Source organism: Haemaphysalis longicornis, unplaced genomic scaffold, assembly GCF_048455015.1.
Source record: "Haemaphysalis longicornis isolate Haplotype H1 unplaced genomic scaffold, Haemaphysalis longicornis Haplotype H1 scaffold_12, whole genome shotgun sequence".
In the NCBI taxonomy this organism is placed as follows: Eukaryota; Metazoa; Arthropoda; class Arachnida; order Ixodida; family Ixodidae; genus Haemaphysalis; species Haemaphysalis longicornis.
In genome coordinates this window covers 110,102,797-110,174,885 of record NW_027526225.1, presented here as the reverse complement: position 1 = coordinate 110,174,885, position 72,089 = coordinate 110,102,797, and the positions used below count along the sequence as shown (strand labels likewise).

Genomic DNA, 72,089 nt, shown 5'->3' with positions numbered 1-72,089 from the left:
TTTCTTGATATTTACCCAGCCGAACGACCCCCTTCCGCTCATTGACTCGCAAGAATAACCGTAATTAGTAATCACCATTACGAACTACAAAAGATCGGAACTCTGGCGATGGATACGTCGGCCTTGGCTCTAGTGAGCGGTAGCGGAGCGGCCGGTTGAGTGCAAAATCAAGACCGACTGCTCTCGAAGTTAGCTGTTACTAAACGCTGGCACAACCGCGCGCAAAAAAAAAAAAAAAAGCATGTCCGAGGGGAATCGAACCCGGTACAAGAGCGCCATTGTCGGAGGCTCACCCTCTCCACCAAATCTGAACAGTGAGCATGGCGTCTAATCATCCGGTTTTGCTTTCGTCTGGACGGAACTGTACAAATTTCACGCCGGCTCCGTCTGGACGGAACGCTAAGCTCTCATTTGTATTCCGTCTGGACGGAAGGATAACCCGCAGAGCTCCGTTCCGTCTGGACGGAACTTTAGCACTTGTATATCGTTCCGTCTGGACGGAACGCTAGACACAGCCTTAATAAAAAGAGTGATCCCGATAACAACGATACTAATTTTATTGCGAACCTCGGACAAATAACGGAGATACTAAGGAAAACAGATGAACCAGTGGTGGCTCCCTAGCTACTCTATGACGTCACATTTTCTCTGTGACGTCACACAATCTTGTGCAACTGGCACCTACTGGCCTACGCCACCACCAAGAAACACGACTGGAGATTGTAGCGGGGCCTCTAGTACCGTTTGGTCGTGTCACTTCCGTGCTAACGTGCAGTTGAACACTTGTAACCATGTTTTTAGTGCTGGCTCATGATACGTCACTCCTGCCTGTATTACGTCACTATGGCGCAAAATTTGAAAGATTTTCATTATTTCTTGCATTTTTTTCTGGTTTGAAGGTCTTTAGTGGCAGGAAAGTATCTGAGTGAGTTACCGAAGGCTAGTTATTTCAGATTGAGCAAAGTTGGATTTTGTCTTCATGGCATCCGGACCAGATAAGCTGCCTTCATACACCAGGCTGGGACTATCTCTTCTAGTGTGTACGGCTGTGTTTTACACCATGTCGCGGCACGCTCCCGGAAAGCAGCGTGAACGACGTGGACAAAAGGATGAAAATTACTGAGGACAAACTCTTCAAGACAAAAGGTGGTTGAAACGTACCAGATGTAAACTTGCTATATCGTGAATGCTTGGACGAGGTAATAAGGCATGTTTGTGCCTTTTTTTATACTTACGTCTCTGTTGTTAACTTCCATCATTTCGGTAGGAAGTTATGAAGTCTTTTAGAAAGAAACCCGTGCCTTCAAATTTATTGTGTCAAACGGCCGTCAGCTTAGACGACAGAGAAATCTGCCGCGAATTTTCATACACAAATACGGCGCAGGGGTCATCACAGTGATATCCTAAAATAAAACCAGTGGTTTAAGCGCTTCGTACAGGAACGGTTAAGACGTATCAAGTTACACTCCATGCTGCGGCGTCTAAATTGTTTGGAAATATGCTCTCTTAGTGTTCACTGTGACGCGTGTGATTTCGCTCTGAAGCCGCATGACAGGCGGGCTACAAGCGGCGTCGTAGTACTGCGCATCCATCCTGTTACACTTCACAAAACTCGTTCAGTAACCGGCGCAACTCGGGCATACTTCTCAAAGTCACGACTAACGAAAAATAATCTCGAAGCAGGTGTCCAGTCTTTCAAAAGTCTCGTTGCTTTCTTGCAGGGGCATCAACATCATCTGTTTCGATACAAGTTGGATTTCGTGAAACTTCTACTGGCTCAATTTCGCCCACTCCGCTGCGCACTGCATCCCCAACTTTCGGGGACACGCGCCTCCGAAGACGCCTAGCGCCCTCCTCGGCGGCCGCCGTCGACGGCGAGCGTAACTGAATGGGAGGGAGCAAAAAAAAATCGTAGCTCTCGAACGGAAGCAGGTTTTTCAAAAGGCCTTCTTGAAATACCTAGAATTACTTAAAGCGCACTCGCGGCGAAAATTAGAGCAGTGTAAAGCATTAATTACCGGTTCCTCACACACCTAAAGTTTTCCAACCGGGGCCCTTGATTTCTCATTTGTTTCGCAATACTAGCGGTTATACTAGTGCTGCACAGAAAGATTTTTAAAAAGGCCTTCGCGAAATACCTAAAACTACTTAAAGCGCACTCACAGGTAAAATTTCAGCCCTGCAGAGCCTAAATTGTTGGTTCCTCGCCCCCCTAAAGTTTTCGAATTCCCAGAGCGAGCTTCTCGATTTCTTCCTTGTGTCGCGATACTGGGGCAGCAACTGGAGATTTTTCAAATTACCTTCGGGAAATATTTAAAACTACTTAACGCGCACTCACGGGAAAAATAACCCTGACAAATAAAAAAGGGAGAGAGCAGGTGGGCGGATTGCGAAATTGTTCCCGGCAATTTATCAAACGCCATTTTATCGAACTCCCGGCGGCCGTTTCATCGAACATTTAAACGTTTGGACGAAGGCTTTTCGGTACAAAACCTTCTGTAGAGGCCGTTTCTGCAAGTTATATTCTGTACACGTACATTTAAAGGACGCGGAGTCGAAGGTTGGACCTGCGCATGATTAGCAAACTAGTCCCGCGCCATCTTCACTAACGTGAAACCTGCGGAGGGGCGAAGGGTGTACGACTCTATGTGTATTCTCGGCGGCTTGGCGGTTTTGCCCACGGAGATGAAACCGTTCGGGGGTATGATATACAGCTTTGCTGTAAGTCTCGTGTCTTTGAAGCACGAAGCGTCCTAGCGCGAGTCGTTGGAAAGCGAGTGTCACGGTGTGTTTTTTAGTAGGAGTTTTTGACGACGGAGATAAAACGTTCTGGCGCGAAGCGTTGATCCCGAGTGTCCCGGTGCGTTCGTTTAGTATGCGTTACGTTCTAGCGCGAGGAATTGGAAAACGAGTGTCCCGGTGTTTTAGTGCCATGACTACATGATACGACGACAACGATGACACTGTAAAAGGGTCGAAAGTTGGGCAAGTTGGTATTGACGCATCTTAAAAATCCAACTGCGCGCAAATTAACGAGGACGTGAAAACACTGAAGACACCACAAGCGCAGCATCGCTTGTGGTGTCTTCATCGCTTGTGGTGTTTTCAGTGTTTTCACGTCCTCGTTAATTTGCGCGCAGTTGGATTTTTAACCATGACACGGGACGCCGACAGCCCGACCCCCTAAGGGGCTTCGACCCCGACGGCATTTTATTAATCAAGGGGAATTTTCCCTATATCCGAATAGCAACGTTTTGATCAATCAATCAATCAATCAATCAATCAATCAATCAATCAATCAATCAATCAATCAATCAATCAATCAATCAATCAATCAATCAATCAATCAATCAATCAATCAATCAATCAATCAATCAAACATTTTAATTAGTCAAATAATTTAAATGATTGATTGATGAGTCGATCAACAATTGCAATTATTATGTTTTACGTGAGAATTAGGTTGCAGTGATCTTTATTTTGCGGGAAGCTGTATATGGCTCACTCGACTTCATTTCCTCTTGTCGCGGCCCGTAAGCGGGATCGTTCAGCAGAATATGCTTTCCGACGAAGCCAACATTCCTACGAAGGTTCTGTAGTTCTGTATCTCGGGAAGAAATCACGGTGCGATAGGATTGCTATGTCACTACGCCCCGCGCAGTTTCTTTACTTATCGTAATTACTCTGAAACGAATGAATGACGCTAGACGGATCAAGCGGCTATATAATCGCAGGAAGTTTTATCCCAATCGATATTATGAGTAATTGCCACTCGCAGTTTTAATACAAGGAACACAAAGCCGCTCCTCCTGAAACAATTCATTAGCATCACAGTGGTAAAGGTTGTTCTACTCCTTACACACACGCTTAGAGTGAGCCCAGTCAATACATTCAATAAGAAGGTATTATGAAATCGCAATTCCGAGCACACTTCTAGTTCATTTGATAACTATATTTATTGGTAATTTTCAGGCTTTCTCCTATTCATCTACCAGCCGCCTTGGTAAACAGAGGGGTGTGTCACTTGTTTTTCTCATGAAGACGACTGTCTCAGCTCTCGCCAAACCAGCCTATTCAATTTTTTTCCTTTTTATAATGGAAGAAAGCGATGTTTATCTGGGGTGTCTATGATATGCACGACTTGAAGAGGTAATTTCCGGTGGGGCGACGGAAGGCGAAAAAAGAGCGATTCCTGGAGGGGAGGCGCAGTCGGCAAGACCCCACGCGCGAAAAGGTGTAGCCAGCAAGCTTGTTCCTCGATGGGTGGACAGGCGCCAACGATACCTGGACATTGTGTCCTCAGCGGATTCAAGTTCGGGTGGTTTTTTGTTGCGTAGTTGAGGTTGTGTGAGCTCATGGTGACCGTATAGCTTTTTCTTGCATCAATGCAGTGAGGCTTCAGAGGCCTGTAAGGTTTTCAAGGGAAACCGAAAAGAATATGAGTGGAAAAGGAATCCGGGGGAGATTGAAACCGTAAGACGAGGGTGGGGAGGGAATGGGTGAAGGCTTGGGCGAAGAATTAAAATGAAATGGAAGTACGCGTGCAACCAGAAAGCCCTAATGCGGGAATGAGTGGTATTTGCGAGCACAACCCGTAGGAGCTTGAACAGCTGTTTCCAAAAAGGACCGTTTTTCCTCCACGACAATATCTTATAGGCTTGTCTGTGAAAAAGCTAGTGACAACAGTGTTTGCAAATTCATTTTAGTGTGACAGTCCAGCCTACATAAATCTTTTCATACGATTTTCTGCGTTTTTTTCAGGTAACCGAATGTTTGTGAAGCTCATTTAGAGAAAACTACATAAAAATACATTACCACACCTTAAACACTGGCTAATGGACCTTTTACCAGTAGCGATCTGCGCATGCGCGGACTGCCGGTACGCCATTCTTGGCAGTAGCCTCAGGTGAAATAAACAAAAAGGCGCCCCTCAGCTTGCTGCTTAGGGAGCGGTTATGCTACCTAGGGCTGCACGTTTTTGTTTCCTCTTTTCGGACAGTTCCCAGCGAATCCGTACGTGCACACAAAAAAGGCGTTCAAAAGAAAGGGGCGAAAATTTTTGAGGCTGACCACCCTGCGATCACTTGGTTACCAGTGAGAGAGCAACGAAAATGAAAAAAGAAAAAAAGTGAAGAAAAAGGGGCGCTCCGGCCACTGCAGATTGGTCACGCGAGCGTGCGCCTGCTACATTCACGTGAATAGCGCAGGTGACGCGTGGGTGCGGGAGGCACTGCAGGCCGAAGATATCTTGTGCACAGGTTCTGCGAAAGCCCGACTTTGGGGGGAAGTGCCTTACGACTAATTTCAGTTCGCCGTGGCGGCTGCTTGGAGGACCGGTACTAGAAAAAAGTTACATTTAACCTTATAACCCAGGAGTCTTTGTCGGTTCTCTGCTTATTATTTTTTACATCTTCATATTTTATTGTAATTTTCGCAGCTCAGGTTAGTTTTCGGTGTCTTCAATTTTTTTCTGTTCGTTAGGTTATGTTAGATTCGTTCACCTTAGGTGCGTTAATGGAAGGCGAAGCAGTGCCAGACTACAGTGCCTAGTGCATTCTAGGCACTACATCCAGGCGGGACATTTTTCATCGAAACAACGCCGGTGGGCGCGCTTCAGTGGAGGGCTTACAATACTGTCGGACGGCGTATAAACACCGCCTAATATAAATGCTTTCGACTTCCTTGAAACGATTTCTCCTGTCATTCTTTATTGAGACTCGTTCCTCGATTATGTTGTATTCATTTTATGTTTTTTTTTTCAAGATCGACTGGAAGAAATATTTATTGATCATGCAGTAAAGTCAGCAAATATACTTCAGACCAGTGTTTTACACGTTACTCTAAAACAGGAAAGAAAGCTCGTTCCTCGTTCCTTCCCAATTTTGAAACGAGTTACCGTTACAAGTTCCTTTATTGCGAAAGGCACGCGTTCCAGCTCCACTTCGAACATTGGAACGTGTCGTTACATTAACGTTACATTTCATTTTTTAAATAAAAGTGTGGTGTCGGATAATCCCGAGGCGAAATAAAGTGTGAAATTTAAAACTCACACCAAACTACGTATATTATACGAATAGGAGCCTTGCCGGCAGCAGATTATCTTGAGGTAAAATGGATCCACAGAAACGCGCCTAGACAAATTTTTTCGGGGAGAACCGGAAAAACTCCAGACATGTCTAACTGCGATTTTGGTGCTCGTCTATTATGGATGCAACACATATGGCACTTTCAACTTCGGTTTTACGAATGCGCAGTAAGGTTACTGCGTTGAGATGTGCAAATAAAAAGTTACATGCAGGCACATAATTAAAATTCTTGCATAAAGAACTGTGTCGAAAGGAGCTAAAATGCCTTACAGGCCCTGCACAGGGAATTGAGTAAGGGGGTAAGCTTTGAGTAAGCTTTTTGTAAGAGTAATTGAGTAAGCTTTGCAGATCATGCAGCACAAATTTGCGAGTAACAAAACATAACAGAACAAGTAATGGCTGCAAGGTTCACAATACAAGTTTTAGTCAAGGAAAATAAAAAAATAAAAGTCAGCACTGAAGTCACACATGAAATCTACGCGCAAGAATTACAAAGTGTACCGAACACAATCAGTGTAGTAGATAAAGTAAACAACCGAAAATAACCAAATATGTTGACTCGACGCACAAATCAGTTGCTGTGGTTAGAAATACGCATAAGGGAAAAGCACAGGAAATAAAAGCACAGGTTGAAACCGACCAACTAAAGTAACTCTGAACGCTGGCCGTCCACGTTCCAGCGGCCTCTCTCAGGTATTGTCCACAGCATGCGACAAAAGTATGCCCAACAATGACGAAATTCCTGTCCTTTGTCAACACGACGCGTGCAATACAAAAGGTCCTGGCACTCCCTTCGACCCATTCCCGTCGACCCCCAGACCGCGCCGTGACGAACTGCATGCCTACTCTAACTTTGAGCAGTACAGCATACCGAGACACTGCGGAGCGCCCAGCCCTATTCATAGCCGGTGACACTTCCGATGAACCCGCCGCGGTGGCTCAGTGGCTAAGAAGTTGCGCTGCTGAGCACGACGTCGCGGGTTCGATCACCAGCCGCGGCGGCTGCTTTTCTGATGGAGGCGAAAAGCAAAAACGTCCGTGTGTACGAGATTTCGGCGCACGTTAAAGATCCCCAGGCGGTCAAAATTAATCCGGAGCCCTCCACTACGGCGCGCCTCATCGCCTGCGTTGCGCCGGCGCGTTAAATTCTATAATCAATCAATCGACACTTCGAATGACCTCACAGCGAGCGCAACTCCCCCGTCGGCACCCCACGCCATACAGTTTTTTCCAACAACCTTTCCTCGGCAGGGAACAATTCTATCGGCCAGACGAGCATCCTGGCCATTCCAGAGAAACGATGAAAGGTGAAAAGCATTCCCGTGGCTGCGCTATTCCTCCATCGAACGCCGCGTAAGCTCCGCCGGGGATCCACACATTTCGGTGCAGGACGTTTCGGTGCGGACATTTCGGTGCACAGACGTTCGGCCTTGCAAGTAACGCCGTTCTGTACAATACTGCTTCAGACGTGGCCTACGTCGTCATCTTGACCCCAATCACGGCCGGAGCCCCGCTAGCCGTTCCCGGCCCGCCGGCCTCCTGATCTATTCCTCTGAGGCAGGGGTCTCAAAGACGCGTCCCGCGGACCTTTTGATTCGGACTTAGTATACGAACCTATTTATTACAGATGCTCTTGTTCGCAATCCTGCGATAAGTTAGGCCAGGGGTTGGTTGTGCAGCATTGCCAAAAACGTGTTTATTCGTTGAATATTTGCTCGAATATGTGAACCTTTCTGAAGCTTCGCTTTATAAACTCAGAAAGCAAAAATGAACAACTTCGACAGCGATGCGCACAGTTGGTACCAAAATACGGAACCTTCGTATAAAAACTGACCATTACTCCTGCTCAGCTGATCAGACAGCTAGGCTGTTAGATATTAATGAAAATGATTCTACGAAATGAGTTACAAAAGCGCTTCGAATTGCAATTTCGCAATACAGTTGACTCCTACTAATACGAACTCCATGTGGACCGTACAAAGCTTCGAACTAACAAAACTCTCAAACAAACAGAATCCCGCCGTGGCTATGGCGTTGTGCTGCTGAGCCCAGGGACGCGGGGTCGATTACCAGCCGCGGCGGCCGCTTTTCCGATGGAAGCGAGAAGTGAAAACGCCCATGTATTCGCGATTTCGGCACACGTTAAAGATTTCCAGGTTGTATAAATTAATCCTCCACTGCAGCACGCCTCACTGGCTGTGTTGCGTCGGAGCGTTAACCTCATAATCAATCAATCAATGAAACAGAAAGCACAATGAGAGCAATGCCATAACTACGCTACACGTCTTCCTTCTTGATTTTGGTCACAACCTCGACTTTCCTTGCCAATACAAGCGCACGACATGGTTTGTCCTGAGTGTGAAGGCTTATCGCTAAAGTTGAAGTCTGAAGCCTACACCACCCAAATGCTTACACGGAGTTGTGTGCAGCCAGGAAACTAGAAAGAACGTAGACATGCGAACGCTGGCGCGAGTTTCAAGTGAACTGCATGGCTGCGGGCGGCCTCAGTTGCGAGGGCGCCGACATAACACATCACGGTGGTGTTTTGACGCCGAAAAATTTGAATTTCCTCGAGAAATGACTGATACCTGTATGTTTTTATTCAAAATACTTCCCAAATTACCGACAAAATTGGTTTTGGCTTCAAGTTAACCGAAAATTCTAACTAAGCGACTTTTAATTGTCGGGAGTCGATTGTATCTTGTTTGCGAGCGTATTGACCGGACGTAGTCCGAACGAGCACAAGGAACACGACACGATTGTTGTTTGCGATTTAAGCTATTCTTCTGTTCAATATAGTAATCAAATTTGAAAAGCCTGCAGTTTTATTCAAGCAGACAAACATGAGGCTGTCTGTTTTACGGTGTTTTCAGCGGGTGTAGGAACAAATGGTCCCGGAACAAATGGTCCCGGAACAAATGGCCCCGGAACTTATGGTCCCGGAACTAATGGTCCCAACTCGAAAGTAGGAACAAATGGTCCCGGAACTTATGGTCCCGGAACAAATGGTCCCAGGGACCTCTTCGGGCAAAATGATTCTATAAAACTCCACGTGGGTTCTCTGTTCAAATTTGTTGTATCTTCCTGGAGTGCAGTTTTTATTTCCTTACTTCTTTATTTTTTTGTTTTCTTTGATTTTCACATTCCATTAAACCGGTTATCTTAATTTACGCTATTATTATACGCTATTAATTTACGCTATTATTATTATATATTATACCGATTAAACACGGTATTTATGCCAACCATGCATTTTTGTGCTAGTGCAGGGCATTACACTATTGGCCCGTTTGGGGAATTTTTTTATTCGTATTTACGCCGTTTTTCTCCGGCCTTTTTTATTTTTCTGTTCGCGTTTTTTATACGTTGAAGACGAATATTGTTATTTATCACTTCTCTCTCTCTCTCTTCAGTTATTCGATTTTTGTAATGTTTTCATTTTTGATGTTTTCGACTTTTTGGGTTATCAAAACATCGCTATTTCAATTATCTGCCTTGTCACTATATAACCAATGAATGTGCTACGTGCAAACACAAGGGAAGAATAAGCCACGTGGGAAACATGCGGCTCCATCCATGATTTACAGAATACGTAGAGGCATGCCTCAGAAAGAAGCGCTATTAGTTTCTTGTGAGCAAGCACTTCACGGGTGCGTGCTTAGTGAGTTCTCTGCCCCCTCCCTCCCCCTCATAAGTTTTCTCAGTCACCGCAACTATTCGCAGGCACGGCCAGACTTAACGCTCCCTTCCCGTTTAAGAAGATAGTTTCTGAGTCCAGCCGTGTTCCAGGAAGTCGCACCTGTAGCGGGACGCCGCTAGTAAGCGAGATTGGTGAGAGGCACAGTCTCCAGACATGCGGACGTCTGATCGCGAGCATCGGCTGAGCCACTGGTCAAGCCAGGCTGTCGCGACAGTCAGCACCATGGTCGATTTGTTCTAAAGAGGGCAATGAGGGCCATCTAAAGCAAAGAAATTTGTTACCGAAGCGAGTGCACTTAGAGCCACTAAATAAGAAAATTGTGGCAGCCCGTTATTGTATTCGCTTCAAACACCGGCCCTGGGCTGCCCAGTACAGCTGATTTTGATTGAAGTGACTGCCACTGGTTTGCCTGGTATTCGGAATAACCAAAAAAAAAAAGGCGTGCAAAGGAATCACGCGAGGACGTACATGTGCGACAAAAAAACTGTATACCGCATTTCACTCAAGTAAATTCAACCTTACCAAATATATTATATATCAACAGCTGCAAAATATATTGTGCACAAATACAAACATATAAACATAAACACATTGACCCCTTCCTTCCCTCATACAGGCGCTCATGCATAGGAGCAGTGGTGGTGGGACCATTTCTTCCTAGTTTGAAGTTGGGACCATTTGTTCCGGGACCATTAGTTCCGGGACCATAAGTTCCGGGGCCATTAGTTCCGGGACCATTTGTTCCGGGACCATTTATTCCGCGACCGGTTTTCAGCACGCTAATGGAATGTCTTAGGGGCAGCGGCTTCATGTTCTTTGTGTTAAAACTGTGACTCATAATTACCCGCGCGCGATATCGCCTAAGATAAAACTATACATGAACATGTAGCCTCCTGAGCAGTCAGACTTCATTAATATGCTTCGGGGTCTCTTCAGCACAACAAGAGTTACAGCCATTTTCTGTAACCATTCTCATCCCGTAGACGGGATGAGAATTCCCCAACGTTTACTGTTTCACTGTGTCCCACCTAATTACGACAAGTATATGAACTCGCCGTGATGAGAGATCTGCCAGGTCACACCATAATTTTTCCCGAGATAATATGACATAATTTTTCCCGAGCTAAAGTTGCCCGCGAAGTAAAAAACCGTCAGCAACGCCTCACCTAAAATGTTCAGTAGCGATGACTGTACACAATTCTAAACACAAGCCTTTGAATAATAATTTTACTGTAGACCACTCCCTGAATATTTACAACGTTAAAACGCATGGAGAAGTGCAGTTAATTGCTGTTAGCGCTTGCTTCCAACACATATGTACAGCTGCAGCCCCTCGCAGGCACACTGCTGAAATATTTTACAGCGCAAGGAGCATAGAACGGCTACATCTCTAGAGGTAAGAAGTCGCATTCACGGGACCGAAGACACCCACTCGTGCGCGGCCCGCCAGCGCCCAGCCGTGTTTTCTTGTATGTTTAGGAATGGTGGAGACCCCAAGAGCACAAAGGAGCACGGCCTTTTGTGCCATAGAGATAATATACTCTAGAGGGAAAGCGCGCCGCTGAGCCAATGCATTGGAACCGTACGACACACGGTGGCAGACATGATACAACGATTTGAAGGTTTCCAGCTGAGTTTTTGCTTACTAAAAACGGCGAAAGCGATGGGTTGTAATCTGGCAACGTGCTACTGTGGCATTTCCGCGTCCGGCTAGCAAAGCATGCCGGGATTAATTGTAACATGGCGGACCGCTGGCCAGGCGGATTTTGTGTAGGCGGCGTCGACAGCATCAACAGCATTGCGTAGTTTATCTCCTGTGGGTAGGTAACCGACGTGTTTTCGGTTTAGCGTACGTGTGACTCATATGTACTGAGACTATTTGAGCAAGATGTGGCAACGCTCAAACAACACTTGCGCGCAAGCTCGAATGCGACTGATCGCATGCGCGAGGACGCCAAGGAGTCTGCTGATCCGTACTGGGCGCACAGAAAAATGAATCTCCGTATGATCTCCGTGCATGTTTGCGCTGTGCCGCTTTTTTTGCCATTCTGTGACATTTTGCGAGTCGCTCAATGCTTTTCAAACAACGTGAAGTGAACTGTCGCTTTAGCTCAATGTAAAACCTTTATTTACACACACACACACAAAAAAAAACATCGCATGGGCCAACGCTGGTATTGCCGGTGAGTCGCGGCGAAGCACAGGATCGAAAGAGCGCGGTCGATCGCAGGCCAACAGACTGGAAGAATGCATGCCAAGGGAGTATGCGGAATACAGTCCGCGGCGTGTCCCGTTTTCCTTTCTGTCTGTATTCGTCAAGTTCTAGCTGCTTTCCACCACTTCAAAGGGAAAGCTTGCGGGACTGAATGCGAGTATTGAATGGGCAGTAATTTACCGCACAGAGCGCGTGAGAAGACAACACTGACTTGTTGATTTATTGTGACTGATTAAAAAAGAAACCGCATTTTGTTACCTATTTTTTCGTTCTACCTTCACGAGCGATTGCGCGAAAGTTCGAAGCACGAAGGGCTGTAAGAAGTTCCATTAATAAAACAACTGGAACCGAGCGATTATTAAAGCTCTTTTTATTTCTCTTCGAACGGGAACCATCGCTGGCTGCCACTCCGTAGCCTGTAGTGAACTTGCGGTAGTCACCCGCCGCGGTGGCTCAGTGGCTAAGGCGTTGCGCTGCTGAGCACGAGGTCGCGGGTTCGATTCCCGGCCGCGGCGGCCGCTTTTCTGATGGAGGCGAAAAGCAAAAACGCCCGTGTGTACGAGATTTCGGCGCACGATAAAGATCCCCAGGTGGTCAAAATTAATCCGGAGCCCTCCACTACGGCGCGCCTCATCGCCTGCGTTGCGTCGGCGCGTTAAACCCCACAATCAAATCAAAACTTTCGGTAGTCAAGGTCAAATCGGAATCGCTGTTCTGGCGTCAGTTCAGGGCCAATAGATAAGGTGCTTAACGTGAAGAAACGAATGACGGCTTCGCAAGCGCCCGGGGAGGCAGTTGCTCAGCGCGTGCATCCGAGTTGTATAACTTGTATACGTTTTGCACGCACGCAGATCTGAGCCGGAGACTGCACACACACACTGCGCAAGTCAGGCGCCAGGGCCTCGCCACCTCCTAGCACACTTAAAAAAATCGAAACCAAAATTGAAGTACGAACTTACTTTTTCTCCACTTATTAGAGCTTAATTACACTAAACAGTTTTTATGAAGCTAGTTTTAATTACTGAGGCAATTATTTGTAACTATTTTGCTTCAGTTCTTTGTTTTAGTTAAATAATTACGGCAGAAGTTTTTAGAAGGCTGAATACAATTGATCTGGCAACCATGAGAATTGTATCATGTCAGCGCCCACGATTCGTACGGTCTCGGAGCTCGCTTTACCCCCCTGTTTTGTGCACGTCCCGACCCTCCTATTTGCTTCTTTTGATAATTCGGCATGCTTCACCGGAAAGAGGGGGACCCTTGGGGCGCGTTGGTAAGAGCGGCTTCGGGCCTCCCGAGTAGGGGAGAAGGAAAGAAAAAAAAAAGAAAAAGTCTCCACCTCGGAACGCCACGTGGTGTCAGATTTTCGAAGCTTTCGGGATGTCCTCGAAAGTTGGCCTCGCCTAATCAACCTGTAGAAGCACAGTTTCTGCAGATGGGAGAGAAGGGTGAACCACCCAAACGATTGAGAGAGTGTCCATAGTCTTCATGTGTGTGTATGACCATTCGGAATACTCGCTGATAAAGTGTCACGATGCATATAAACCGGTCGCAACCGTTCCTCAAGTTTCACATCGGCTTCCGGCTGTAACACCATGCAACCGTGCGAAATGGGCTCCAGGTACTTTACCGTTGCGGTTAACAACTCCGTCCTGTCCACAGGCTCGAATATCGGACATATCGACTCCCGTCTCGAGGGCATGGCGTCCGAGAACACGTCACATCAAGGACATTCGAATTTGGTGCTGGCCACAGATGATGTCTTTTGCAAATCACAACTTCTCTTCACTCCCGACGCTTTGTCAGCGATTTCTAGGCACGCGTTCATGCATTGTCCCAGACCACACACCGAAAAAAAGAAAAAGAACAAACGCGACAATTTTGTCGCAAGTGTGAACTGCCCGCGTCGCACACTCACACCACACGTCTTGAATCCCGCGGCACACCGAACACGCCACCGTTTGGTTATGCCGCGCACTGAATTTTCCGCAGGCCACAGAAGACGTCACGCTGAACATGTCATGCAACACGCTTCGACTGTCCCAGGCAATCGTCTTGGCGCGAAATTTAAAAGTTCTCCAGCTGGTCCTGTCCCCAGATGCCTTCCAGGGCACCCCAGATGCAGGCCAAGAGGCCCATGACCAGGATTACTCGAGGGAGGATTGTCAGCGTTGTGTAGAAGATAATTGAAACGATGGCCGCTACGATGACCAGGAGGAGGAGAAGGTTGTACACGGGGTCGGCCATCATCACCGGCCAGCAGCGGCCCGCAGCGGAGTCCCCTCGGCCGCTTGCGGCTGTACTGGCGTCCGCCACAGACCATCTTCTTCGTCGTTTGATTTTGTGGACGCTCAATCGCCGCCGCTGGCGAATGATACGCATGGCGATGGACCGTGGTTGGTGCGTGGGGCGAATGCGAGCCTTCTAAGCGTGGACGGGCGCCTGGACCGAAACGCAACCCCCGTTGCGCCATTCACGAAAGGACGCAAGAACGGCGGTGTTAAGCGCGTCTGAATAGCTTTCGCCGGTTCTCCATTTGCCAGCTTTTGCTTTGAGAACGCGTGCGTACGGGTAGTATTTGGAAATTTCACGCAGCCGTTTCTCTGCGTCCATTTGGTGTCATTTCCTGTGCTCACTCGACGTTGCGCGGCTCTCTGGTCGACGCATCCGACGATAACCGAGGCACTTTTCCGTGTTTCTTCTTTTCCGCGCGAACGACCACATGTCTTGTTAGAGACACTGCGGGAAGTTTCCACTGCAACGATATTTCCGTGGTGGTACCCAATGAAGCCAGGATGACAACTGATGAATTACGAATGTAGGCCATTCGTAGTTGTAACCCAGTACTCGGAGCACGCGTCACGGATTTCCTTAACACAGGAAGCTCACCACGGGAGAATGTACGGGAAATAGTACGCACGTGTTTCCGGCGAAATGTTGAAACATCGTCGGTTCCAGATCGCGCGGGCAGAAATATAAAACAAAACTGGAGAAACAGGATAAAGAGCCTCACACCTGCTGTACGGGTCACGGGCACCGTCGATGCGTTGACGACACTAGACGGACGCTTGTTTTGTTTCTTTTTTTTTTTCCTTCTCCGCACTGCAGTACTGTGCCTTCACGATGTTTTAACCGTCGCGGCTCTGTATGGTTGCAGGAAGTGTCGATAGCGCGCGCTTGGCGCGACGCGGCTGTTTGTGTTCCCATCGCTTGAATGCACCGGTGAGGCCGTCCGGGTCATCCGGAGAAAGGATGTACGGTCGCCTCGCCCCGAGACGGGCATGTCGTAAACATCTGAAGGTTTAGAGCGCCAAGCGTGACGTGGGAGACGTCAGCCGCGCCACTACTGAGCTGTGTGCAGGGCAAGTGACACGCAGTTATCGGAACGTTTTAATTATCCTGTCTAAGCTGCCCCGGTTCTTTGTTCTCCCAGGCGTATTCGCCGAAGAGAGAAATCCACCCTCTTTTTAAAGGGACCCTGCAACACTTCCGATAAGCACTTTCACTCTTTCCATCGCGTCTGGAACGCGCCAGCACGGAGCGGTACTGCGCGATTTGCTCGTCGCGCCAGATGCGCCTTCCATTTCTGCTTTGTTTTTGTTGACTTTTTTTAACGCTGCTATCGAAAAGCGTTCATTGCTGCAACTGAAGGAAAACCGGCCGACAGCCGCTACTTGGCCTCAGTGACGTAATTCGAGCCGTCGAAGAACGTCAAGGCCGGCAAAGAGAGAAAAATCTTTTGAGCGAGTTTACAAATTATCTGATGGGCATAGAGCAGTCATTTTTGGCTGAGGTATTTTGCGACCCCCTAATCTAAGTACCGTGTGTTAGGTGCCCACGTTTTGCATGCATTTAAGATTTCAAAAATAGCTGAAAAAAGTGTTGCAGGGTTTAACAGCGAAGCTGTTTAGCAAATCGTTATTATTCGTGGCCGCAGCTAAAAATACCAAGAAAATGCCTAGCATACCCACTCAGAGAGATTGGCCAAGATTGGCCAAAAACAAGTCCAGCATTCGCCGTAATCGTGGCAACATTTGCTCGGAACGAGAAAGACTCCAGTGTTCGCCGTAAGCGTGGCAACACTTGCATAGCGTTCACCCCTCCATGGTGATGTTCAATGACTATCACTTCCAAAAAACGAGAAAAGCTCGCACTTATAGTAACAATCATGGAGTAAACGTCGTTGCGGCCGTGAAGAAGAAGCAAATCGGCTGCTATCGTAGACTTAACCCTTCAGCCCTGATTTTTTTATTTCGAGCAAAACAGTGTTTTGTGTGTGTTTTCCTAAATTTTAGGGTCCCATAAGCCGACAAACAAAAAAATAGAGCTTGAAGTACAAGTAGTATTAACAGATTTATTAATGAGGCAGTTAATTAGTACATCTGGCAATTAATTTTTTTTGTTGAGCCTAGACCATTTTTGCGCATTTCACAAACCTTTATGACTACGTGAACATAAAAACAACAAATGAGCTTCATGGTGCACGTATTTATAGATTTACAAGCTCGGGAATAAAACTGAGACCACCATTTTTTTCAGCCTCGATGTCGTAATTTCGACTTCACCGAGCTTTTTCTTCTTTGCCTATCATGGCCGTTGCAGTCCGTATGGACGACGTTCATTGCCGTATATATTTGTCAGAAAGGTTAATGAAATATCAGATTGTTCAGAGACGGAGCAACGAGAATCAAGTGGGCTGCCTCTATAAACATCGCATTAAAAGAAAATTGTTACAGCATGTGAATGGCATTGATTTAGATATGGACACTGCGCCAGTTGTCTTTCCGCGTGCATCGTACATCCACTTTCTGTTTATAAATTTTGTTCTAGCCCGCAACACGATCTTCCGCTACAATAAACACTTATCAACAACAACGACAACGACGACGACGACGACAACAACAACAACAACAAAAACGACAACAACAGCAACAACAACCACAACAACAACGACGACGACGACAACAACAACAACAACGACGACAAAAAGAACGACGACGACGACAATAACAACAACAACAACAACGACGACGACAACAACAACGACAACAACAAAATCTGGTGTACGTGGGTTGGACAAGTTCTGTTCTGCCCCTACCCTGGTAGTGCTGGACTTTGGTAGAGTCTTCGAGTCAAGGGACTGTATAAAGATGAATTCAGAACCTGTTGTATGTTATTTTTGCTTGGAACTCGAAATCACGCTTCCCGGGCCTGTCTTTCACCTAACGGTAGGTTTGTTGCGTTTACATAATTACTTACCAATGGTTTCTCTCATAACCCCTTAATTCTGGTTAAAAAAAGAAGCTTTGTGATTCCCACGTCCGCGAGGCATAACTAAGTTTGTTTTTGCTTTGGCCAACACTGGCGCTGCCGCGGTGTTGCTTACGCGCTGGTTTTTGTTGTCAGAAAAACATTGAACGAGGCTATGTATAGGTCTGAAAAAAGCCAAGTTTATAGTTCCAGAAAGTGGGGGTTTCAAGCGCCCAAGCAAACCCAGCAGGGCTATGACGCACGTTGTAGTGGAGGGCTTACGGAATGATTTTGACCACATGCGAATTTTTAAAGCGTAACACGCGGGCGTTTAGTGAAGTCCACAGTTGTGCCAAAACGAGACGGGGATTAAAAACGCACAGTTCCGGGCGCTTGTGCACGGATGTGCGATGTGTGAGTGAGCTGATGAACTTAAAGTTAGCGATAAACGTTTATTTCCTGCATGCGTCGTATTATCACGGTCTCGTTTCTGTTTAGCTGAAAAAAAAAAAAAAAAAGCTATTTTCTGGTAAAGTTCTCGTTATTGTGACATCTTGTTCACGAGTTTGCCTTGTAATCATGTTGTCTTGATTTATTTGATTTATGATATACGGTTTAAACGCGCCGATGCAACGCATGTGGTGAAGCGCACCGTGGTGGAGGGCTCCGGATTAATTTTGACCGCCTGGGGATCTTTAACGTGCGCCGAAATCTCGCACACGGGCGTTTTTGCTTTTCACCTCCATCAGGAAAGCGGCCGCCGCGGCCGGGAATCGAACCCGCGTCCTCGTGCTCAGAATCATGTTGTTTGCACTCGCGTGCCCTCCCACATACTTTCTGGCTGCCATTGAAACACAACGGAGATTTGAGTGCCGCAGGGTATGTGTAGCACCCCCACCCATCCAATGCATTGCTCGACGTTCAAAGAGGAAATAAGTAGCAATAAGAAAGTAACATCTGGTGGTTACACCGGCGGGTAATTACGGCTCATCGGGCCGATGAGTAATTTGAGGTTCAACGCAGCATTTTCTGTTGCCCCGCCGCGATAAACCGGTGATTCGCAAGTATTCACTCATCGCCGGCCTTTCCATGTCGTCGGGCGGAGGCGTGGATGAGATGTTGCGAAAGGACCCCAGACGCGCGAACACCGGAGACGAGGGAGGCACGAATAAATGGAGACGACCATGGAGGAGACGACCTTGGCGAAGGGCAGCTGGATGAAACGGCCGGCCGTGGCATTGGTGGCGGGCACTTTTGCTCGCTCGCGGCGTTTATCCTCTCCACTCGCAGCCGGTCCCCTTTCCTCGTCCGCGCGCGCTTCCGCAGGCTGACGTGAACGGTAACGTAACGTGGAGGTGAAATACGTGCACGTGGGACGACAGGTTGTCACGAGTCGACGTGGGCGGAAGCAGTCGGATGTCTGGAAATGATGAAGATTTTTTGACAGCACTTGCAATGGTACAATCGCTCGAACGAGCTTCTGTTCGTGGTGCGCTACGACTTTTCTGCGTGAGAAACGCCGAGCCTCCGTCCAGGGGATTTTTGAGGATAAGTTAAACGAATATGATGAGCTATAGTCTTGAAAATGAGCAAATGACGCCCGGTTGAGGGCCAAAAGCCGCGAGCTTGAATTAATACTAATTCAAGCTAATCCGTCTTTGCCGTCTCATGCTAATCCATCGGCAGCTCGTGTACACGCGCACACACGAGAGGTTCTGTCAAAATGTTTCCTGGCTAGCTCGGTTTATGACGACTTCTCTTCTGTCGCAAAGCGCTAGCTGCAATTTTGCAGTGCACCCCTACCCCAGAAAAACAACAATTAACGAAACGTTCGGAGGTTTATGAGTGGTATGCTGCAGTTCGTTTATATTTAATTTCACATTATTCTCCTTGTTTACCCTTTTTAATTCTTCTCCTTGTTTTTATTATTGTTACTTTGATTTCTCGTTTCATGTTTTCCATCTCCTTTTCCCTCTCCTTCCCTCTCCGACATGCCTACTTCACTGCGCCGATCATGCTCGCGGAAAAGATACGCACACAGGCTGGCAGTGTCTGAGGAACAGGTTTGACAAAAGCGACTAATCTATCAAGTAACTAAAATCAGTTTCTGACAGCCAATTAATTTGATTATTTTAGTTGACTCTGATATTTGCAGCAAAAAAAAAAAAAACGCTCTGTGGTCACTTTTCGCCCTTTTTCACACCATAAACCTTGTCCTACTTTCGTTGTGGTTGTATTGATGGAATATTGAGGGAAGTTGCAGGCTAACGAAAAATGATGGGTGCAAATTTTCAGTTCTCACACAATATCGGGCGAGGGCGCACTCGAACAAAACTGATAAGAGCAGTAAAAGGTGTATTAGGCCTCAAATGGGAAAAAAAAAATAAAGGAAAAAATCGTGTGCTACCACAATGCGGAACCAGCAATCCTAAACAATGGAGCCACCAGTGCGCTAGCTATTTTTTTTTTTGTCTTGATGCCTAAGTTACTGGTAGGCTTCCGTTCAGTCTGATTCAACAAAGCTACCTTCATGCGCCTTCATATAATAAGATGCGATTGAGACTGCAGCGCAGCATCGGGCATTTTCATGTCCCGCCGTTGGTAGGGCTGATCGATCTCTTCAGGATGCCGCAGTAACATCTCTCTCTCTCTCTCTCTCTCTCTCTCTCTCTCTCTCTCTCTCTCTCTCTCTCTCTCTCTCTCTCTCTCTCTCTCTCTCTCTCTCTCTCTCTCTCTCTCTCCTTGGTAGAGAGAATAAATGTTTTATTTATATCGGGAAAAGACTTCAAGGAGGTGTCTTCATTCCGAGATGCCTTGAGCTCGGCCCTCGTCGACAGCCCTTCCGACCGATAAACCCAAGTATTTATGCCGTCACTCTAGCCATGGAGGAAGAAAAAGTTACTCTAGCCATCATACTATCAACTCTCGATAACGCAACGTAAACGGCGGCGCTATAAACTCTAACCAGCCCTGATTAAAGTATGGGTTACGTTAGTCAGCGCAGGGGTGTTTTGTTTTGTTTCATTGCGTCTGGATGCAAAACAATCACGCGAACCAGGCAGCACTGTGATGAAGCACATCATTGTGAGATGGCTGGTCATGCCATTATGTGATTGGCTGATTGTTTAAAAAGGGAAACGCGCATTTAGTGCGTTCAGGTTTTCAGTTTCGAGCTCTACTTGACAACGGCGGAAATTCGGTACGTGCTGCCATCTTTCGCTAGTAATGCCAAATCCATCTTGAGCCAGGCTAAGCCAGTCGATAGCCAACGAGCCGACGGCGGCAACGGCAACCAGCTAACATGCGGTTAGAGTGTATTACAAAACGTTATAGGCGACAAAAAATGTTAGAAAATGACTATATGTGACCTGCAAGAACGGATTATCACGGCAATTTTTAGGTTGCGCCGCAATGTAACTTGGTTGCTTAGTGTCTTCCTGTTCCAACGTAAGCACGGAAATTTCAAAGTTGTTACCTCTGCATGTTGAACGCACGACTGGTTGCGCGCAGCAAGCTTTAAAACCAGCTCATGTCATGCTGCTGTTAAGCACATCATTGTAGATATGGATAATAGTTTTAAGATAGCCGATTGGAAATAATCAAGCGTAAACACCGCAATTCATAAAGGGCACGCATTAGAAATCCGAAAGCCAAGTCATTGAAGAGATCTGATGACACCGAGTTAAGTTGACAAATGCCGAACATAAACCACCTTGGACCAGCAGAAAGTTTCTTGACGATCTCCTTTATTCCTTCGTCGTCACATGCGCTATTCATTAATGATTCGGCAGCACAAGTGCATTGACCTAACTCATTTTCTGCTGGGCGGGCTACGTTGTGCTTATGCCCAACTCAACTCGGGAATATTGCCGATATCTGTACGGGGGAAAAGAAAAAAAAAAACCATGCAAGAAGAAAAACCAAGGGCGTAGCGAAAAATATGCACTACCGTACTTGGGGACAGTGGTCATGTTTTAGGAACGCGACCAGCGTTTAACTAACACGCAAAAAAGGAAGCAGACCGTAAAATGAAGCTGTTTGGCCGGAATTAAGGGGCGTGGCAAAAGTCGGCGTTGAAGGGCCTCTGCAGCATCCCAGTCTTGTCACTTTTCGCTGTTTCCCACAGAGATAACGTAATGCTCTCGCCTGTCGCGTTGCTCACAGAGATCGTTCCATGTGGTGCTTTCTGTGAGGAAGGAGAGAGGTTGGTGCCAACTTCAAAATAACACCGAATGGGTGCTCTTCTGTGTTATGCAGGGAAAGCCAACATCAAGTGGGCTTACTCTCCACTGCGCTTGCAAGCAGTGCTAGTGGGATGTATATGTTTAAAAGTAGTCAAGATAAAGCCTGACAGGTGACGGAATAGACATGCTGTCCATTCTTCAGCCTGAAGGAATAATTTTTTCAGTCGCTTTTTAACAAAAAGGGAATGAAACGTCTCCACATCAGCCTTCAGAGTTTACAAATGCTTACCTTTTTTTACCATCCTTTAATCCCAGCGGAGGAGCCCATCGCTGTGTCTCTTTACAAATTCTTTGCAAATGAAATGGTTAAATCTAACATGCAACCTTCAGTGTTTCTTTCTTGTTCTCATTCGTTGTGGAAATCCAATTGAGCAGGGGTAAATATTGGTTTCAAAACAAAGTTATCTGAACTAAGGAAGAAACATTTAAGAGTTCGTACAACTTCTACTTGTTTATATTACATTCATGCTCTTGTTGGGAACATCATAGTGTTTCTAAACAATAATGCCGACTGACCTCCAGGCCAACCAAATTACCCAAAGCACCATTTCATGTAGAGTTGCCACCGTTCCCCGAAAAAAAAAAATAATAATAATAAATGGCCCGCCGGGAGGGGCTTGGCATATAGGAAGTTGAATTTATTGCTGGAAAAATACGTTATGTCTTTTTGACATGCAATGCCCGTTATTGTAGCATTTTGGTAGAGAGAAATCAACATAATGTTTGTACTGAAAGTGACTGAGATTTTGGTTATTGCTCTGAATGGGCCGCACCGAAAAGTAACCGCACGTGCTTTGTGTGGTTAGTTCGTGCACTCGCCCGCGTATTTTCTCTGCTCGCGTGTTTTGCACAGCTTGTCGACACATATTTATCGTTGCAGTTGCTCAAGTGACGCTTATAAAACGGCAAAAAGAAATAATAGTTGTGGCATGATGGCTGAACAACCGGCCAATGGCGGCCAGTTCTAAGCACGACCGGCAACAAGACTGCTGTCTAAAAAACCGGTCGGGCCGGTCGAAAACCGGGCAGGTGGCAACCCTAATTTCATTTGAGTATAGCATACAATACGCCTGTTCTCTTAGTAATCTGAACGGGGCATCAGCTTGTGTCGCAGCGACCATGCAAAAGCAGCAAATAACGCGGCAACTGCTTCGTTCTAGATGGTGTTCTACCTTTTGTATCCTGACCAAAAAGTGGACCTGGGCATCCTGTGGAACATATGCCACCAGAGGCTGGCAATTTTGATGAAGGTTGCCAGGTGCGAGGGGAATGTTGATGCTGTCCGTGATGTCCTAGAAGAAGACAACACATGCCACGAATGCCTGATTGAAGGCACCCCGCAAGACAGCGTGTCGCATTTCATCCTTAGGTGAGCTGGTGGACACAGGGTTTTTAAATACAAAATGTTGCGGCACATTTTGTAGGACCCAGGTTTCGTAAAGTGACCCTGATTTGTCTCCTGGCTTCGGTGATTGTGTGCTGGCCTGCCATCTGTTGACAGAAAGTTGAACTAGCAGACAGTGCACTGCAGTTTATACCACATTAACTGATAGGCCGAAAGCTGTTGAAATAAACCAAATTGCTTGCTTTTCATTGCTAAAGCAGTTATTGAGACCTTTCTTCCTTACTAGAAAATTGGAAGATGCTGAGCATGAGGTCGCGGGTTCGATCTCCGGCCGCGGCAGCCGCTTTTCTGATGGAGGCGAAAAGGAAAAGACGCCCGTGTGTGTGAGATTTCGGCGCATGTTTAAGATCCCCAGGTGGTCAAAATTAATCCGGCGCCCTCCACTACAGCTCACCTTATCGCCTGTGTTGCGTCGGCACGTTAAACCCTACAGTCATCAGAAAATTGGAAGAGGGGTGGAGTTATGGAACAATTGTACATGCCATGGCTCGCACTTTAAGCAACCTGTGTTTGTCTTCATATCTGATGAAGTTTAACAACAAAAGTGCCCATGTCAGATTCAAGCACCAGTTGAAGATTCCTGTATGGTCTAAATTAAGCCGGAGACCTCCACTACACTGCCCCTCATAGTCCTTGGGAAGCTTTGGCTTGTAAAACCCTCCAATTTATAAAAACTAACTTTTTTTTTTTTTTCTCCCTATGTGTAGCTTCAATGCCTTAAGCCCGCTCTTAACCCTTTGTGGTCTGGACCTTTTACCCACTTTCCGGCCATTCCGGTTTGGAAAGTGGATGGAAAATCCAGACCAGAACGGCCGGACTTTTTACCCATTTGTGGGAAAAATCGTGAAATTTAGCCTTGAACACCCAAGGCGGGTGTACCCTGACAGCAGACCACTACGGTCGTGTCGGGGATAGCCCAACAATGAACGCAATGGCTTAATGGTGCGAATATTGCCTACAAATTGGCAGCTGCGGCAGCACTTGCACGGCAAAACGATCTATTTTTCCTATTTTCACAACTGCGACAAATTGCCAATTGTATAAGCGGTGTCCAGAGGAGACGTTCGACTGTTCCAAACATTTGACAATTTGCCACAGCAATGAGATTAGATTGTTTTGCTGCACGAGTGGCGGCGTAACCACGAATTCACAGGTGAAATTCGCAGCATGTAGAACAGGCTTAGGTTCCAAATTTTAATTCCAAGTTGAATAGGACAGATGGGATATGCAATCTGGATGAGCATAAGTTGTGCATGCTACACCCGGTTACAACTCAAGAACGGCACCACCCCATGTAGTGTATCACTCCGCCAAAGCGCCGGACCCGTGACGTCAGTGCGCGCGCGTTTTGAAAGGGGTTTGCTATGAATGCGTGATATCGTCTGCCTTGTCTCATGCAGTTTGTTTGTCGTCACTGGAGTCGTTTATAAGCATATTAAGTCCAAAAAATCACGGGAACGGCTCACGCCATGTTCAAAATATTCCCAGTAACGACCTACTTGCGCCGCGCGGAGAAACATCCGGCTACGGTGATAAGGCACAGCGGCAACTTCCGGTGCCGTTCTTAAGTTGTCACCGAGTACAGTTCAAACATGATTTTATGAAGACTAACAGCTTCCTTCGGTGTGATGTGTTCTTGATATCGGTATTGACGTTTTGGGGTGTGTTAATGTGAGCGTAACTGTGCTGGAAATGTAAATTCCCAAGTGAGATTTTTGTTACTGTCACGCCAAGCGATTGAAACTTGGCGGGGTGTGAATTTTGGCAGAAATGAAAATCTTCCTTTCCTGTCCACTAGAGTGCTTACTTGTCAGGGCGCTAACCAGTTACCTTTCTCAAAGTTCAAACCCGTTTGCAGGCATATGCTTATTAGCCTTGCTTGAAATCATCCAATAAAGTAGTAGCATTCTAACTTGCATTAATGATATTTTTGGTGTATCGTTTTTAACAAATAGTGGTTATCATGTAGTAGTAATAATAAATTACTGAAGATCATGTACCCTTCATGCTACAGTTCTGGCACCAGTCAGGCACATCTCAAAGCAAGAGAAGTTCTGGCTTACCCTAGAGGATTGAAGAATTGGCAGTGTCTTTAGACTTTATGCCAAGCTCATTAAAATGCCCCGGCGGGATGAAAAAAATTAACGCAGCTTGCACTAATGGTGCAAAGCTGGAGAAACAGCAGAGATGCGGGTTAAAACTTAGCTTCTTCACCCCTGGGATCCCCTGCCAGTGCGGGGGACCGACAAGAATGGCCTTGTAAAGTCTGGCTAAACTTGGCCTCACCCAAAAACATCGCAAAGCCTAACAAAACTTAGCAAAGCCTAGCGAAACCTGGCAACACCGGAAGAAGCCACGTCGACCCTTAGCTCCACCGTTTATCCAGCCTTGCACCACTAGTGCAAGACTGGATAGTGCAAGGCTGAACCAGGGCCTTGCACTAGTGCAAGGCACTTGTGCAGGCGGCGCCAATTTTTTGAGCCACGGGCGCCCGCCGGCTGATTCCTACTATCTCTCTTCTTCCACTAGTCGACATTCTTTTATGCCGCGTGTTCCCCGAGTAGAGCTGAGCCCAGCTGCGAGGCTAGGCCAGGAGGCTAGCATGTGCCTCCCATTCTTTGCTGACGCATGCTGCTTTCATGCTCTGCCTCATCGCCAGGAGGCAGTGCGTGCGTCTTTTTTCTTTCTTTTTTCATTTTTTCCACGGATGCCACAGGACCAAGCTAAGGTTAAGCAGCTCTGCTGTTAAAATTGGCATGCCTTCAGGTTTTGTGTTTAACACATTAAAATACTGCAGCTTTTCTTTGTTCTTGGGTGTGTGACCTTGAAAAAAAACCAAAAAACAAGTAAGCAAAAAAGTGACCAAACGAGCAAGTGCATCTGGTGGAAAGCAAGCATGCGAAGGAGCAAGCTCTGTACACTCGCTTCACATGAACTGCCTCTGGCAGTTGGTGACGTTTGTGAGTGAAATGAGACAGATGCTTGAAACAGGTTAAGAGGGCACACTGGTCTTAAACCAAAGGAGTTTATTTTTACAGTTATGATGAAAATTGGGGGACATGTGTATTTTTTCATTGACTGTGGATATAAAATTTGTATTTGTGTAAAACGACCATATGCAAATTTATTTGGCATTTCTATTTGATTTTTTGACAGCTTTTGTAAAAAACAACTGAACAAGGAACCAGTGAACTGTGCACGAATGAAGGGGTGCAATAAGACTAACATCATCATTCTAGCTGGTCTGTAGCAGAAGGTACAATCGTTTGAAGTTTGGTCCTAAAAGGCAAAACCAGTTTTCTGGTTCTCACATTCCAAGCCCAAACTTCAAACGGTCGTACCTTGTGCTACAGACCAGCTAGAATGATGATGTTAGTCTTATTGCACCCTTTCATTCGTGCACAGTTCACTGGTTCCTTGTTCAGTTGTTTTTTACAAAAGCTGTCAAAAAATCAAATAGAAATGCCAAATAAATTTGTATATGGTCGTTTTACACAAATACAAATTTTATATCCACAGTCAATGAAAAAATACACATGTCCCCCAATTTTCATCATCATAACTGTAAAAATAAAGTTTTTGATCAAAGACCTATGTTCCCCCTTAAAGGAGCCATGAAGACAAAATACAAGTTAGGTTTATTAGAAAGACTGCTTAGTCCCGATAACAATGATACCAATATCATCGTAGTCTTCGAACAAATAACGGAGATATTAAAGAAAACGTGTGAAGCAGTCGCGACCCCCTAGCCAATTTCCCGCAACTTTTCTATGACGTCACGGAACCTTGTTTGTGCGATTGGCGGCCGCCTAACTGACCTGTCGCGAGGACACATGACTGGACGTCTGTAATGGGGCCTCTAGTTCCATTTGACCGCATCACTTGAATGCTGACGTGCAGTTAACGTACTGAAAATTATATTTTATTGTTTGCCCGTATGACGTCATTCTTGCTCATAACACGTCACTGTGGCGCAAAATTTGAAAGTATTTAAATACTTCTTGCTTTTTTTCGTTAAAAAAACATCTTTTGTGGCTCTAATGGAACTGATTGGGATACTGAATCCTAGTTCTTTCAAATTAAACGAAGTTGTATTTTCTCTTCATGGCTCCTTTAAACATGTTAAAAATTGCCAATGTGTCCCTTTCACCAACCTTGCGGTTCATCTTTGCAATTGAACATTGCTTTGCTCAACTGCTTTGCAGCGTGAATTTTATCTTTAAAAAAAAGCATCTGCACTAAGAATATTACGGGAAATGAGGCGTGAACCGCAGGTATGCCACATATCTCCGTTGCTTTGCAAAATGTCATGTAAGATATAATTGTTACAGTAGGAAAGATGAATTATGTGCTTTCCACCCATAGTTAATGAAGAGCAGTTGGAGGGAGGGCTGGGCAGCTCGGACCCAGAGGTCCAGATACTTCTGGTCACCCATGCTGCTAACGTTGCCGCCGGCCTTAAACTGGTGGCCACACTGCTTCCGTAAACCAGTCTAAGGCTCAATAAAGTGATTCCTCCTCCTCCTTCACGGTGATTGCAGTTGCCTTACTTTTTGAATGCAGTGTACCTGTAAAGAAACGTAATGGAAGGTGCAGCTTTCTAACTTTTGTAAACCCCTCCTCTCCACTGCAAAGAAAGGGTATTTTATGTATAGGTATTATTTTCTGCACGAATCAGTAGCCTTCCGGATATTTTTTTTTGACATCTGCAAGCAGAGTGGCTAACTACCAGGAGATGGAAGTAGATGCCGGGAAAGATTATTAATGTGATGGAGTGCAAAGTCATGATATTTTCAGGCAGAGGATGGACTAGGAAGTCACTAGATGGGAGGGTTGGAAGAACATGGCAGATGCCTTCCTTCTGCTGTGTACACTAATGGGGCAATGATGATGGAACATAGTGGAGGCCTTTTATCATGCATTAGGCACAAACGTGACGATTATTATTATGATGATGATCATAATGGCACATAGGAGATGCCTTCATCCTGCAGTGGGAACAAACATGACTATTGTGATGATGATTATCGTCATAATAGAACATAGGGGAGGCCTTTGTTATGCAGTGGGCACAAACATGATGATTATGATAATGGTTATGATCATGACACACAGGAGATGCCTTTATCTTGCAATGGGAACAATTATGACTATTACGTTGATGATCATCATCATGGTAGAACATAAGGAAGGCCTTTGTCATGGAGTGGGTACAAATGTGACGATGATGATGGTGATGATAATATAGGCACACAGGAGAGTCCTTTGTTCTGCGGTGGGAATAAATGTGACTATTATTATGATGATGTGATGTTATGAGGTTTCGGAGACTCGAGACGAGGTACTCGGAGGTACAGATCAGAGACTGCAACACAGGGTTTCGTAACTATGCGTGGAAGAACATTTATGACTGACACTGAAGATGGCGAAAGGCACACTACGAATAGATACAGAGTATACGAGTGAAAGGTTCAGGTGACAGAAATGATGCGGACAACGGAACAGTCCAATTCGTAACCGATAAACAAAGTGGAATGGGTGCAGTCTTACGGTTCAACAAGTCTCGCTGTGGTTGCAGAGGCGAAGTGTTGACATCTGTGTTGTCAGGTGAAGCAGCGGATGCAGAGAGCTGCGGCACGATGCTTCCTCGGCCTCTTGTGGAGGGTGCGGACGTGGTGCCTGACTGTCCGGTCGACAGACGCAGGACACCGTGGTTCTGGCCGTCCGGTCGACAGGCCGCAGAACCTTACGATTTCATCACTAACAGCGAGTGCGCTGCGCTGCCCTCCGATTCTCAACGTCTTCTTTTCCTCTTCCGCTTTCCTCTTCGTCATCTCGATACCATTCAACCATCATTGTCTTTGTTGCGCCGCACACCTCTAGTGGATTGTTCATGGTCTTTTTGATTTTTACACCCTACCACATCACAATACTCCCCCCTCAAAGAAAGTTGTTGTGGCAGAGCCACACACACTTTCAAAAATAAAAATCAAAAGAACAAAATCACACTCTAAGTAGTGTCTCGGAGTCTCGTCACAGTCATTCCTAACTACTGAAAGTCGCACTAAAGTTCACAGTTTCATCCTGAAGGGAAGCATCATAGAAGAGCATACAAGTCCGAAGTCAGGAAAGGGGTCGTGCCGTTGGAAGCCGATTGGTTCAGCACATCTTCCTTTCTCCTGTACTTCCAAAGGAGCTGACCAGGAAGTTTCAGATGTCGTGCCCTCATCCGTGACTTGTCTGTCTTTGGGTTACCGGGTGCTCCTGGGACAGATTTGTGGCCATAATAAATTCTCTGTTCACCCGGACTGTTTGTTTGCCCTTCCGCATCCGGTTTCTTCTGAGATGAAAGCGGTTGGCGGCCGAAACTCCTGAAAGTTCTCACTTGGCGTCGTTTAGCTCTCGCCTGTCTTGGAACCGTTCCTTGTGTTACACCGACCGTGCGCGTCTCACGTCGATACAGCATGCCAGCTTTGCGCTTGAGTACCCTCCGCTTCAAGATGAAAGGTATGCGCAACTTCCTCCTGGTGCGTTTTAGGCTCAGCTGTACTTCACGGCTCTTGGGGTTGGCGGAACCCGTGGTGAAAGAAGGCCTCTTCTCTTTTTTGGGCTTGTGTTTGCCTTCCCACATTTTCTTCACCTCTGGAGAAAGTTGGGGCTCCCTCCGGGGCTGGCTGTATTGAATGTCAGAGCACTCAGATTTGGAAGCTTCAGGTCCTTTGTCAACTGAGAAAAACGGTGTGTCTATTTGAGTGATCGCTGCGCCTATACCTGCAGCTTCTTTCACCGCAATGCCTGATGATTCGGAGTCATCAACATTCAGAGATCTGCTTTCTGGACACCTAGCTTGGACCTCTTGAGGGACTATTTTCCTTTCGAACTTGAAACTGGATCTCTCATTAGGCAGTATTTTGCCACCCTGATGGAGGCCTCCTCCAAAGGTTCCTTGAGAAGAACTTTCATCACTTTCTGGCCTGGGAAGATGTACTTTACAGCCTGCTTCAAGAACGTCTTCCAACTTTTCATGGCCTGCCTTCGTGGGGGCAACCAAAGAGGCTTCAGCCACCTTTCTCTTATACAAGTTTTCGAGAATTGCTAACTGGCGGTTCAGCTCGGCAAGGTGCTTTTCGTGGGCATCCTTCAACGCCTGCCTTTCAGCTTCGCGCTGGGCTTTTAACCTTTCCTTTTCCTCTTCACGCTGTGCTTTCAATCTCGAACGTTCACTCTCGACCCACATGCGAAGTTCCGGCCCTTTGAGTCCCAGCCGGACTCCATCAGCAATAAGCTTTTCCAGTTCCTCGAGCCCCATGTTAACAATCTCAACCCTGTAGATCCTTTCCACTTGTCTGAGCCTGACTCTCCAAGGTGTTATGGGAGAGTCCTGTCGCGGACGCCACTTGTTATGTTATGGCAGGTTCAGGGCCGTAGTGGAGCGGCGCTCTCAAGTGAGGAGGCAGGTGACCAAATTCAAACAACGGAAATATTTATAAAAAAAAAAAGGCAGAAAAAGGAAGGGGGAAAAAATGAATAAAGATGCTGCGAGTCCGGCGTGGCACGCGAATACGCTGTCGCTGTCAGAAGGGTCCGAGTCCAAGCCGCGCGAAATCGCTCAAGGGCCTCACAGTTTTTGGCGGCGGCGGGAGCGGCAGCGAGTAGAAGCTCCGGTCGAGGCGGCTACCGCTGGCGGTTGTTGTCGTTGACGCGGCGTGGCCCCGGCATCCGAGCGCAGTCACCGCGCCATGACGACGTTACCGTTGGTCTGCCCGAGAAGCTGGTCGGCGGGAACACGAGCAGTGCTTGGGGTAGCGCTCCCGCAGTCCGGGCGACTGCCGCTGAAGCGCAGGGTCCTCACAGGATCGGCGTACCCGCAGTCCGGTCGACTGCCGCTGGTCCGCCAGGCTACCACGGGGTAGACGCTCCGCTGCTTGCCCTCGATCACTTCTCGATCCTTCTGGAACCCCCGAGCCTCATTCCTCCTCTTTCTCCCTTGTCTCGAGCTCCTTTTCGATCTTCGCTTCTTCCTCTTCACTTTGCCACTCGCCCGCTTGCTGCGCCTTTTCCCCGCCGTTGCTTCTTGTATTTCCCGCGCTCAGGCCACTTCATGACAGATGATGATCATCATGATAGAACATATGGAGGCCTTTATCATGTAGTTGACACAGGGGATGGTGATGTCGAGCAGGGGCACTAATGTGGTGATGATGGAACATGTGAGAGGCCTTCGTCCTGCAGTAGGCACAAAGATGATATGATGCTGATGATCATCATGGTAGAATGTAGATGAGGCCTTCGTCCTGAAGTGGACACAGATGTTAGGATGATAGTTGTCGTCGTGGTGGGGATGGTGGAACATAGGAGAGGCCTTTGTCCCGTGTAGGACATAAAGGTGATGATGATGATGACTGTGCTGTGACAATGTTGTTACCTCGTCGCACTGCAGGTCTCTGCTGTGTCTCGACCTCTCCATCTTCGGCACGGTGGCGCAAGCGGAATCGATGCTGTTCCTCTGCCGCTTTGAGGCCCTCAACTGGCACGAGCGGAGGGCTATTCTTGAGCGCGCTGCATCCGATTGCGGGGAGCTCCTCAAGTGCAAGATAAGCCGGAGGTTTCGGGAGCTCCTCCGAACGCTTTCTAAGGTTCTTCATGCTGTCCTGGACAGGTGGAGAGACATCATTGAGGCCAAGGAGTTCCGCATTGGCGGTGAGCATACTTGTTGTGTCTGACATCAGGAACCCAGCTTAGGTCCAGTTAGAAGTCGCATACCTGTGCTACACGGAAGCTTGTGATTGACAGTGGAGTTGATGGCCTCTCGAGATTCTCGATGGAGGTCGAGTCATTGGCTGTGTGGTCAGTGACTCGGCCATCATTTTTGTGTGCCATGTAGGGAGTGCAACTGGCAGTTCACCTGATAGTTCAGTGCATTTGGAGACCTTCAAAACACCCATGTTGTGCAGGTATTACACCTCTGCCTGCTTCAAATGCCTTCCGGAGGCTTTCGAAGCAGTTGTCTATTGAGTGGTGCATTGACTATCTCTTAAGCTCACTTGTAAGTAAGTGTTCAACAATCAATTGAAATTTGCCATGTGGCACAGGCATTATAGACCCTAGCATTTCATACAGTAGCACCTGGAGAGGAATTTGGTGCTATAGTTTGAGGGAACTCCAATAGGACGCTTACGCCTGCAAGGGAATCATGAGTAGTGGTGGGGTCAGACTGCCTAGTTTTAAAATGTTGCCGTAGCTGCCAAAAATAGATTTTCTTTCTTTTTTGCCTGAAATGTCTGGGTTGAAAGTTATTACTGCTAAAAATTTTCTTTTTAGGCAGTTTGAGTTCCTAGTCCAGTTCGTTCTACTCTTCCTATGACAGGGAAAGCCGTGTTTGTTTAAAGGGAAACACAAATGCATGCAAAGTGTATTGGTGTATTGGCAGTGCCTTTTCCTAGGCTCACAGCGCCAAAATAAGTTTTGTTTCTTAGGCCCTTGAATTACCCGCTATGTTTTCGCACGAAATCAGACAGGCGTGTCCGATCGACATCTTTAATTTTGACCGACATTTTATATATAGCTCCTTGTGCACAGGGGAAAACATATGTGAAGTTATTTTGTGGAAAAAAAAATTTCCCTTTCTCAAAAAAAAAAACCTAAACCAACTCGGGTCATTAAGCGCATCGAGCGGCTCGCAGAAAATTGGAAACATTGGAAACCAAAACTACTGCAGCTATCACCATAGTTCTTTTTATGTAAAGACTTTGCATACTCAAACGATTTGACATATTTGTGTTTGGCTTGCAGAGCAAAGTCCTTCTGATGAAAATTTTTGAAATTGTCCAATTATGGGGCTTTTTTTTTTCTCAGAATTTCAACAAGCTAGGTAGCTGAAATTTTTTAGTGTTATTTTTCTAGCCTTGTACAATCTTTGCGCTAATTTTAGTTTATGTGGTTGAGACGTTTCATTATGATAAAAGCCCTGTACTGCAGCAAGGTGGTATATTTGGTATATTTTGAAAGCCAATTAAAAAAAAGGCCATGTTCGATTTTTTTCAGACTCTCACAAATTAAAGCCAAGGTTAGTCTCTATCGCTTACATCAGAAACGTGTTGCACTATTTTTGTTGTTTTGCAGCTACAAAGCGTCAAATATGGCCTTGTTAGCAGTATTGGGGTGACATACCGAAGTGGTTTATCAGAAGCTTATGACCGCAATGTAGGGCAAGAAATGGCCGTTACAAACGGAAAATCATTAAACAAACATTGCAGTGTTTATTTTCGTTTTATTTTTGATTTCGGAGCACGTTATAGATCCCCAGGCGATCAAAATTAATCCGGAGCCCTCCACTATGGCGCGCTTCATAAGCTGTGTGGTTTCGGTGCATTAACTCTTTCGTTACAGTGGAAAAATGACGGATTTTGAGTGCTTCCAAAAAAAAAATTTCTTTCTCTTGAACAATTGGACACATTTAGTATTGTTATACATGATATTGTAGCTATTAGTTGGCCTTTTCATATACATAATAGCAGTGTCGTGAGAAATACAATTATTCAGAGTTTATATGTCAGATAAACAAAGCAAAATACACAAAAGGAAAAACACACGAGAAATAAGCGATTGTACAAAACCAGAAAATTATTTTAAAAATTCTGAAATATGCAAACTGTTCCTAGTTTCCTTAGCTATGGATTCATATATACATCAATACTGTATGGCATGTCGTGAATATTTCAGGGCCCATCCATCTAGCGGCCTTGACGGCTGTGCCACTGAGCAAAGCAGTCACGCGAAGGTACAAAGCAAAGATAAATATTGCACGGGGAGCAGAAGATGTTCGTTCTTTTCTGTGCCTTTGTTCTTTCATAACAGAGCTTGCAATTTCTTCTCTTCTCCATTCTTTTTGGCTGGTGTCGAAGAGGATCCAGGGGGAAGAGAGAGGGCGTGTCCTTGGGAAACTTCATCGTATTCAAATATCTGCTGAATTAGTTCTTCTCTAAAGGCCAATTGGTCAAAATAGGTGCTTCTTGAAAGTTCTGGGACTCCGGTGTTTTCTTTTCGGTGTTCGTGGAAGAGAATGAAGCTATTTACGCACGCGATGTCAACACAGTGATAAAACAGTTTTCCACCAACGTATGCACTTTCGGAGGACGTTGTATGTGCCAATTATTTGATCGTATTTATCCACGCCTAACATGCCTGCGTTGTATTTGTGGACAAGGAGTGGCTTTGTGATGACTTTCAGAACCCATTGTCCTCTCCTTTTTCCTCTTCTTTTGGCAGGGACATGCTCGTTTGCTGTGTGCATGGTGCTCATCAAGTTCACAGCGCGGCGGTCTTTCCACTGCATGTAGAGTGTGTTGCCTTTTCGAATCCATCGAACATCTCCACGCTGTGTCTTTTTTTCCCATGAGGTATCTTTCAGTTCGGCTGGAAAGCAGCGGCGGTCTTTGCGGGTTGTGCCGCATGCAAGAGTCTTGCGCTCGAGTAGGTGTTCAAAAAGTTTTGCGGACGTATAAAAATTGTCCATGTAAATTTTGTAGCCCTGATCGAGGTACGCTGTGCAAAGCCTGTTGACTACATCAAAGGCTAAGCCATGGGGCCCGTGTGCTCACGCTTTCTAGTGTACACAAGGAACTGAAGTGTGTACCCGGTCCTCGAATCTGCCAACACCCAGAGCTTATAACCAAATTTTGTCACTTTGTCTCGAATGTACTGCCTTATTCCTGACCGGGCTTTAGATTTGACCATTCGTTCATCGACTGCAAGGTCGCGCTTTGGTTGAAACAAATTTGCCGATTTTTCATGTATGTGCTGCAACAGCCACGCTACCCTCCAAGTCAAAGTGTCTGCTTTCACTTCTAAATAGCCTAGTAAGGTCAAGAATTGACTATGGATGCATTGTATACCAGTCTGCAACCACAACAGCACTGAAAATGTTGGACCCAGTATACAACTTGGGGCTTCGCTTGGCAACAGGTGCATATCGAACAAGCCCCATTCCATCCCTTCACGTTGAATCTAATCAGTGGTGTTTGGAATACCAGCGCACTTACACAGCTCTGATGTATGCTGCAAAGATTACTTCTATGAAGGAACACCCTTTGAACGCAATTATGAAAAATAACACTAATAATAAACTTTTTGAAAATCGACCATCCATAGCACCACCCTTCCCTTTGGCAGTGTCACGCCTCTCAAAGGACCTACAAGTTCCTCTTGCTGAAGTTTACTGCACCTCCATTAATGAGTTGGTTGCTCCGTGGGACATTTGCCCAATTCAGTGTGACATGTCTTTCAGAGAACTGCAAAAGAAAAATGTGCCAAACTTCGTTATTACTCAGCACTTTCTGTCACTCAGGGACAAATACAAGGCAGCTGAATTCTACACAGATGCCTCGAAGACTTCTGCAGCGGTGTCTTGTGCTGCAATTGGCCCCATATTCACTTTGTCCAAAACAATGAACACGAACACTAGTATATTTACTGCAGAGGCATATGGTATCCTGCTAGCTTTGAACCACATTCTCCAAAACAAAATTAAGAGCTCAGTTATATACACAGACTCACTGAGTGTTGTTACAAAGCTTTCATCTCTGAAGGCTAGTAAAAACCCAACTTTTAATGCTGTTCTAAGAGCTCTGTACTCGGCTTATAGTCTCAAGCTTGCTGTCACAGTGTGCTGGGTTCCGGGCCACTGTGGCATTGCTGGAAATGAAGCCGCTGACCAAAGTGCTGCAGCTGCTGCCCTTCGTGAAAGCATAGATATTAAGCTGGTTCCATATGAAGACCTCAAACCTTATGTGAGAAGGAAGCTGCGAGAGCACTGGCAACAACAGTGGGATAAAGAAATAAGCAACAAATTACATGTCATTAAACCTAAAATTGAAAAACCTCCCTCTGAGAAACATGCTAGATCAATAGAAGTGGCCTTATGCAGACTTAGAATTGGCCACACACACATCACACACTCATACCTTTTAACAGACGCAAACAAGCCACAGTGCCATCGATGTGGGGGTCAGCTTTCTGTCCTTCATATGCTTATTGAGTGTGACATGTGCATCATTGAAAGGAAACGTCATTTTAATGAAGCTTACACATATAACATTCCCTTGCACCCTTCACTATTTTTATCAGACCATCCAATGTTCCCATACAAAAAAGTTTTTAGTTACCTAGCAGATGTAGACTTTTTAAAATACATATCATATAGACCATAACCTCACCTGTGTTCATTATGTGTTTTAAAACAGTGGTGGAACTTGAGACTTTACACCTTAGGTGCTTGCACTCACTGTTTTAATATGAACCTATACACCATTAATCTTAGTATACTCACTATGCTTTAATTATGGCCCTATACACCAACCCCCTGAGCAAAGTTTTTTAAACTAGTGCCTCCTTTACAAATCTTTATCATCTCTTTCATCATTGTCATGGCGCTCTTTGCCTTTGTTGGCCTTGCGCCATTAAACCCAAAATCATCATCATCATCATCACGCTACCCTCCAAGTGTTTTCAAAAGACGCCGCAGCTGTAGTGTCTTCGGGGTCCCCGACACTCAGGAATGACAGCAATGCAAGGAATCAGTCCCGTGGCATAACGTTTGGTGGGAGAAGGCCGCGAAATATTCCTGTTGTCCGCCAGTATAGGTGGAGTCGCGGCACTTCAACGACGCCCATGTAAATGATGATGCCAATCAGTCTCAGCATCTCCAGTGGAGTCCCTTCCTCCCAGGAGCCGTCAGGTCTAGAGTATGTTTGTCGCTCTAAAATATGCATCCAGGCATACTTATTTGTGTTATCACACAAAGTCTTGAGCACCTCCGTAGTGAAAAACAAAAGAAAAAAATCCAGCGCTCTCGAGAACCAACGTGCGTCACTCCTCAGCGCTGCTCCGACATGGGCACCAGGCTGTCTCAAGGGTAAAACTGGATATGGCGCGGTGCATTTGGAAGGATATCCTGGCCATATGTTGTCGAGACCCCAAACACAAAAGCAAAACTGCAGTTGTCAGATAAGAAGCGCGTTTTCATAATAATTACAGCGCGGAGTCACAATGAAACTTACCTGCCAGCGCTTGCTGAAGTGCGAGGCACCTGAATCGGAGCTTCGTCGTCGGAACTGAAATCTGAAGATCCCACATCGTTGCTTGAATCATCACTGCTGCTGGGATCAGAAAAATTGACAGCAGGATCTGCCAAAGTGCTGGCGACAGCTGTTGGACTGTGCGGAGCCTGGCGCGAACCCGACGCCATTTTTCCTCCTACTCCTCTTTACCTTAGGTTCAAATTTCTCTTGCTACACCGCCACCACACGCGACACGTACACAAACGAAACCGAAATAAAAAGAGCAGTGGCCAATGAACACACCAGATGGCTATAGTTGTCTGTGCAGCGCGTGTTTCAGATTTTGCGGGAGATTTGAAATCATCGGACACCGGCTTCCGATCGCCTATGGCGCCAGAGTGAAAGAGTTAAACCTCATAATCATCATCATTCCCTTGAATTGCAGCGAGAGTTCCGCACCCAAACTACGAGCTAGCACTTTAGAAAGTTGGCCCACGTGATTAAGTTTGTTCATGTTCAAGAGAGTATCCTGTGGCGTGCATGATTGGCACACGTTGCATCTGCAGAAACCTTCAATGCCAGCTCCACTTCGCATTGCGACCAAGTAAATGTTGCTCCACTCATACACAAACCAAGCTCCGTCCAAATATAAATAGGCATTGCAACTCCAACGACAACATTCATGCATTGCAGTGTTTGAACGTAAAATAAATGTAGACATGCCGTTTAAAACAACGCTGTTTTCACCGATATGTTGTGCAACTAACTAGCCCAAATGGTATTTTTAGTTAAGGGTGGACGCTAAAAATAAAAATTAACAAACCCTTTGAGCCCGAGGACCCCACGTTTAGTGCATTTCACAAGTCACCAAAGTGTGGCCGCGTTTGAAAATAAAGTAAAAGTAGGCATTGAAGATGGAATTAACTTACCTCTAAAGCTAAAGAATCCGATCTTCGGTGCTTTCCACAATCCACCAAGTGCCAGCCTACATTTCATCACCGCCTGTTGTTTTCACCGTGGCTGGTGATTACAGCTCCTGATTCCTCACTAAGCATTACTGTATTTTCACGCGTATAACCCGCCCCTGCATATGGGTAATCCGCACCCCCCACTTTCAGCCCGCAAAACAAAAAAAAAAAAAAAAAAAAAAACCTCGCGTATTGCCTGCGCATTTTATACAGGAAAAGCTGCACCAAAGTTACTGCTTAAGCAACACATCACATACTGTGTAGACAGAAATTGCGTATATTTAGCAAGTAGAATACACTGACTGCAAGGCGAAAGTCACAATTCACTCAGTGTCGCTGCTCTCACTAGAGCTATCGCTTGCGCTGCAGTCCTCACTGTTGTACGCAAGGTCATCTTCACGGCACAATGCACATTGCTGTAAAGTTGCACTAAAGAAAAAACCCTGTGCATTATCAGCACCCCTACTTTGCCACTAAAATTTTCACATTTATATGCGCGAAAATATGGTAGTGTACGAACTTTTTGTTTTATTCTTGATTCTTTGTGTTCTGTGAGTGTGGGAGTAGAAACAGGTATTTTTAGGATCGTGCTTTTGTTACATGTGGCTCCAAAAAGAGATTCGTGAGATGTTTGTTACATGTGGCTCCACAAAAAAATTTGTGAATTGTTCTAAGGAAATGAAAAGAATCCACTGCATGCTGACTAATAATGAAAAAAAGTGTTCCTTCTTTGTCTTTGTCAATTTGCACAGTAAATGCTTGAGTAGTGAACTACTTTATTTTTGCGCATATTTCCCACCCCTGCATAAACCCGCACCCCCACTTTCCATCGACGAATAAAAAAAAATTCCCACGTATTGCCCCCGCATTTTATACATAACAGGATGGACCAAAGCTACTACTCAGTTCTTTTGCATTAACATTACACATTTGTTAATGCAAAAGAACTTACCTAGCTGACTACGTAACTAGATGACTTGCCGCATACCTTTTTTTTTTCAGATTGGTATATCACTGAGCTTTGTGCAAAATAAGCATTGTCAATGCGATAACAGTGGCTTAATCGCTATTACTGCTATAGGGGAATCACAGCCCAACACGCATTGCGGTGAAGCTGCACTAAAGGAAATACCTCGCACATTAATCCGCACCTCTACTTCACCCCTGAAATTTTCTCATTTTTGGTGCAGGTTATACCCGCGAAAATATGGTAGTTACTAGCCTTTGCGAGCTCTTACTCATACATGTACAAGTTAAATGCAAGGAATGCAAGCATGCTAACGTAAGTGCATGCTCTGCAGTGCCGTTTGAGCACGCCCTGCCTTTGGTGAGCAACCGGCGAGTTGTCCTGCGGCGCGGGGAAGCCATCATCCAGGAGCACCACCTGGCGACGTTCCTGGCCGGCATGTTCGAGGCCACGTGTTCGGAGGGCGCGGCGCACTTTCGGCAGTCGGCCACCTTCCGCACTCTGCACCAGGACGAAAGAATGCTGGAGCTGCGCAGGTCGCTAAACGTGAGTACGAGCACCGGAGCTACCGTATTTGCCCGATTCTAAGGCGCACATTTTTTTCGCTAAACGTAGTCTTGAAATTTGCCTGTGCGTTACAATCAGGCGCAAAACCGAAATCGGGTATCAATGTCCCCCACTTTTGGTGGCCGCATTTCTGATGGAGGCGAAAAGTGAAAACGCCCGTGTGTGCGAGATTTCGGTGCATGTTAAAAATCCCCAGGGGGTCAAAATTAATCTGGAGCCCTACACTACGCCGCGCCACATCGCCTGTGTAGTGTCAGAGCGTTACACCTCATAATCGATCGATTAATGTCCCCCGCTTTAGTTTCAACGCCAGCAGGAGCTGGATAAGAAAGTTTATGGTGCACTAAAATTTTCGCTGTCACAGTTGCGTGCGTCAAATAAATGTCTTCTGCCAGGTACGTGGTGTCGTGACTTCTACATCTGCGCGGTGAAATCGGCGTCCAATACATTTTTCCAATTTTTATTACTAAAATTACCTGCGCGTTACAGTCGGAGGGGTGTTATTATCGTGCAAATATGGTACTTCCAAGCCTGTTTTGTGAATGACATTTGGGAAACGTGGGTGTTAGCCTGTGGTGTGGGTTCGGTTCTTTAAGACGAAAGCCTTAGATCTCTACGTTTCAACACGAGGCACAGAGAATCATTGTGAAGTACACAGAATGGTACAAAATATCTGGTGCCCTGCTACTCTGTGAAGAAGGATGAAAAAGGAAGCTCGGCACATTCCAACAAGTGCACACAACACTTTTTTTTGGTAATTTGTGACAGCATCATCATCATTATCAGCCTGTCCACACCAACTGCAAGGCAAAGGCCTCTCCCATAGATCCCCAATTATCACGGTCCTGTGCTAACTGCAACCAATTTATCCCCACAAACTTCTTGATCTCATCCGCCCTTCTAACTTTCTGCCGCCCCCTGCCACGCTTGCCTTCTCTAGGGATCCACTCTGTTACCCTTAATGACCAACGGTTATCTTGCCTTCGCATTACGTGCCCCACCCATGCCCATTTCTTCTTCTTATATTCTACTACTCGGTTACAACTCAAGAACGGCACCACCTCATGTAGTGTATCACTCCGCCAAAGCGCCGGACCCGTGACGTCAGTGCGCGCGCGCTTTGAAAGGGGTTTGCTATGAATGCGTGATATCGTCTGCTTTGTCTCACGCAGTTTGTTTGTCGTCACTGGAGTCGTTTATAAGCATATTAAGTCCAAAAAATCACGGGAACAGCTCGCGCCATGTTCAAAATATTCCCAGTAACGCCCTACTTGCGCCGCGCGGAGAAACATCCGGCTACGGCGATAAGGCACAGCGGCAACTTCCGGTGCCGTTCTCAAGTTGTCATCGAGTATAACATGCCCTTAAACATGCGTTTGTTCCCTGACCCACTCCGCTCTCTTCTTGTCCCTTAATGTTTTACCTATAATCTTCCATTCCATTGTTCACTGAGTCGTCCTCAATTTGAACCCTTTTAATGATCCTCCAAGTTTCTGCCCCGTAGGTTCTCGCGCACCCCCTGCAGTGGGCACGCGACTAGGTATATTGTGGAGGTGGGAAAATTGAATTGCATTGGGTGGTAACAGTGAGCGGATAACGGCGCTAGAGCCCATTATGGCGAATCACTGCTCTGCACTACCGGCAGCTTTTCGTTGAGTGGAACGGGTTTCATCTTTTCCATAGATGTAATGTCAGTGCGGCAGGGGTCCTTTTTTGTTGAGATGACAGCTGTTGATTGTGCTGATTGGTGCCACTTGCAGGGAGCCTACGACGCACACCGTGCGTATCTCGCAATGGGGTGCAAGCTCAGTGCCGGCGACGTGGACAGTCAGGCGGCCTACTTCCCACCGTGCATGTCCAAGCTGTACGCCACCCTGCGGAAGGACAAGAGGCTGCCACACGATGACCGGGTAAGTGGTTCGTAATACTCCCCCAAAGCATCACCATTTTTTGTTTAAGAGGAGGACACTGGTCTTAGTACCGAAAATTTGCCGAAAATTCAATTTTCTGAATTAATTTTATTCGCAGTCTACACATCCAAAAAAATATACCTGCAAAATATTATAGCTGTACCCCAAGTATTTACAACACTGTCACCCTTTGAAGTCGCCTAAATGACTATTTTTGCCTGCGTTTCCAAACTACATGCCGTGTTTTTTCAGAACCAATTTTTTCCCCGTGAGGTCAACTGACAGGTGCAATATCTTTGGGTGTACAACTTAGATTTGTATCATTTTTGCTGCATTTGAAAGCTTATGAACTGAACAGTGCAATAAAACCACAAACATGTACCATTTATTTTTGCTAGCACAATTTTTTATGCTGTTCGTTTTACGAAAATATTGGTGATTGATGACCTGACGTTGAATAAAAAGTTTACAGTGCTTGTAGAAACAATGGTAAAATTGCTTATGTGGTATAGTTGCACTCCCTGGTCTTTCTAGAGCACAAAGTGATAAAAAATATTCGAGTATTTCACAGGTAGATAATGAAAAAGTTGCCTGAAAGGAAATGACATACAGTCTAATCCCGCTACAACGAAGTCTGCTTCAACGAAATTTCCGCTATACATTTAAGGCGCTTAGTTTCTCCGAAAACGTGCGCCGTGCGCCCACATTGTTTGCTGGTGATAACGATGTGGCTGGCCGTCTTTACATGAGGCGTAGGCCCAGCGGGCCCGGTTCGCCAGGCTGGAGCCATAGCCAATCCGTATCCGCATCCAGATGGCGCGGCGCCGTCATGTATGCGTTATGAGCAGCTGTCATTGCAGTTTTCCTTCTACAATTCTTCAAAGTCAAACGCAAAAATATTGTTTTCTTGTATAGTCTTGAACCCGCGTCAGCCTATCTGAGACACGAGCGCGCGCTGGCAATAGAATGCAAGCGCACGCGGCTTGCCCTTGGCTTGCCTTCCAAGGTCAGTTGCCGCCATGCCTAGTTGGAGGATAACTGCATGGAGGATGAGATAACGGCGCCTCTCCTGCCTGCCATAAGCGAGAGGGGGGGCTTCCGACGGCCGAGCAGTGCTAGTAATAAGCTCGGTAATTATGCCTTGTTGTGCAGTAATATGCTTTGAGACTGCATTTCTTCAACCCCCACACCCTCACCCGTAACGCGCTCTTTACGTGCAGGCAAAAACAGATAACCATTCGTACGTTTCTTATCCAAATAAGAACGGCGCAACTGCGCATCAATCCTTTTTCTAATCATTGCATTATGCTGTCAATCATGCGGATAATATACGGGGCTATTTTTCTGGCCTTTCCGTGGTGTGTTGGGGCAGATTTCGCCTCAACGAATTTCCGCTTCAACGAAATTTTTCGCGCGTCCCGTCAATTTCGTTGTAGCGGGATTCGACTGTAACATGTTGCACAACTCTGAATTTGCACCACGTAGACAAAAACTGACTGCATATTTGTGCTCAAGATGTTAGATAAACTTAATGTGTAAATCTCAATCAAGCACATAGGTTAAAAAATCACAAATATGTCCTCAAGACCAGTGTCCCTCCTTAATGAAAATGGCAACTGCATGGTGCCTTGAGCCTATGTGACCACCATCTCAAAGGGGCCACAAAGACAGCACACAACTTCGTTCCATTTGGAAGAACCAACATTTTGGCAGTCACGAAAGACGCTTTTGTAAAAGAAAGAAAATGCTGGAAATATGAAAAAAAAAAAAAATCAGATTTCGCTCTACAGTGATGTGTTGTGGGTAGGAGTGACGTAATATGGGTCCAGAAGTAGAAAAAAATCCCGGGCCATCTCCACTAACGTGAAACCTGGGGAGGGTTGAAGCATGCAGTGTACAAGTGTGTTCTTGGCGCCTTGGCTTTTTTGCCAACGGAGATGAAACCATCGGGGGGTACTGGTATACCGCTTTGTTGTAAAGGTCTCTTGTCCTTGAAGCACAAAGCTCTCTAGCGCGAGGCGTAAATACATGTCCCGGTGTTTTTTTAGCATGCGTTTCATTCTAGCGCGAGGCGTAAACGAGTTTCCCGGTGTTTTAGTACCGTGACTACATAAGACGAACGACCATTGCGACGACGGCGACGACAGGAGATGTCAACAGCACCAGCCACTACGGGGCTTCGCCCCTAAAAGTGCAGTGTGGTAACAGCACGTTATCATCCGAGTGATAAGATTAAATGGAACTAGAGGACCCACTGTGGCTCAATTTGGCACCTGCCAATCACACGAACAAGGTTCTGTGATGTCGCAAGAAATGGTGGCTGAAGAGTTGCCTTTTTTATTAAAGCGAAGCTTCAGTGTCTTTACCAATGCTGTTGTATGCTGAAACGCCCGACAGGAGAAGGAGAGCCAACTTTTTCTGACGACGATGATGAATGATCGTGGGTGAAGTGAAAGAGAAAAATGCTTCTCGTGGCCGCAATCGAACTTGGGTCCCTCGCGTTATGAAGCCGGCGTCTATCGGATCGCTCCATTTCGACATGCTCGAAGCGAGCGCCAAGCAGCAGATACCGATTCGTGCCGTACACCCCAAGCCCAAACGTTAGGCCTACGGAATGCACACCTGAGAGTTGCTGTGGGTATTCTAGAAAAGTGCTGTGTACCTCCAAAGTAGCACATACTCGCAGTGTGGGATTGGTCGACCAGAGAATCCATCACGAGATAGCTTAGCATTCAACCATTGTCGTCGTTAGACGTAGGGGTGCCCATTTTTTGCTTGAAGTTTGCGATAAAATTGGTATTGTACTTATCACGCCAAAGCGGGCTTTTTCATAAACCAAGCTTATATTTTGTCTTCGTGGCCCCTTGAAGCTGCGTGACCACACGATGATAGATGAGGTTGTGAGTCAATAGGGCACCCCAGCAAAAATTTTTGATCTTGTTTTTTTTTCCCCCTCTTTTGTTGCGATGCGTAGCTAATGACTTATTTATTACGTGTGGATACCTCGTTTGCTTCAGTGGCCATCACAAACTCGTGACGTGTTCGGATGTTTATTTACTCCACATCCAGGTAGATGTCGATCTTGCGAGAGCTTCCGCTGGCTGCTCAGCTGCGTTACGCGCACTCTTTAAAATCGATTGATTGATTGATTGATTGATTCTGGGGTTTAACGCGACGACGCAACGCAGGCGATGAGGCGTGCCGTAGTGGAGGGCTCCGGATTAATTTTGACCACCTGGGGATCTTTATCGTGCGCCGAAATCTCGTACACACGGGCGTTTTTGCTTTTCGCCTCCATCAGAAAAGCGGCCGCGGCGGCCGGGAATCGAACCCGCGACCTCGTGCTCAGCAGCGCAACGCCTTAGCCACTGAGCCACCGCAGCGGGTCACTCTTTAAAATCGATTTTAAATATGTTCTAGGCTGTACTTGCCGCTAGTATTTTGCTGATGACATATGTGTGTTCATACCAAGTAATCTAGCCTTCAAAATTTTGTGTCAGTACTTCTTAAAAGTTGGCATCATTTTCGTTTGCCACCCTAACCACTTGAGCGGCAGCTTTTACTCCCGCTGTTTTGTCATTAGCTACTGCAGTAGTTCCCAACCATGGATTTCCGGGGAAATATTGTAAGCTAGTAACGTTGACCGGAACCTCATAAAAATGTGGGTTTTGATATGCGACACCTTGTTGGAGGGATTCCATCTTGTGCCAGTTGTGTCACTAGAATTTTGGCTTTATGTGTGTTTGGCTTGCATGCATTGCCCCTCACACTGCGCGCAATGGCCATAGGACAAAGGATGTTGAGATCATTATTGGCATAGCAAGGGTGGCAAAGGGGAATGGAAAGAAGAAGTAAAACTTCATAGGAAAGGTGCTCACTGCAAAATCAATGCTTTGGGGATTCCAGAAACTGCTTTTGCAGACCCTGTTTAAGTGGATACGGGGGAAAATTAAGCATTTTGATAATTAACGTCTTGAATCAGAGTCTCTTTCTGAAGTTTTTCTGACTCTTTCAGACACTTCAGCTGCTTGAGAAGGGCCACTTTCATCTAAACAGTCTTCTTGGTGGTCTGTTTGGTGACAAGGCTTGTGACATACTACCGCCAGGCCTGGAGCTGGGCTTGGCCACACCGGGCATAGAATTTAATACTACAATGGGACCCCAATAATATGACTTTCAAGGGACCACAAGAAAGCATCGTATGACTGGGGTGTCGTATGACCGGGGTGCGGGTAAATTGCTTCCTAGTTGATGGTCTCATGCGACACGTGGGCTAAGAGCTTATTTAGACTACTATATTTAGCGCGTCCTCGCGTGATTTGCGAACTTTAAGCTGAAATCCCAAGTTAAAAAAAAGCAACGCCTATGTTGTGCCCCCTGCCTGCCAGCCAAGTGCCACGCGCATCGTGACAACCATGGTGTCTGTCTGGCGCTATTTATAGCCCGCCAGCACCGTGCCTTGCGCGCGCGAGATAAGGCCGACGTGGTCGAGCAAATTGGGAGGGGAAAAAACGAGTGTAAACTGCCAAGGCTGAGTGAAATGAACGATAGTACAAGGCGGAGATGGAAAGAAAACGGCATCCTGTACATGGTGGAGACACCCTTGAACGGTCCCGTGCCGTCGCTATTGGGTCGCACAGGGATGAGACGGTTGCGCATATTGCGCAGTTTTGATTCAAATTTGTTTTCTTGCGCCCGGCTGCTCCAATAGCTTATAAATTGCAAAAATTGCGCCAAACTGCTCCAAAACAGTCGAGATCCAAGGATTTTATTAATGCTCCTGCCAGTTTCAGCGGAGAAAAATACTTACAGCTGGCATAATTTTCCAGCATTTCCAAGGTGATGATGCTTGTAAAGGTCTAATTGATTAATCATTCAATAAAAAACCCGCATAAAATTGTCCCCGGGATAGTTTTTTCGAAAGTCACATGTTATGTTCTGTGAGTTTTTAAAGTTTTCCCATCGAAAACCATTGCAAAGTCCAGTAGAAAAACTACTTATGTGTACTGAGGTGACAAACCACTTGTGCGAGTTGATGAAAAAACTGGAATTTTCGGAGCACTGTATCTTCGGAACGACATTACTAATTACTGGGCGCCGCCATCTTGGTGTGATGAAGATTGGAAAACATGTCCTCCAGCCGAAGCAGCTGCTCGTGGTTCAAGCAGAGTGCTCTTAGCCGATTTCTACTGTGGTTTTGGTTATGAGGGTGGCTGTGTTTACATTTGGTCGTTTGATCGGTTGCGGGACTTGAAGGACGGGAGTTCATCACAAACAACATGGCGCCCGCGAATTCACTGCGGTGTGTTTTGGCCTTGAGTGTGAGGCGCGGTGCGGGCTTGAAGTGACATTTCGGACTCATCGCGTGTTGTAAAACTCTGAGTTATTGCTGTGTTTGACAGCGAGATTGGGAGCGGTGGGAATGAGACGATCGACACTGCAGGAGTGGCGGCGCAGGCTACATGTCGCTGTGTCCGTGTCTAAGCAGCGTCCGATAGCGGGACGGGCTATTATTGCACGCTAGTAATAAGGGTTCATCTATCTGAAGTGAAATTTAATGCCAAATGAGGCATGGCTAAACATACCAACGTTACTCAAATTACAATCGTATTGAACGTGCACCTTGGGGATTGAAATGGGAGGGCTGGTGGGGTGCGACGACTGCCATCTTGTTTTACGCAACTTTTGCCGTGACTCTACACTTGTGCGTAAAGCCGAGTTTGGGATAACAATAATAATAATTTCGGCATTCACGTGATGATGGAAATGCCCCACGATCGTGAAGTTTTTTCAATTCGATATTTTCAATGGCCCTCCACGTTATCTATGCATGGAGCCTGAGAAATCAAAAATGGCTTGTAAAAAGGTAGTGCAGTTCGTACCTTGTGATACCGTATTTATTCGAAAATAGGTCGAGCACGAATATAGGTCGACCCCCTAAAAATTGAAGTCGCCGAAAAAAAAAAAATATATTCGATTATAGGTCGACCCATACTTTTAAGAAAAAACTTGAGGAAACTTTTTAAAACTCCCATTTATTTACAACGCGGTCACCTCACTGGTTGGAGCCACACACTGCGTCGTCGTCGGAACTTGCGCCGCATGCGCCGCAGTTCATTACCCACCCCCGCCCCCGACTGGCTTTGAAGGCTGAACGGCCAATCCTGCCTCGCAACGCTAACTGTTGAGCTTTGGTCTGAATATCGCACGCTCCTCTTCCACGTGCAGCCGGAGTTTTTTCTCGAGAGCATCGTGCCTCCCAATTGTAGGGCCACGAAACGCACGACGCAGTCCTCCACAAGCAAAAAGTTCGTCCCGCTGTTTCCGCCATCCCCTGATCAGCTTTTCATTAACGTCTAACTCTCGCTGAGCGGCGCAGTTGTTCAAGTTCTCAGCAAACAGGATCACCCGCAGCTTAAAGTCCGACGTGACATCGCGAAATGCGCACGAGAAAAACGTTATGTGACGTTATGTGCGGAAATCACAACGAAGCAAACACAAAGAAAGCGCATGAAACGGAGAACGGGAGATAGTAGAGACAGCGAGCGAAGCAGGCAACGCCGTTCCGTTCACGAGGTGGCTACGCTAGGTGGCGAAAGTCACCTTTACCCCCACCTCGCGCTAGCCGCTACCGCGGCTATGAAGACACCAAGCCAAGCCAATCTGGCTCTCTAGCCAGTACGTCAGCTCGCTCGTGTCCAGTTCGGCCGCAGGTAATGCGCGATAGCCGGCAGTGACTTTGGGTGGTTTTCTTACGCTGATTGTTTTGTTATTTTTTCCTTTATTTTCTTGCCTGTCTTTGTTCTAGATGCTCCGCGCTGCCGCCTCAAATTGAGGAGCGCCGGGCGCGACGGAGAAACGGATCGCTCGGTGCGCTCGCCATTTTTTATCACGACTATAGGTCGAGGTTCTTCGGTCACGATTATAGGTCGACCCTCAATTTTTAAGCACATTTTCGGAAAAAAAAGGTCGACCTATATTCGAACAAATACTACTCTGGTAGAAAAAAAACTTTATTGAAAGGCTGTTTCAGTGTTATGTACGTTCAAAACCGATTAAAAAGTTCCCTCCCCCCCGCCCCCCTCCCCCCTCGAGTTGCCAAAAATTTGATTTTTTAGGCTCCTAAAGTGACATAATAAATGTTGTTCTGCTCCAAAATCGAGATTTCGCTGCTCCAAAAACTGCTCCCAAATCTCATTGAGCTGTCTCACCCCTGGTCGCAGTGCTCAACACCTAGCTGTTTTCGTTTCCCACTCCAGCAACGCAAAATAGATAAGATGATTCAAACTTCACGAGTAAACCGTGTTGCGGTGAAAATTATAGCGCAGTCTTGCTACGGTGACTTGCTGCGGTGGCCAGTGAGTGACCCGAAATGGCGGCGCCAACATATGTGTCTCCATCCTCGCGGTGGACGCACGTGAATCGAGGCACCCTAGCAAAGAAAGGAGCGGAGTCACAGTGCAGCTTTGAAAGGCACTAATAAGCAGGGAAATAGGAAGAAAGAGCGTCGTGAAAGGAAGAAACTTGGATCGAGCGGGCAGGGGAAGCGGGTGTTCGGTCATCACCGTGGGGTTGTGTCGTATGTGTTTTCGCATTCGTCAATGGCTCAATGGGAGCTTCAAATTCGCAGTCCGCCTGCCACCTGAACTTCGACTTGTCACGGTAGGCGCATTGACGTACTGCTGCCGCGTGAAGCCATCGAAGGTTAAACTCCCATTCACGGATACCCGCCTGCTTGCTTGCGTCTGTTCAGCAAGTGGTCTGGCCCTCCTGCAAACCTTGGCACATCAAGCAGCATCAAACGGGGGTTGAGAATAAAGAGAGGTCGGGACGAGGCGGCGGAGTGGTGTAAAATATGGGAAAAACGCTGGTTTAACCCTGTCAGGGTTCGTCATACAAGGTAGACCACGTGCATCCAAGCATCATATCATCGGGGTTAGTGCATCGTTTCTATGGGGAGTTTGCCTGGACCGCGGTAATGTGTCGTAAGAAGCGGGCCGTTGTAAGTCCAAGGGACGTACCAGCGGGGCTCCATTGTAATATATACTAGAAGGAAATGGGGCGCCCCTGTCTAGGCGATCCGCGATCTGCCGTCATGTACCAGGCAGGCACATTCCACTTGTCCTTGGCATGGCTCATGAACAGGCTGAAAAGTCGCCTCTGGCTGCAGAAAGGCAACAATACTACTGTAGAAGATTAATTAATTTGTTTTGTTGTTATAAAATTTCCCCGTCTTTCGGTCTTTTCTCCGACACCCTTCTTCCCCTCTATTAGACCAAGGAGCCATTCCACAATAAATAAAGACATTTCATTCATTCAAAATTACAGCTTCAAAAACAGTTACTTGTCAGCTAGTATTTAGAAACATCGTGCAAGATGAACAAGAAAAAGATGTTACCCTTTTTTGTTAATTTTGGCTTTGAGACAACAAAGAAGCCATGTGGCTTCTCAATGCCTAGCTAACACCTCAATGCCTAGCTAACCTGAAAGAAAAAGAAAAGTTCAGGAGGTGATGTCATGTCAACAATGCCTTGTCATGTTTTATTTTTGATTAAGACAGGCGACAAGCCTGTCTTACAAGGCGACAAAGATGCAGCAACCTGTGGGAGTGTTTCTTGTGTATTCCACATATGACACTGGAGTGGCCACAGTATTCTGTACACCTCAAATGGTGCTCTCTTCCATTAAACAGATGTTATGCCAAGTCATTATATTCTTAAGGTTTCTTCCTGGTTTCTTCCTGTCGTTCTTCCTGTCGTACTGTTTCTTCCTGGCGTACTTGGAAAAACCGAAACATTCTCTGCAACAAAATTTTGTCCGCAATGTCGTTGCAGTGTGTCACCAGGAAGGGTTTGCTTTGGTGAGCGTGAAAGACATGAACAGAAGGGAAACATAAGAAGGCATGAAAGCCTCTCTAGTGTGCTACCTGAATTCGTGTGTAGCATTGTTTGTTTTTCGATCGCTGTCCAGAGAGCTTGATCAATGTCTTCTCTCTCCCATCTCATTCCTCAGCTATAGTCGACATGAATTTCCAGTCTCACCCCTATGGGCCCGTCTTTCCGCATTAATCTCGTGCCTACAAGTCGTCGACAAGTGACAGCCAAACTGGTTTGATAACTGATTTAGGTGGCCATCGTTTTGCCAAATTAGCTCAGCACAACATTTTCCTTTTCGATTCAGGGAACTAACAAACTAAGGATGAACAGCATTGTTTTGTTTCTGGAATCGCCACTTATTCATAACTCTCCCGATAATTGGCAAAAATGTGGATGCAATTACTGTAAACATGAACACAGGGCTCCCGTTTATTTGAATTAGCTGGCTTAGGGTAAACAACAAAAATTGAGGAAGTTTTTATGAAGTGTAAATTTTACGTCCACCTGAAATGCAGCAGTACGGCTGCAAAAAAAAAAAAAAAAAATTAAAGCCGTTGCATTTAATGTCAAAGCTGTCGGTAGTGCAGAGCAGTGATTCGCCATAATGGGCTGTAGTGCCATTATCGGCTCACTGCTACCATCTAAAGCAATTCAAACTTCCCGCCTTCGCAATGTTTGCACGCCCCCTGCCTGAACTGTGCCAGTGGGAGTTCTGTTCTTTGTGTGCTTGCTTTTCCTCCCGCACGTGCTGGCATTGCACTGCCACTTTTTTTTCGCTTACTATTGCAAAAACCAACCCAACGAGTGTTCTGAACTAAATGAACGCGGGCGCAGCTGGTTAATTATGGATATTTTGCCTCAGATGTACCTGCAGTTTTCTTTGCGCTAAGCAATGGGGAGATGCTTGACAAGCACCAGCAGTTCACGAGTTTCAAACGCTTATGACTATTTAAACCGCTTGGTTTTCGAAGCCTCTGGGTTACGCCGCGACGACGGAACGCTGTGTGGCTCTACTTGGGTTCATTATCTCGCGGCAGCGCCTGATTCTGGCAGTCGCTTGACATCGAGTGTTACAGGGAGCTACAACGATAAGGCGAGCCCCTAAAGTGCTCCGCACTTAAAGGAGCCATGAAGAGAAAATACAACTTCGTTTAATTTGAAAGAACTAGGATTCAGTATCCCACTCAGCTCCATTACAGCCACAAAAGATGTTTTGTTTAACGAAAAAAAAGCAAGAAGTGTTTTAAAACTTTCAAATTTTGCGCCACAGTGACGTGTTATGAGCAAGAATGACGTCATACGGGCCAACAATAAAACATAATTTTCAGTGCGTTAACTGCACGTTAGTATTCAAGTGATGCGTTCAAATGGAACTAGAGGCCCAATTACAGACGTCCAGTCATGTGTCATCGCGGCAGGTCAGTTAGGCGGCCGCCAAACGCACAAACAAGGTTCCGTGACATCATAGAAAAGTTGTGGGAAATTGGCTAGGGGGTCGCGACTGCTTCACACGTTTTCTTCAATATCTCCGCTATTTGTTCGAAGATTGCGATGATATTGGTGTCATTCTTATCGGGACTAAGCAGTCTTTCTAATAAACCCAACTTGTATTTTCTCTTCATGGCTCCTTTAAAAAGCTACCTGGCTTTCGTCTTTTGTTCTTTGCAGTTTGTCTTCTCGCTGTTCCTGAAAGAGATTGGCCTGGACCTGACCGAAGCCATCGAGTTCTGGAGCCAGTTCTACATCGCGCCACCGGGAAAAGACGCCAAGTGCACGCACTCGTGGCAGGCGCATACCTCGCGGCTCACGTACAGCGTGCGGCACATGTACGGCCAGGAGGGTAGGCGCATTGACTACACGGCACACAGGTGTGCCCAGGTCCAAGGCCACCAGCTCTGTCCCTTCACCACGGGAAGATTGCTGGAACTTCCCGCTCTGCAGGTATGCAACCGAGACCTGGGGTGAAATTCTGAGTTGTGTCTTTCAGATACCGTATTTTCCGGTCTAAAAGTCGCACTTTTGTATAGGTCACACCCCCCTCAATACGGCAGTTTTTCTGAGGAAAAAAAAAGTTTATAAGCCGCACTGGTGCACAAAACGCACTTGTTAATCATGTAAACTCATAGAGGATCAGTTCGTTAACACGGCGGTTTTGTAATAATTGCAAATAATGCAATAATTGAAGCGGTTTTTTAACGTGAGCTACACTGGCCGAGGTTGAGTAGTTTCGCGTGGCTCCTGGAGAGCTGTGCTGCTCATGCGCGAGGAGCAGTGACGTCACACGGCGCACAAAATGTTGCTCACTGCACGGTGTCTCGCACACACCCCACGCGCCCAGCGTCTTCGCCGACCTCCGTTCCGCACGTGGCGGCCCGGTCCCCTTGATGATCATGCGAGGGGTGGCCGGGTGTGTAACCGATGGCTCCTGCGTCGCAGCAACACCGGCGTATGCCTGTGGAACCAGCTTAGTGCTCTGGGGCGATTGATGGTGACGCTGCGCCGGAGCCGCTTGATAAATATACATGTGTCACATACTGCGTATACCTTGTGTGTGTCATTGAAGCACCAGTTAGCATGATAATCAAGCTAACCCTGGACAACCAGGAAAGCTAAGCATAACCAGCTGAACCTTATCTCACGCTACGTATATCCTGGCATAGCCGAGCTAAGCCACTTCTATTTTTTTTATGCATTGCTTGGAACTAATTTTACAGCTCATTAAGCTTTGGTGTTTGAAGTGGGTGTTCGAAATGACCCCTTGCCACTGGTGCCACCAAAGCTTAATGAGCTGTAAAATTAGTTCCAAGCGATGCATAAAAAAACCACTTGAATTATTGCATTCACTAGGTTTCATAGTATTGAAAAATACAAAGATTACAGCTTTCTCCACCAAAAGTGGCTAATTATCTCTAATTACCTTGGGAACTAACTGACCAACTGGAAAAATAATGGCACATTCGAAATCCGTGGGAAGAAAGCAGCAAGGCTGACAAGTTTTACACAGTTTACTCGAAAATAATAGAAGTTGTTTTAAGACCAGTGTCTCCCCATAAACAGACTTGCCTTGCTTCTGTCACATTACGCCGGTTCATCGGCTTTCAGCCACTCAGGGCCCACTCCAAATGAACACTTGGAAACGGGCATGAAACAGACAGAACCTAAAATTCCACCCCTGTGAAGGAGGAAGGTGACGTCCATGTGAGACAAGGCTTTTGGGCTAGAAAAGAAAAGCTACCTGGTTGTCTCAATGAGATGTGTAGTTAGGAAAAAAATTAAAGCCGTTCCACTCAATTTGAAAGCTGTCGGAAGTGCAGAGCAGTGATTTGCCGTAATGGGCTGTGGCGCCATTATCTGCTCACTGGTACCACCCATCACGCTCTTTGCCGCTCTGCCTCATTCTTCTCCTGATGAATTCAACAAAGGTTTGTCCAATGCAATTCAAATTTCCCACTTTCGCAGTGCTCACAAACTGCGCCAGCGGGAGTTCTGTTCTTTTTGTGCTTGCTTTTCCTCCCGCACGTGCCGGCATTGCACTGCCACTTTTTTTTTTTGCTTACTATCATAAAAATCATCCCAACGAGCGTTCCTAACTAAATGAACGTCGGCGCTGGCGGTTAATTCTGTATATTTGGCCTCAACTGTACCTGCAGTTTTCTTTGCGCTGAACAACAGGGAGATGAATGGCCAGCGGTTCACGAGGAATGCTTATGGCTATATAAACTGCCTGGCTTTTGAAGCCTGTGGGTTACGCCGTGACGACAGCCACTAGGACAAAACGCCGTGGGGCTCGAGCGAGCTACGATGACAAGGCGAGCCCCTAAAGTGCTCTACTTTTAAAATTTGTAGTGGTCAGGAGTTTCGTACTTGTGACCACTGTCTCGGGTGGTTGCTCTACCACTTGAGGCACCGCTTGTAGCATGCTTTATGAGCACTGGGTTGAGGTATGTGTGTGTTCAAAAGTGTGTATGAATCACTAATCGTCACATTGTAGTTTCTTCACAAGTCCTTCAAAAAAGTTATTTCTTTATTTTTTTTTTTGACATTGATGTTGTTTCTCAAGCGGTGTACTTTGTCATGTTCACAATGACTTAAGCTGGCTCAATATGGCTTAGAATGTTGGAATGGATTGCAATTGAATTCTATGGGTGCTGGAATGCACTGGGAATGCAACCTGTAGCAGTAACCACCCATCCACAGCCGTTCCGCTTGCTGATTCAGAATTTCAAGTGCAGAGCACTTTAGAGGCCCGCCTTGTCGCTGGAGCTTGCTCGCCAAGTAGAGCCACACGGCATTCCGTCGTAGCAGTTGTCGTCGCGGCGTAACCCAGAGGCTTCGAAAGCCAAGTGGTTTATATAGTCATAAGCATTTGAAACTCGTGAACCACTGCCGGTTGTCATACAACTCCCCGTTGTTTAGCGCAAAGAAAACTGTAGGTGCATTTGAGGCAAAATATACGTAATTAACCGGCAGCGCCTGTGTTCATTTCGTTAGGAGTGCTCATTGGGTTGGTTTTTACAATAGTAAGCGAAAAATGTGGCAGCTGCAACGCTTGCATGTGCGGGGGGAAAAGCAAGCACAAAAAGAACAGAACTTCCGCTGGCGCAGTTTCAGGCAGGGGGCACGCGAGCACTGCGAAGGCGGGAAAATTGAATTGCGTGGAGTGGTAGCAGTGAGCGGATAATGGCACTGCAGCCCATTATGGCGAATCAATTTCTCTGCACGTCCGTCAGCTTCCACGTTGAGTGGAACGGCTTTAATTTGTTTATTGGGCATCCCTGACACCAGAGTTGCCTAAAGAACGACAGTTTCCTAAAAAAGGAAAATTGTGACGGGTATTTGAGTTGAGCTTTCATTTCAGTAGCGTAACAACGTTAAACGGATGTTCGAGCTTGGTTTGACACCGCACTTTGAGGAAGTCTTTTGACTGTTGGGTGGTTTACAAAGCACGCACCCTTTATGTTTGGCATGCTAAAGTTTGTAAAAGACGCACTTGGGACCAAGTGGTGTAGGGCAGTCATTAGCAAGGCCTTCATTGGCTCAGTTTCTTACAACACTCCCATATGTGAACCGCCGGCTGCGATTTGCATGAATGGCGATTCTTTATAATTGCATGCAGTACTGGGTGGTGTATTGAACTCAGTCATCAGGTGGAGGTGGAAAAACTGCACGTTCTGTGTGCACTTTGGCTTCCTGACTAAATGAGCATCCACTTCAGAGCTTCTTCTGATTAGTACCTTAAAACTTTCGACTCACATTCGACTCACATCGACTTACATTTTACGACCAACGGTATGTAATGTAAAATCCACTAGGCAATGTGCTAGATGCACACTAGTAGCGCGAATTTGTGGACAGTCTCACAAATGTGATCGTGGGATGAGGTGGGTTGGATTTATTATGGCCAAAGCCTTGAGGGCTCCATTGTGCGAGAAACTGGCGTTGTCTTTTGGTACAGAAAATGGCCACCGGTGTAAAGAGTAACTAGAACACAGTAACTAGAGTAAGTAGAACTGGAACAGCCAGGGGGAACTTGACTTCGAAAAGCTGTGGCCTGTGGTGTTTGAAATGGGCATTCGAAATGGTTCCTTGCCACTGGTGCCACCAAACTTTAATGAGCTGTAAAATTAGTTCCAAGAGGAGCATCAAGAAGACTGCCTCTCTTATTGCATTCACCAGGGTTCGTAGTATTGGAAAATATAAAGATTACAGTTTTATGATCAACACTGTTTTGTCTAGTGTTCCCCCAGAAATGGCTAATTATCTCAAATTATCTTGGGAACTAATTGACACTCGAAAAATAATGGCATATTTGAGATCAGTGGGAAAAAGTCAGTAAGGCTGACAAGTCTCACAGAGTTTACTTCCAAAATAAAAGAAGTTATTTTTAAAGCCAATGTCCCCCCTTATTAAGCGCCCCGAAAAATTTTTTGGCTGCTGTACAATGATAAAGTATTGCTTGCGCCATGGTGTTCCAGCTGCGTGTAAATAATGGTGTGCGCGTGCAGCAAGTTGGCAAAAATTTATTTTGTGTCGTCGGGCCTCCTTGTTCACAGCAGCGTGTTTTGTTACAGGCAGAGGACATTGAGGACATTGGCCAGTTGTGCGAGAACAGGCAGTACCTGGCAGCGTGCAGGAACCACATGTTGCGGCGTGGGAAGCAGCTCGCATCCGAAATGGACTTGGACGCTGAACTGTTCGATGCCCAGGAGTCCACTGATGACTCTCGGGCGGAAGACGCGGCATTGGTGGGAATTAACAAGCCATCGCGATTCTACTTTTACATGAAGAAGTTCACGAAGCAGCCTTCGGTGAGTGCCGCACTTGCGCGTTTGTTTTTTCGGGTTGTACGGTCTTTGTGTTTTGGGCCATGCCAGTAGTTGTTGAGCGACAAAGAACTCGAAATGCAAGCTTATTTCCCGAGTGACATTAGAATAGTTTACTTTCAATAGCTGGTGAGAGCACCTTTTTTTCTTACTGTCATAGAATAATTTGATTATACTCGGAACATTACTGTAAAATACTGAGCAAGGGGCCCCCCTTGACATTAAGATAGCTGAGCACGAGGTCGCGGGTTCGATTCCCGGCCGCGGCGACGGCTTTTCTGATGGAGGCGAAAAGCAAAAACGGCCGTGTGTACGAGATTTCGGCGCACGTTAAAGATCCCCAGGGGGTCAAAATTAATCCAGAGCCCTCCACTACGGCGCGCCTCATCGCCTGCATTGGGTCGCCACGTTAATCCGTACAATCAATCAATCAATCGATGTAAGGATAGTTAAGGGAATTTTTGGGGAGGAGTCTTGTTCGGAACAGCCCCACAATTCGAAATGGCATTGTGAATATGTCAACCCCCCTTACCCCTCACCCCAGAAAAAGAAAAAAATAAAGCAGTCCATTGGAGAAAACACATTTTTAACAAAGATGGAGAGGACTCTGAAGCCCCTCTTAGCAGAACCAGTGTTAGCAATTTGCATGGTGGTCTCACCAGTCACGTTGTTGGTCCTGTTCACCAGAGAATAAATTCTAACCATCGTCTGGTCCACTTTTGAGATCCTCAATAAGGTGTACTTGTGGCATGTTCGGAGGGCGTTCATGGTGCAGCCAAAGGCCTTTGCTGCCTCCGAGAAATGTTCCACTTCGTTGTGGCTTTCGTTCGTGGTATGACGCATTGTAATGCCAAACCGCTGTTTCTATGGCTTGATGCACTCACTTGACGCAACAGAATTTCTGAGCTGCAAGCTGTGCGCTATTTTAACAGCTTGTTCAGACAGGAGCCTGTTTTAGCACGCTTCTTTTATGCTTCTTTCGCATTCACGAAACTCAAAAAAGTATCATCCACTTCTTCACTGAACACCGGCGCTCTGTTGCTCATGTTTCACTGAAGCTTGTCCTTGCTAAAGTTCTGCTGCAGCAAACTCGTACTTTTTGTCCCGCTCACATGCCCTCTTTCGATCTTAACGAAGTGGCGAGATGTCGCGTGCATGTTCTTTTTCTAGCATGGCGGAGCCATTCCACAAATTCAATTTTTTTCTTATTTGTATACAAATGCATGTCACGAACCACCATTCTCGTGAAGTTGCAAGCACATTTGGCACTGTCAGGTGACAATAGTGGAACGGTGAGCTTGTGCGGAATTTACGGCAGGCCGTGTGCTCTTGGATTGGATTTTGGATTAGACAAGAGTGCAGACAGAATCGTTTCTGAGCGGTTTCGGTTTCGCTGGTTTGGGCCACCAGAGAGTAGTTGGGGGAGGGGTGCGCTTGATCGGTATTTTACAGTAAACTTTTACTTTGAATTCTTCGTGGCCTGAAAATTTTACAGTGCCCTAGGTAATTTTGAGCAAGACTGTACGTACTTTGCTTTTCAAGTACTGAAAAGCTTGTACTGCAGACATCCTTGTCTGACACAAAATGAAAATAAACAAATTCAAATTCAAAGGTGCGGGTTTGATTCCCGGCTGCGGAGACCTCTTTTCTGATGGAAGCAAAAAGCAAAAACGCCCGTGTGTACGAGATTTCGGCACACGTTAAAGATCACCAGGTGGTCGAAGATAATCCAAAGCCCTCCACCATAGCGCGCCTCATTGCCTGTTTAGTGTCGGCATGCTAAATTTCATAATCAATCAATCAATGAAACATGGGTTGTAATAGTTGCATCATAAGTAACCAGAGTGGCAATCTCAGAACGAAAGTTTAATTTTTGTGGCAATTTTGTGCCTCTATCGGCGGTCAAATGAAAACTTTCTTTTCCAGATGAGCTACAGCTGAGCTGTCCAAGCTTGAATGTGTGGCCTGGGTTCATTTAATGATTACGAAATCAAAGATGATTTGGCCATTATGAGGCTGCAGAAGAGAGCACGCTGCTGGGCTGTGGATGCTGACCTGCCTGGAGGTAAGCTGACCGAGCTTGGTGCGAAGTGGTGTGGGCCCTTGCTGCAAATAGGGTTGTGTATTTAGAGGAGCCATGAAGACAGAATACAACTTTTGTTCATTAACAAGGCTGCTTCGTCACGATGGCAATGCAAATTTTATTGCAAACTTCAAACAAATAATCGTAATATTATTTGGTTTTCAACTACACTGAGTTTGGTTTTTAACTCTGAGTGAATTTCCTCGCATCACTTGCGTGCCCTGAATCTTGGGCTGCCCATAATCATTGGCAAGGTGTTTTTACATCACGTGGGGACTTATTGGTGCCTCTAGTATTGTCAAACCACCAGATTTCTTCCAGAGGATCATCCAAAATTTCGCAATTTGAAATGGAGGTTGGGCTTCACCATAAGGCATGTGCAGCATGATGGCTAACATTTTTTTTTATCTGACAAATTGTTCTGCACAACTCAAATATTTTTCTAGGGCATTTTTTTTTTTTAATGTTTACTTACAAAATGTACAGTGGAACCCCAATGATATGTCCTCCCATCTTGCGACGACCCACTTCTTACGATGGATCACTGAGATCCTAGCAGACTTCCCACAGAAACAGTGCATTAAAAGCCCTGATTATACAATGCTCAAATGCACCTGGTCCACTTCATACGACAGACCCTGGCGGGGATAAACAAGCGTTTTTACCATCTTTTACACCACTTCGCCACCTTGTCCCGACCTTTCTTTATTCTCAACCCCCATTTGGTGCTGCTTGATGTGCAAAGGTCTGCAGGCGGACCAGACCACTTGCTGAAGAGACGCATGCAAGGAGGCAGGTACTGGTGATTGGGAGTCGACTTTTGACGGTCCCACGTGGCCGCACGTCAACTCGCCAACCGCGAGAAGTCAAAGTTTAGGTGGCTGGAGGACCACGAATTTGAAGCTCCCATCGAGACAACGAACGTGAAAACACTTACAAACCCACTCAGGATGATGACCGAACACCTGTTTCCGTGCCCGCTCGATCCAAGTTTCTTCCTTTCACAACACTCTCCCTCCCCCGCTCTCTACTCTCGGCTTATCAGTGTCTTTCAAAGCCGCATTGTCGCCCCGTTTGTTTCTTTCTAGCCTTCTCCATCGTCGCCTCGTTCTATCGTTCGTTTCGCTTGGCCTTGGCAGTTTCACACTTTTGCATTTTACCCTCTCAATTGACTCGACCACGTCAGCCTTCCCGGCTTATGTTGCGCTCGTGAGGCACAGGACTGGCGGGCTAGTGCAGACGATGGAGAGGAGGGGACACAAAATAGGTTTTTGTTTTCCTTAGAAGCTTGGGATTTTAGCTAAAGGTTCGCAAATTACGTACATCAGTTTAAAATGTTCTTAGCCCACCTGTCACACGAAGCCGTCTACTAGGCCGGCATTTAGGTACCCGCACCTCAGTCATGCGACGACCCAGTCATACGACGCTTTTGCGCAGTCCCTTGAAAGTTGTATTATCAGGGATGTATCCTAAATTTTTTTTACTGCTGATGGTTTGTTATACACAACTTTTTTTTTATTCGACGTGTGGACAAAAATTTTGAATTTGATCATTTTTTTGCAACCGTTATTCCTGAGAACATTATTAAAAATTCAGTTCGATTGACATTCGAACGCAAGTGTAGCAGGGGTGTTATGTTTGAATAAACATGGTACGTGTATATAAAGAAAAAATCTCGCAGCATTGTGAATACTGACATGCTCCTTAATTTACAGTTTTTGTTGTTTATCTGTTACTAGTAAACAGTGGGAGGGTGATGCTTTGTTTCGTATTTTCCAACCGGTGTTCACTACCAAGTTCCTCCTCCCCCCTTTCGTTGCAGGTTTCCACTCGGTTCCAATGTGCCCAGCAGTTGTGCAGGAGCGTCCAGCGATATTCGTGGTTGCGGGACAAGGTGGAATGAACTTCGTACAGCTTTGAGCGCTCTTTTCTTGAATTTCAATGAATTGTGGAACTTAAGTACCTTGGGGATGGGGGATCATATTGTAAAGGTTGCTGGTGTGTTGTTTGAGATTACCCGGTTCAGCACCTCAAGCCACATGCAAAATGCCAATGCTTGAAATGTGAATGCACTTTTTGTGTCCAATGCTTTTTATAGGCACTTCTTTTTTTGTAATAAACCTATTTTGTTACATGCGATTGTTCGGTAAATTTTATATTGTTTAAAACAAAATTTGAAGTAAGTTTGAGCATTTCATCACAGACTGGGATGCGCAGAATCTAGTTAAGCACAAGTTGGATGAACTTTCACATGTGTATGTATGTATATATACATAAATGCATATATTTTTAACCAAATTGACTAACCTACAGCTCTGTCTAGCAGTGCAGGTTTCACATTGGCTCCATGGCTTCTTCTAAAATGCATTTGCACCACCTCATAATCGTATTGGTTACTAATAATTTGGTTAAACACTTGGCTGATTGGTTAAACACTGTTCGGTATTTCAAAGCTTCCTTTGAAGCTTTCTGACAGCTGTGCTCTGAAAGCATTTTTTCCTTCATGTGTAAGGGTCAAGTTGGCTTCTGCAGCCATAATATTTCAAATATAACTTAATAACAAGCTTTTCAATGAACTCGTTGATATCCACCTTACAAGCAAGCATAGCTGACCTTCTTGACAATGACAACACGATGTCTGCATACCCGGTGCGCGAGGTATTTGTAAACACAATGTTGACCTCAGGCACAACAGAAAATATCTGGCACATTCAGACATATCGTCACCAAACTTTGCGAAGTACTTCTCTTATGATTTATTTCTATAACTACTCAATGAATCAGCCATCGGCAGCATTAAGCGATTCAATTCGGCGTCGGAAATTGCTGCATGCACGGATAGGGTGCTCCTTAGAGATGCTGGCCATTGAGTGAGCAATGACGGCCTTCACCGAGTTTTTTGTTGATGCGACTCTTTGTTGGCCTCTCTCTCCATGACACCCCAGACATAGTAGTCTAGTGGATTTAAATCTGGAGAACTACGAGGCCACAAGTTGGGAGTGACGGGGTCGCAGAAGTTGGCAGCCAGCCACTCTTTGGTGACGCAGGCAGTGTGCGCAGGTGCCGAATTTTGCTGAAAGACACGTGGTCTTCCTTTCGAAACACTCTCTATCAATGGCATTACAACGGTGACACGCTCATTCACATACCTGACAGCATTGACGTGGAGTCCTGCAAAAAAGTATGGCGGCATGACAACCACCCTCGTTGCGGTCGGCAGAGAACACCACCGCTGGAGAAATGAAGTGGTTTTGACGATGTCTGACCGCTGGCTGTGCTTTTTCCTTTTTGCCACAGATGCCGTGTCACCGCCAAAGCACATCAGCTTTGTCCGCACCTTGTAAACAAAAGACTTCGCTACGTTCCGAAAGGTGGCAATTTCCAAATCACTGTTGTGCGCGGACAGGGCCACAAGGACTGCATGGCATTTCATTTCCTGCTTCAACTTGTACACTTTCATCTTTGAACAAACAGCGCAGTATGAATGATGAGGGGTCGACGAACAAGAAGCCGCACACTTAGATTTATATGATGAGCCTGCTGGTGGTTATGGCGATAAGGAATAGCGTTCTCAAATACCTCGCGCACCCGCTATACTCAACTGAAAATTACAGCCCCATTAAAGAGTGATACTTTAGTTGTTAATGCAAGCGGTAATATAGTTTCAGAAGCTGAATACCATATATACCAAAGCAGTGGAAAATGCAGAGCCAGGGGGATACACTAGGGCTGCTGCTTCATTTCTTTAATTGATCGTCCATGTTGGAACGGCAAATCTGGCAACGGCATACAGTGTGAAAAAAGGTTTAATTGATCTTCATGCTAAAGTTTTTGGCAGAATGCCCTTTCCTGTATCTGGCAAAAGCTAAGTTGAAAGTCTTAGCACTTTTTTTTTTCTTTTTTCAAATTAAGATTTCAAGCTTGTTATTTACCAGCTGAACTTGATCAAAATCAGCTAAGCAAAACGAAGCTGTAGCTGCTTCAGGGAATCTTGTAAATCAATTTCAGGTTTAAATGAAAACAACCTCCGCTTTTAGCGTGCTTAACAGGCCGTTAAAAATGCGGAGGTGAACGTTTTATTGATCCAAGTTAAAATAAAGACAGGTGGTATCTGCAGTTCGGGATGTGTGAAAATTATTTTTGACTCATCTTTGAATCTTTTGTAGTTATTCGCAAACTACTGCCAGTGTGAAGATCAGACAGGAAGGCCGAAATTTAGCACTATCTTGTTGCACTCGCTGTCAAATTTACTACATATGACCGATTTGAATCGCAGTATTGCTCAGGTCTAATGTTCGCTAGAAATGTGGCACCAAAACAAATGGCATGGCTTGTTTTGGCTCTTTTAGGCTTGTGTTCTGGCTTCTTTAATTCGCTGCCACACAGAGAGAGAGAAAAATTTTAATGAGACGGGCGATGTCAGCCCAGCTAAGCTGCCTGACTTGCTATGTCAGGCGAATGTGGTAACAAAGATGATTATAATGAAGAGGAACATATGATTTAAAGTATTTACAGAGTCTGATCAAGACTTGTGTCTTTAAGGTAGGCCATTAAGGTTTTTTCAAACAGCAGTGGTGTTGCAAGTCTGATGTTTGTCATCAGGCACAATCTGTCACGAAAAAAAAAAAAAGCACGTCCAACAGAGGTTACCTCAGTGACAATCTTGAACTAAAGAATGAAATTCCGCACGTACTAGTTTTGTTTTGCTGTATAAACGCTAGCAGGACAACTAGAGGTGTGGTTATTTTGCATATCAAAACATAAAGGCATGGAGCATTGAGACCCAACTTTGCGAGCATTAAGAATTTAGAACCATTATCATTTATTCGCTGTAATGGTACAAAGTGTATCTGCTTGCACTCTGTTGCACACAACGAGATAACATAAGACAAACACCATTGCTTAGCACATGCTGGCATCACTGAAAAGCAGCCACTCTTATCACAGACCAATAGGCTTCATGTATCACAAAATGGCTGCTTACAAACATAATATAACTTAAAATGTGGTTCAAGCATCAAGCACAACACTCTGCTGCTGTCTAAACAGCACTGCAGAATTTTTTAAGCAGGCAGAGCTCTTTATCTGGAAATGTACCAAACACTTAATGCATACATCATTATGGAAATGCTATACATACGTGGTAAGATGCAGCTGCCAAGTTTCTCAGCTCTTTGCAGCCATTCACAAAACCTTGATGACTTCACATTTTTCACCTAAACAGGCAGGCATAATCTGATTCCTTCACAATTTTCCCAGTTAATAGCCCAGTTCCAGAAACCAATTTAAAGGCCAGAAGGCTTTGAATGAAAATAATACCTTCCCTTTCTTTTGTGTTTTGGGCTACTGCACTTAACGCTTAATAAGGGGTGAATGATATGAGAGCTCAATAGCAGTTCATGAGATAAGCTTCAACTTATTCACTTAGACCATCTCCCATGCAACAAGACAGAGCCTGCATTTATCCCTTGTTTGTAGTTACAAGAGACAGTCGACACATAAACGACCAAGATTCAAATGCAACAGTAGCTTTCGCCTTTTGTCAATTATCTATGTTTTAACCAAAACGCTTCACACTTGATTCACTCCAGAAAGATTTTAATGTGTGCAGAAACAGGTCGGTAGTGCTGCAATTTTGCCGTGATGCCGAAATTCAAGCACATGGCATGGCATATGGTTTCTAATCATGGCTGTGAGACACAAATTGCCCCGCAGTCTTTAACAACGTTACGTGCATTTCCTCGCGTCGCCTCTGGGGGCATCGTCTGGTGTACGACGCTATCACCATCCCAAAGTGCTCCGCCTCGTCGGGTTCTATTTTAGCTAGCTTAGCCGCTAGTCCCATTAGTTCGTTGTCGTAGGGCGTCTCGGGCAGATTAGCCGTTTTGTCGCCATCATAGAAAATCCTAGTCGGTCCGCCTATTTTGTCTTCGTAGAACGCCACGGTACCTTCGCTCATCATTCTGGAGAGTGACGAAGACATGTCCACTTTCGGAGGGCCAAAACGGTGTGCTCGTTTCTTTGCCTTGGGTGCACCACAGATGGGCTTCTTCTCAAGGTTGATGGAAGGGATAGAAGTGTGCTTGAAAAGTTCTTGGGTGCCAGGTGTGTCGTCACCGCTTTTGCCACCGCCCTCCAACATCCAAAGGTCGTCACATTTCCTGAGGATTAAAAAAAGGTACATTAATCTACACACCAAAGCCTGAATCATGCTTTAGTAGGGCTAGCCAGAGTGGCAATGCTTTCCCTGGCATTGCTTAACCTTAGCACTTCATTGTTTGCCAATTTACTGCACCATATGCTCACATCTGTAGTAAGCTAATCGTTGTGCCGTTTTGTTGTACTTTTTGCTTTGTCTACCCGTTTTATACGGCTTCGGTCATGCTAAGACTGAACATAAGAAGCAGCATGCATTGAAAAGCGCTACAAAGTCTGCTTTGCGTCCTTTTTAGGCAGTTACCCAAAGGGTGTGAGATCATTCCATAACTTTTACAAAAATGAGGTAAGGACATATGGGCTCTTGGGGGAACATTGAAAAAAGGTACGCATGAAACTAGTGTGTGCCAGGCAGAAGGATACGTTGATAAGAAACTTAGGCGAGAAAAAAGAAAAAAAAAAAACCCCGCGGAAACAACTACAACAAAAAAACAATCCACCGTGGTGTGAAGCCTGGCTAGCATGCACCAAATAAAATGGAATGGTGGTAAAAATGGGCCTCTGAGGTTGAAGCAGATGGCATGAGTTTTTTGTTTTTATGCTAGGTCACGGTATAAAAATCACTCCAGAGGCCTCGCGGGAAATATTTGCTTACACACACACGCAAAATCGAAAATTCCAAATCCACATCAAGCAAGCTGAGCGATTCCGCAAGACAAACCGTCACGTTTGTCGAACCTTCTGCCGGCGAATTTGTAACTTACGGCGGGTCGGTCGGGATGCTGAGGTCGACCAGTGACACATTTTCTGCCTTCCCACTGCTCCGGATCCGCTCCATAAGCCTCGTTTGTCCGTAAGAGCCAGATTTTAGGCTTAGGAACTTAGCCGAAGGGTTCCCGGGGTCTCGGCGTCAGGCGCTGCATAAATTGATTGCGCGCGATCACTTTCCAGGCAAGCTTCAAACAAGTTTCTCTCAAAAGTAATTTGAGCAGGAAATGATTTCTAAACGCATTTAGTAAGTCGGTACGTAAAGGCAACGTCACCTCAAACAAAACACGAACTCGCTGCTACCGGGATGATTTGTTGGGTTCAGGCGCTGCATAAATTGCGTGCGCGCGATGAAATACCAGGCAAACTTCAAACAATAGTTTCTTTAAAAATGTTTTGAACAGGAAACGATATTTTAACGCATTTTGTGAGTCGGTGCGTAAAGGCAGCGACAGCTGCTGCAACCACGATGATATTTGTTGGCCGAATCGATTGGAGATCGTTAGCGAAATCGAATGACTGCAGTTTTTTTTTTTTTTTATCAAGACCGATTTAACGCACTAGGAAGCAGTCTGACCAAATAAAATAATAAAGAAAAGTAAACGTAATTGGACATTTGTTCACCATGTATTGGACTGCTTTGTTCAACGCACTCACCGCTTGATGCAGCAGGTCCTCCTCCTCGATGTCTGCAGGCCGTTCGTCGTCCAGTCAGCGTGAAATGCCGTGGTGGTTGACAAGCGTCTGGGGGGAGAGGGGAGAAAGGGCTGATAACTCTGATTGGTCAAATTTCGGGACGTCGCTTACACGCAGTTATGACGTCACATTAGCACGACGTCATATTTGCTTGTACTGCTTGTACAAGCCCTCCCCTGCGGTGCGCTTTTACAGGCGCGCCGTAGGGGAGGGCTCCGGATTAATTTCGACCACATGGGGATCTTTAACGTGCGCCGAAATCTCGTACACGCACGGGCGTTTTTGCTTTTCGCCTCCATCAGAAAAGCGGCCGCCGCGGCCGGGAATCGAACCCGCGACCTCGTGCTCAGCAGCGCAACGCCTTAGCCACTGAGCCACCGCGGCGGGTAATATAAACCGGGTCACAGCCTAATCATTGCAGGCAGCTTCTTGGCCAATCCCCTGCGTGGGTATGCGCCATGATTCAAGGGTCCAACCAACCAATCAACCAACCACAGGCCCAGGTAAGACGGGCTTCTACTGTTTACAGGTAATTGGACTTTTTTATATTCGCGATAGCATGCCCGTTGGCATAAAAATAACTTATTTACTGGGTACCCGTCTCTCGAAGGAAGTCAAGAATGGAGAGGAGGCGGGGTCCCCAGAGCCACCACTGGAGGTCGGGGGGGGGGGCCTTCCAGGATGGAGGCCTGTGCCTCTCAAGTGTCGCTTTCTGGCTGAGTCCAGTGAAGGACACGCCAATATTAGCTGGTCCGCATCAGCTTGTTCGGCAGGAGCTTTGCAGAAGGGGAAGGTGTCATCGAACGGGACATGGTAGCGTGGTGGCCACGCCTGGGTCACAGCAGGTGAAGCGTGCATTCCAACGCGAAGTCTGCGCAGCAAAACCTCTTCCCAGCGAGCAATCCTTCTGGGCAGGTCCGCTCCACACGGTGGGATGAGGGCACGTGTGGTGCGACGCAGAACGTCGTTCCGTTGGAGAAAGTTTTCTATCGGACCGGGTTGTTAACATTGGCAGCGGCCGAGGAATATACGTAAGGTGACAAGCCCTATCCGCTCCAGTGTGAGCGGGGAGCGTATTCCACCTAACCCACAACAGCCTGAGAGGGCAGGGGTACGTGTCTAGTAGTGTGTGGATGCCCCTTGAAATAGTACAGTAGTTGGATACTTAGCGTAAATCCCGTATCGCCGCCGTGGAGTCCGTATAAAGATGTAGGATGGCACCCACGGGAGCGCGCTGTAGAGCCGGCGTTTGTGCCTGTAGGTCATCCCGGATGGCTGTGAGCTCCGCCATTAGAGATGGCAGGGTGCGGATGGTTTGGTACAGGCAAGTTTGAGAGGCGTCAGGATAGACGGGACACTGTATCACAGTAGATAAAACGCCATCCTGGGCCCCAGCGTCCACGAAGGCCTCTACCGTCTCGTCGTACTGGGTCGCAGCCGTCATCTCTCGCACATGCTTTTCCGGTAGATTGAGTTGGAAGTCGAGTCAGTGGGCGATTGTCGGTCACCTGGTGATACAGCCATGGCGGCCTGGTTACAGGGCGATCTGGTGAAGCAGGTAGGGAACAGCCCATATAACTAGCTAAGGCCGCTGCTTCCACAACAAAAGAACGTTTGTGTATACGGGCTGAGCGACGTTGTTAGACTAGTTCGTCAAGCGTGTTCAGCTGAGCCTCAGCTTGGAGCAATGGTATGGAGGTCATTGCAGGGAGGCAGGTGATGGTGCGCATTGCGGCTCTGTTAATGGCCTCAAGTCGGGCCCACTCCGTCTGAGGCATGCACTGGAATTGGGCTTGATAGACCAGTCGAGGCTTGTCACAGAATTGCGCGAGGTAATAATTTGGTGGCCGATGTCTCGGGCGGGAGGAGCGACAAACAACTCCCCCTTACGTGCGAATTCGAGAATGTGGTTCGGACCTGCTAACCGGCGATAGGTCCACGCCTGATTGGCCGCTGGCGTGAGGCACGAGACGGGGCACGGAAAAACAGTTTCAAAACAACGGACATTTACTTCACATTCACAGGAAATTCGAAACAGACAGACAGGAGGGTTGACGAGTTAATACACACTGCAGTTGACACCCCGTTGGGGTCAGAGCTGCCAAGACACCGACACGAATTACATTAATCACAATGAAAGAAAAGCTACACGCCGTTACGAGCCCGAGGAGAAGACGACAGTAAATGAAGGGGACAGTAGAGTATACAATAGGCGGGGTTGGAGGCTTCCCCCAACTACTAACAATAGGCCCGCTAGAAACACACACCGCGTGGTGCACTGAAGGAGGCGGATAAGCCCGTGCAGTCCGCTTAGGGAAATACAACACAGAAGATGAATAGGAAGAGTCCGAAGAAAGATGGAGAAGGGGAGAACATCTTAGCTGCGGTCCGGCTGATGGTCTCGCCGGGGTGACGGAGGCTGTCGGTCGTCTGTGGTGGGGCACCGCTGATCAGCGACGCAATTTGGGTGAACTCCGGCCGCGCACTGTCGCCTCCTTGAGGAATCTTCGGGGGCCCGAAGTTCACCGCCGTCGTCGCTCGGCCTCCCCAGCACAGCCCTCAAGGCCGACGCCGCGTCCCGGCCGTACGTCCGGCCACCACCAGTTCTCAGCCCATTCTCCCCGGAAACCCCGCACTGCACCGCGCACACAGTCCACCGGGCCGCGCGTCTTCCAAGAATTCCCGGGGCGCAGCCTTCTGCAGGCCGCGGCACTCTCGCCCAACTCTCTCCCCGAAACACATGGCCAGCCGACCCGGGTGCGACAATGGCGGCGAGAACATTCCTTCGCTTCGCGGTCCGGCTCCTCTCGGCGAGCGGCAAGCAATGGCGAGCGGCAAGAAAACCCGTCAAGGAGGGACATGAATTTCGCGACAAGGCTGCAGTACTGACCTCACCAGAAGGCGAGCCATTTTAGAGCAGGAACCACCAGACTTCTGCGAGATGCCTCGAATCAGGTGAAGCATCTGTCCTGCTTTTTGTCGGGCAGATCGAAGACACATGGCAGCCGACCCAGACGCAGAAATTTCCAAACCTAGCACGTGAAGAGATGTGGCAGTGCGTACGGGTGGGCCGGAAAGTTGCAGTATGAGGGGAGAAATCGCTAGTTTGCGACGGCCCCAAACACTGGCCACAGGCAGAACGGCTGTTTTGTCCGCTGAAAGTGTCAGTCCAGCGTATTTACACCATGTCTACGTGTCTGGCAAGGCTTGTTGAAGGCACGCGTTTTGGCGATGCAGGTCTGTGTGGGCGGTCCATACCGTTAAGTCGTCCGCGTAGACGAGGAAATGCAGGTCCGGTATGGAGCCCTGATGCCAAGCAAGCGGCAACAACATAATAGAAAAAAGGAGAGGTGAAATAACTGACCCCTGAGGTACTCCGCGAACTGGTGTGAAGTGGCCATAGCTTGCCCCGCCAATCCGTATAGAAAAATATCTTTTAGTAAGAAAGGTCTGGATGAAAGAGCACAGCTTGTCTGGGAGGCAAAGGCGTCGAAGAGTTTCCAGGATAGCCCCGTGGCTGACATTATCGTAGGCCTTGTGGATGTCGATGGCAAGGATTGTCCGCACTTTGTGTGAACGACCGCCTATAGTAACACCATTGGCAACAAATGGCCAAGGCCTTCCTATGTACCCAGACGAGGTCTAAACCCAATCTGGGCCGGGTGGTACCATAGGAAAGTGTCCAATCGCCTTTGAAGGCGGGCTGCCAGCATACGCTCCAAAAGCTTGCAAAGCGTGGACGTCAAGGCGATTGGGTGCAAATTGGGAAGATGGTCGGGTGGCTTCCCTGGCTTCGGTATAGGCACAATATCTGCGTGAAGCCACGACTCTGGTATTTGGGCAGAGAGCCAAACCTCTATGATGTATTTGAGGAGATGGCTAAGCGCTGGCTCATCTAGATTCTTGTACACCCCATAGTAATGCCGTCCGGTCCTGGAGTCGTCCGAAATTTTGCGTGGTCAACCGCAGCTAGTAACTCAGCCATGGTGAAACCTGATTGAATTGCATGAGCTGCGTCGTCAGAGGGCGGTGAACCAATTTGGTGTGAAGAAGGAAACGGGCACGGGTTACTAGCTGGAAGGATGTCATAGGCAGGGTACAAGGCGCGGGCAACATCGGTGGCAAAATATCGGGAGTCTTGCTCGATGCCAGATATGCACTGGATGCCGCATCCGGAGTGCGGCCTCCACTTTCCATCGCCCGAAAGGTGCGCCAGATGGATGATGTAGTCACCGATGGGCCGAGCGATTCACACCAGCTTAGCCATCGCTGCCTTGACAGACGCTGCTCATGACGCCGGGCAGCCGCAGTCAGACGTTGTAATCGTATTCGAGCCTACAGAGACGAGGCATCTCGTGAGGCAGCCACTTCAGCTTGCTTGCGCTGGGCCCATAGCTGCAAAAGTTGGAGGTCAGGTTTTGGCCGGGACTCCTCTACCCAAGTTTTCTCTGAGGCGTCATTCAGAGCATGCCTAATAACAGCGACGGGATCTGGGCTGAGCGCCGTGACGTTTGTGTTGCTTTCACTCCGAAAGCCATCCCAGTTCACAACCGTGCGGCTACGCCGAAGGTGACGCGTCGAGCTCGGGGTAATGCCAATCCTAATGGGGTGATGGTCACTGCCCCAGCAGTCTGCTTCTCGCTGCCATGGTACCGTATCACCCCCAAGCCACCATGTTAAGTCAGGTGAGTACGGTGGCATCCGAGGATGAATAAATCGGCGCATAGGGCACAAAATGTCATTAAGAAGCGTAAAGTTAGCATCACTAAAGTGGTCTAGTAGCACATGCCTGCATTCATTTGAGGTGGAGTACCCCCAGCCACAAGTATGGGACAGGCTGCGTTCGAAAGGTGCAGAGAGGATAGCCAGCCCAATCGTAGCCGAAGTGCACGTCCGCGGTGTGGGCGCACATAACACGACGCAAGAATCACAGCGCACCGGGGCAGTTGCGCACCTTAACCGCAACCACTTCTTGCCATGCCGTGCACCACGTGTGTAAGGGGATCGGAGTTTGTGGTAAAGTCGTAAGTACATAAATGGCGGCTTTGCCTGGCGGAGAGCTGGTGGAGCCACAGCGCCGATCAGGTATGGATTAGCGTAAGCAGTGAAATTGGGAAGGCGAGGCAGGCAATTGGTCTCTTGTAAGAGGAAAGCCCAAACACTAAGTTTGCCCAGGGGAAGACGTTCCCGAAGCTCTCCAATTTTCGTTGTGAGCCCGCGACAGTTCCACTGCACCAAGTATTGTGGTTCAGGCATAATGGAGTTGGGCTGCTAACACCAACACCAACTGCTGTAGCTGCTGCACCACAAAGTGTAGGAGTTCTTGGTGGTTAAGGGCAGAGGAGACTGGCTTTGACGGGGTCAGGCTGGAGGATGAAAAACGGGTCTGGTTGGAATGACCTTGCTGTTGTGGAGGCTGCTGACGTTGCGGGCGACGAATTAGCCGAGCATGGCGCTGGGTGGGCTTCGTGACCTCAGCTTGCAGGAGCGGCAACAGGTGGTCTACCTCAACCAGCTCGTCCATATCAGGAGGTTACTTTTTACTTTGGCTTTGCTTATTCCGCTGGCGGCGGGAGCGGCGGAGCACGTCCCGGCACGTCGGTCGGGACAATGTTGTAGTGAAAGACGGGGCGCTCTCCGGAGGCTCCAAATTGTCTTGCTCCATTGTGTCCTGCTCCTCATCCTCCAAGCAACCAAGCCGGTTAGACGTAGGAGTTCCGCTGGGACCAGACTGGCGTCGCCACGCACGTCGCTTAGCACGAATAGCTTTGCATTTAGTGGGACATTTTTTATCCGTGATCGCATGGTCATCTGTACG

At 46.7% G+C, this 72,089-nt stretch overlaps 1 protein-coding gene across 1 annotated transcript; it reads left to right on the top strand.

Moving 5' to 3' along the window:
- Positions 1–20,496: 20,496 nt before the first annotated feature.
- Positions 20,497–60,791, top strand: LOC144163227 (uncharacterized). Its single transcript, XM_077694085.1, has 9 exons — positions 20,497–20,698; positions 22,656–22,864; positions 31,341–31,600; positions 39,227–39,438; positions 41,220–41,369; positions 51,914–52,186; positions 56,317–56,553; positions 58,495–58,633; positions 60,474–60,791. Exons 2-8 carry the CDS (start codon positions 22,656–22,658, stop codon positions 58,507–58,509), a joined length of 1,356 nt encoding a protein of 451 aa, XP_077550211.1. The 5' UTR covers positions 20,497–20,698; the 3' UTR covers positions 58,510–58,633; positions 60,474–60,791.
- The last annotated feature ends 11,298 nt before the right edge of the window (positions 60,792–72,089 follow it).

Coding starts and splice junctions, on each gene's coding strand:
- LOC144163227 (XM_077694085.1), top strand. CDS start 22,656: ATGGTGTTCTACCTTTTGTATCCTGACCAAAAAGTGGACCTGGGCATC. Junction 22,865..31,340: donor GTGTCGCATTTCATCCTTAG/GTGAGCTGGTGG, acceptor GTCGCACTGCAG/GTCTCTGCTGTGTCTCGACC. Junction 31,601..39,226: donor CAAGGAGTTCCGCATTGGCG/GTGAGCATACTT, acceptor CATGCTCTGCAG/TGCCGTTTGAGCACGCCCTG.